Below are 72,089 nucleotides of genomic sequence, written 5' to 3' on the forward strand. Positions count from 1 at the left end.
TGTGAATCCTTCTTCAACTGAACTTGGTTCAAAGTATGAACTGCAATGCTGATGGCTTCCTTCTAGTATTTGATAGCAAAATTCTTTTCAATCATTAGAGTCCTTGCACAATCCATGATGGATATGTTTCTTCTTTCAGCTATTCCATTCTTCTTAGGAGTACCAGGGGCTGATACTTGCCTTTTGATTCCTCTTTTAATGCAAAAATTATTGAATTCATTGGAGATGAATTCACCACCTCTATTTGATCTTAAGCATTTCAATCTTTTTCTTGTTTCTTTTTCTACTCTTGCTAGATACCATTTGAATTTCTCAAATGCTTTTAACCTTTCTCTAAGATACATAACAATCATCATTCTAGAATAGTCATCAACAAAAAGAATCATGAATTTTTCTCCACTATAACTTTCTATTCCAATGGGTCCACATAGGTCAGTATGCACAATTTCCAAGACATCTTCAAATTGATAGTTTTTGCTCTTAAAACTAGTCTTTCCCATTTTACCAATCTGACAATTTTTGCATAAACCAACATTTGGTTTCTTCAAACTAGGGATACCCCTTACTTTTTTGAATTTTCTTATCTTGACCATATTATCAAAGTTTACATGACATAGTCTTCCGTGCCATAACCAACTTTCTTCCATTTGAGCAATAAAACATGAGCAATCACCAAGATCAACATAAAATAGGTTACCTTTTGTTTGTTTGTCTGATCTAATCATATTCCCTTTGTCATCCAGCAGTCTTGCCTTGCCATGCATGAATTCTACCTTGAATCCAATATTGATTAGTTGTGCCACACTTAGTAGGTTGTGTTTCAGTCCTTCAACCCAATAGGCATTATTACATACAAGTTCATTGGTTAATGATATGTGACCTTTCCCTTTTATGCAACAAGGTCCATTGTTTCCAAATCTTACACTACCTCCATCATAGTGTTCAAAGTGTTCAAATTTTGTTTTGTCTCCATTCACATGATGTGAACATCCACTATCTATGATCCATGTGTCATTAACATGAGAGATAAGTGCCATCTTATCTTCTTCTTCATCAGATTCATCTTTTACAACAATGTACACTATTTCATCTTCACTATTATCAAAATCTTTAGCCATAAAACAAGTCTTCTTACCTTTGTCTTTGAAGGATTTGTGATTTTTGGATTCCTTCTTGCCTTTATACTTGTGGCTCTTCTTCTCATCCTTTCTTTCTCTGGTTGGGCACCTGGCAGCAATATGACCAATCTCTTCACATGAAAAATAGATTAAAGGAACTTTACCTTTGTATTTCCCTCTACTTCTAGAATATTTCTTTGCAAGTAAAGCTTCAACAACTTCAAGATCACTATCAGAAATTTCCCTTTTTTCCTCTTCACTTTTTGACTAAATGTCCTTTATTTTCTTGCCTTTCTCTTTGAGTGAAAGTTTAGCTTCAAATGAAAACTCAACATTTTTGGAAGCTAGAACATAATTGTCAAAGTTGTCTAGCTCAAAAGTTTTCAATCTTCCCACCAAGGCATCCAAACTTAACTTGTGATTTGGGTCACATCTCTTTTCTTGAATAGAAAATACTCTAATTGCATAGATAAGAAGCAATGTTTTGAGAACTTTACTTACAATAGTTTCTTCCTTGATTTCTCCTCCAGAAGCTCTGATTGCATTGACACTAGCTTTTATTATTTCCACATATTTGGCAATATTTTCATCTTCTCTCATTCTCATCTAATCAAACTCTCCTCTGAGGCTTTCTTCTTTGGCTCTCCTTACATTTTCATCACTACCATAGATGTCCTTTAGCTTGTTCCACATATCAAAAGTAGTTTTACAGTATTTGATCTCATCAAATTCATCATAGTTGAGAGCAAATGCAATATCAATCATCATGATGTTATGGTTCTTTTTCTCAGCAAGATCTCCAACGGATAATGTACCAGTAGGAGTTTTGTATTCTTCATCAAGGTATTTGTAGCTTGAATCACTAATGGTGGCCAAATGAAGTCTCATGACTCCCTGCCAAGCTGAAAAGTTGTCTATGTTTAGCTTTGGAATCTCTCTCTTGTAAGACATCTTGATCTTTAGCTTAGGTCCTTGAAACCTTTTCCACAAGCACCAAATGCTCTGATACCAATTACTAAAAATATAGAAATAGTAACTGAGAGGGGGGGCTGAATCAGTTACCACTCAAATAAATCCTAGATCCCTTAGATGTCAATAACAAAATTTAGACTGAGAAAACTGATTGTTGTTGTTACTCAATAAACACATAGAAAATGTTGTAGCTCGGTAAATGTAGAGTGTGAATTACTTTTAGTAGATCTTAAAACATTAATAGTAATTAATCTTGCAAGCATAAGAGAAATAACATGAACACATGAGACACCAAGATTTAACATGGAAACCCAATTTGGGAAAAACCACCAATGTAACTAGTTATTGTTTTTCACTCTTCTGAAGTGAGCCCTGTTAGGAGCCAACCCTATTAAAGGTTACAAAACACACTATTAGGTGTGACCTTGTTAGAGCATTTAATCACCTTGCTAGGAGTGGCCTTGCAAGAGGTTTTAAAATAATTCAATGGAATTGCCACCTTGTTAGAGGATTTACAACTGGTTGTTAAACCAACTCTGTTAAGAGATTTTAGATTATTGCTACAATGGTTAGAGAGTAACAATGAAATGACATGATTGTTATGCAACTAAATTGCTGAATCCATATCTCTTTTCTGCTTAAACTTGATCCTTCCTAATCGAATATTACTTTTCTGCTCCACAAGGATACCTACTTATCTTTCAAGTTCCCTCCCTCTCTTTTCTTTTCAATTCAATCAACACACTTGCACACACACTAGAAATCTCAACTTGACCTTTTATTTATACCTTCTAGATTGTCAAGTTGACCCAAATTCAAATTACAATAACTAATATTCATCATCATAGTCTGCTAGAATCAATACATAAAGTAATTAAGCTTCATATGCCAAAACAAGAAAAACCCTTTGAGATCCGACCTTGCTCAATAGAAACTAACTTTGGAATGATTCTCCGTGTTAACCAATAGAGGCTTGGTTAATACTGCGAACTTGCAGAAATCCTTTGGCAATTGAGTGATCTTAGTGAAAACTGACTCTGTCCAACTTTCCCTTTGTTAACCGAGTGAGCTCGGTTAACACTCTTTTCTGCCTCAATTCCTTTGACACCCAAATGAACTCAGTAGACACTGTCATCTATTCAAAGTAAACCTATGAATGCTTGGTAGACAAGGAAAAAAATCTTCACTAACCAAGTGAGCTCGGTAAGCATTGTCTATCAATTGATATGACATTTGTGTAACATCAAAGACAACACACAATTAATCAATTGTATCCAACAACTACGACCCTAGTTGACTGTGTGTGATGTTGATTCTGATTTCATAGTTCTAAAGAAAGCCCAAAAAGAGTGCTCAAATCTCTAACCTACTCATCGATTTGATATTCAAAATCTATAATAAAAATGGTTTCTACTATTGATGGAGGGTTTTCCTTGGTTAAACCTTACTTTAGGAATTAACCTTTAATTGAAATAATTGAATTGTAGAAGTGTAAAGCAATATATAAATTGACCAAGTACATTAATATTAGGATCTCTTGAACTAAATGTAGTGTGCTTACTTCACCAATTGATTTGGATCAAGAAGATGGCACAAAGTCCAAGATATAGTTTTTTTTAGTGTGGAGAGAAAATTACAAGTAGATAGATGAAGAGAAAGGAGGACCTAGAAGGATAGATCTTACCTTGAGCTTAATGCCATGAAAATAGGAGCTTTAAAGAGGATTTATTAAAGGTTTTACCCCAATTCCACCTAGGAGAAATTATAGAAAAGGGAAGAAATAAGGAAACATGGAAGGAGATTAATGGTCTCACATAAAATAGGTATTAAACCTTCATTAAATTGGAGTGTGTCCAATTTAAGGCATGCATTATTTATTCACAATATCTATGGTTTTAAGGTTGAGTAAGAAGGATATTGTGCATGATCATTAATATGGAGCTAGTCAAAGCATTCGTCTCCTTATGCTTTCCAAGTTTAGTTAGCTTTGTTAGAAGTCCCACTTCTTATGTGAGTCCCCAACACTTCACCTTATATTAAATTTTTACCTATTTTATTTGTTTGGTTCTAATGTGTAAAATTCAACCTTAGTTTTATTCTTAAATCATTTTTTATGTCCAAGTTCAAATAAAGCATTGCACTCCCAACTTTGGTTCTCAAACAACTGATGATTGCCATAGTGAGTAAAGTTTAATTGTTGATCTTATTGCTTGGGAAAATTAAGTTATCCATAGTACTCACATTGGTGAGAGGAAAAGTGTTAATGTTGTACTATTTCTTATGCAGAATATTATAGATTTTAAGATCATGTAGTTCTCCAATTAAAGATCCTTCTTTCCAGTAAATTTTAATAATGCACCTCACCACCACATACAAAGTAAAATGTTTCATAAACTAAATTGTTTCACTAGCTAAGCTAGCAAGAAGTAAAATTTTTCACCAAGTAAACATATTTATCTTTTAATGTTGCTTCTAGATTAGAACATGTATTAGTTTCATTATTAACACTTTTGATCACTTTTCGTGATCTACCATCAAAATTTAGAAAGCTGTCTTAGTTTTTAATAAATGTTTCATCTACCATTCTGATAATAGATCATAGTTAGTATGATTTGAAACTTGGATTAAAATATTAATGCACAATCTAATTTACAAATAACATCAATTTTATTTATATTTTGAATTAAGAAATCTCATGTCATTAACCTTAGACAAACTATGTGATAGACAAAAATCTAGATCAAACAAACATGTATGTGAATGGCGTTATTATATTTCTAGAAACATAAGTAGCACCAAACAAGTTGTTTGATGTGTTTAGGTTCATCATGTTGTTTGATGTATTTTCCTTTGGATCCAATAGGTCATGTGGACTAAGAGTCAATTACATAAGTCAATGTTGGTCAAAGGTCCTAAAGGGGAAGGCCCTAAGGCCACTCTTTAATAAATTCCATCAACATTTGGAATTACTCCTCTACAATAATGATAATTTAGAATTTCAACTTAATAAGTCCAAATGATTATTATTCTTAACATTTGGAACTACTCCTCTAAAATAATCGTCATTTATCAATCATATAATGATGAAACCAAAGGAAATAATTGAGAGACTAGATTGACACAATTTTTAGAAGATCATATGAAATGAAATGGGCGTGTGAGTAGAAAGAAACTAGAAAGACATTGTGTACAGATGAAGGTATGTAATGGATGATTTTGGAGTACTTAGTACTCAAACCCCACATAGCTTTATAAATCAAAGCACAAACCAATATTATTAAACAAACATAATCAGGGTTAGTGGATATAGAAAATGAATATATGAATGCCATGGGATTAAGCATTTTCCACATTTGGGCAAAGGGATTTGAGTTTACTTTGAAAGGATTATGCCATTAATTCATGTCTAGTGAAAGGGGCCACATTGTGTTGCTCAAATGCGAAAAGGGTTATAGTGTTCTTAGGGTGGAATTGATGGTGTTATTGCACATAATTTTGTGGTTTCAAGCAAATTTATTTTCAAATAAAATTAAGTATCAAGCTTGGCAATTTCATTTTTAAATCACATAAATTGGGTTTCAAACAATTTTATTTACAAATCACATAAAATAGGTTCCAAGTGATTTTATTTTCAAATCACATAACCTTGAAGGAGTATGTGTCCTTACCCAGGCAATGCCAGTGATATGTGATGGACTTGCAACATTAAATAACTCACATTGAAATTTCACACTAGAATCATGTCTTCCGTACACCTTTGAATGTGAAAATTATGTTTTTTAATGTATTACATGTGACCATCAGAATTCTAATGATCTTAACATAGGTGGTCAAAATTTTGATGATGTCGAGGAGCAATTGGAAAAAAACACCAATTTCACAAAATATGCCCCTCCGTCAGAAATTGTGGTCAGGAAAAAGGGCCAAATGTAGTAGTGGGGGTATGCTCTTAATCAGATAGGAAAAAAGGAATTTAATAAATATTCATCACTATAAAATATTTGAACTTCAAATGAATTAACATAAACATCCAAAAATTTATTCAAACCACTCTAAGAAATAAAATGTGCTTCCAGAGCTTAGGAATGTTGGAGTTAAGTTTGTACCACTATGATAACCATGCATGCAATAAAATTAACATAAATAGAAATATTGCTAAGTGAGAGAGAGACAAAATGTGGACCAAAAATGATAATTGTATCATATCAAACATCAATCTAAAAACATGGTGGGTATAAATGCTTTACTGGTATTTTCTTTCATATTTTTTCTATTAACAATCAAAAGAGACATCTTGTGAACAATAACCCAATAAATTTATCTTTGAGACTCACTCCATTGTCACAATAATAGGGGGAAGATAAAAACCAAAATTGTTGATTCTTTACAAAGAGTTCAGAAGTAGTATTTAAAGTATTTTCATTTGCCTCAAGTAGTTACAACAATGTATTCTTAAAAATAAAAATAAAATATGAAATATTTCATTGGCAACTATGCTCATGCTAAAAATAAAATATGAAAAGCCTATGAGGCCTTTCAGACTTCTCCTTTTATGGATTCTCTATTAGTTGCATATTAGTCTTTATGGTGTTTCCTCATGGTATTCAAAGTATGATGCCACATCTTCATCATCTAGTAGAATGCAGATCAGATGTGGGATCAAATTCCTCGCTTGCTAAAACCCTAAGTTGTGAGGATAGTGGAGTGAGGATCCTTTTGATGTAATTCCAGAGGTGAAGGAACATAGCCTTAAGCTTGGTCTTCTTTCATCTCATCAATCTTCTCCTTGGTTTCTTGGTGTGTGAACTCCCACCACTATAATACACATTCATGTCAAGGGGCCCTAGCTCAATCTTGTTTATCTTAAAACCTTAGGTTGACAAATAAATGAGCTTGTCTTGTGTTCTTACTTGGGCTACGTCTATAATAACATGCCCCTTCTCAAATCCTTTCCCAAGGCTCTCAATATACTTTTTTTCTTCATCTTCTTAGGAGTTGGGGATACCTTCATGATATTAGTGATTAGGTCCTTAGGAGGAGCATTATCTTCCTTCTTCTTCCCCTTTCTCTCAATGGTTTCTTCAAAGCAAGAGGGAGTTTCCAAAACCTTTGAGGCAAATACTAGGCTCTTTATATCAAATAATTTCCTCACTACATGAGGAGTAGTCTAACAACTAGAAGAAATGGGGGATTTCTTTACCTTAGGAGAAGTAGAGTGGATGGGGGATTTTCCTTTTTTCTCCAACATTTCCTATTGTTATTCTTCCTACAAACTCTTCCTATATATATTGACCAAGGAGGCTCTACTGCATAACTACACTTTGTGTGTTGGGTTCTCCCTCTTTTTTAATCTCTTATTTATTTGAGATGATGGTTGGGGTAGGCCTGCTCCTACATGTAAGCTAGATATTTTGATGATATCCTCCACTTGTATCTCATGAAGAAGTTCTAGTAGGGACCATCATAGGGGAAGACCCAGTTGGAGTTGCAATAGAAGATCAAGTAGGAGTCTGAGAAGGAGTGGATGAACTTGGCTTTCTCTTCCAATCTACCAAGTCTATGGTTCTCTTCATTGTGACATATAGGTTGTCAACTTTGGGGCCATCAAAAGTAATTGGCTTGACTTTATCTTATCCAAGTACTTGGGTGCTTGTAATTTAGTTCCATCATCCACAAGCCATTCCATATCTATCCATACACCATAGAGCTTGATTTGGTTGACAATAAGTCATGACCAAGACCTTTCTTACATGTCAAAATCATCATTGCAATTTTCCTTGTATCCATCTAGTGCAGGAACATGTCAATATGCCAACTGCAATTGTAGGTTATCTGTGTCATAGTCTATGGTGTCAAAATGAGGCCTCCTCTTCTCATACTTCTTGAATGCATACATGTCTTTAAAATTCTTAACTACATTCATAGCATGAGAGTTGGAAGAACTTGTATAAACCCCTATAAAAATAGGGAAAGGGATTTTCTCTTTATGTTTCTTACCACATTTGACATTAACCTTTTGGTTCTTTTCACATAATTTGATTACACCTTGTCATTTGGATACCATGAAAATTTGTACGGGAAGTCATCAAATGCACCTTTTCTGAAATAGGTGAACATCAAGAATTGCGTGAAGTAGCTTCCAAAATTTATGATAACCACTATAGTTGTAGGGTGTATTCTCTTCTCTATGAATCCTTTCAATTCTTGATACAAATTTATGGTGAAGGCATCATTCACTCTCCTAAAGTGTGTATAACTATTATGTAATTGTAGGCAGGGGTAGAAGTCACATATCTGGATATCTTCATTGAAATATTCTATGTTGGGTAACCCTTGCCAATATTGTGGGCATACAAGGGCATATATGAGATTACACGATATTAAGGATGACATATGATACTTGGAGATTCAAATAATCTCAGATATTATATTGCTAAGGAGTTGTGCCCAATCTACATATTCATCCCTTGCACAAATGGTAAGATTAAAATTGAGCCCTTAAGTATTATGGTTATGAAACACTTGATAACCTAAACTATGGAAATAAAATAATAATAAATTAATTGCACAAACTGCGGAAATATTATGTCTATGATTAGAATTGAGTCAATATTCCTCAATGATTTGAATCTTATCCTTGATCTTATTGTTCTTGACCATATATTGTCACTACTTAGGGAACCTTCATCTTAGATAACATGGATTTTTTTTTGTCTAAGTTTAAAATCAATTATCGGTCCACATTAATGTAATCTAGACTAATTATTAATTGCTTACTCATAAGTAGAATATTCAAATTTGAATGCTAGGGTTTGTATGTAAAGATGAATCCCTAGGTCATTTAAAGTTTATGAGCTCATATCATATTTTTATAATGAAGTAACATTCACAAGCATCTAAAATAATCATTACATTATTTTTTGCACACATAAGGATAAATATATAAATGTTTACATCTTTGTGGCATGTGTTAGATCTTGTTCAAACATCATAGGGTTGACACATATATGGTAAAACTATGATCTAGACATGTAATTTCTCTAACTTGATAGTAGTTCCAATCAATGCTTTGAAAACTACATAGTCTAGATTCATATATGTAGATAGGTTTTTGGACTACAATTTATTACACAAGATCAAGGGGTGTATCTTTGAAGATCAAGGTTATATTAGGATATAGGATGTACAAATTGAAGGTCTTGAATTGCTTGTGTGGTTTTAATCCTAAACACTTTACAATACATGTTTTAGTTTACTAAATTCTATTGATATATTCATTTGATAATATATTTCTATAAAATTCATAAAATGCACTTCACTCTTATATACAAAACTTAAATGATCTATCCTTCTTAACTAAGCTCAATGTATTTGATCTCACTCTTAAATCTAAATTACTTGTAATATTAATAACTTTAATACAACCTATATATTGTATAGGGGAAGGGTACCCATAGCCCTTGTAGCTGACTTTGTGCACCCTAAGCTCTTAAAACAAATTTTGATGCTTTTTTTATATTGTCTTCCACAAGACTTAAGATCTTAAAACTATTGTTTCCACTTATAGGTAGTTACAAATAATGTAGACAATGAGATAATTATGTGCATAATTGTGACATTTTGTCCTTTCACAATGATAGATAATACCTACTTATAGATGCCCCAGTAACCATGTACTACAACCACTTAAAAAATGTGCACATCTAATCCAACACATATTAATCTAATAGCCAATACATATTCCTTAAATACATACTAATGCAAAAATACCTCTAAATGTAATAGGTATCAATAAAATTATACATCTCCTTGATTTAAATATTAAAACTTTAACTACTAGGTTACAAGTAGACTACTATTGATACATGCAAAATATATTAAAAAAAATTTAGTTATCATTTTTTTAATTTTTTGAAAATTAGAAAAATTGTAGGAGACACCTAAATATGCTGCAAATGAGATGTACACATCTCACCTCTTATAAAACTTGAAAACTAATAATTTAGAGAGGCATCTAAGTGTGCTACATATGAAATATAAATAACTTCACTCCTATAAAATTTGAAATAAATGATTATTGAACATAGACAACTTCCCCTTCAAGATTATTTTTTTCTCTTTACTACAACTTCAGAGGGAGCAAATAACTACCATAGTATAATGCATCTAAACAACAACTTTCAATGTTGTATAATACTTGTAGCTTGATTCGTTGAAGCTAAACATCATTGTTTTAATTCATCTTAGTCCAAGCCTATAGTTGAAAAGCAAGTGAAGTTCGAGAATAAAAAATATTTGAATGAAACTTCCTAATGAGTGTTATTAGGATGATTAAAAACAACTTTGCACCTATATCTCCATATTCGAGACAAAATGACATGTTTAACTCCATTAGCAATGATATTAACTCATAACCCAAGAAGGGCTTCTCCCCTATCTAGTTTATGTTAAAAAAAAATTGATAAATCATTAAAAACTAAAAATCATTTCTTGACAAAGTGACACACCCAAATAATATCATTTATATTTTTTGCCCTTCGACAAAATGGACAATTAAGTGGTTGGACCATTAAACATTTTAGCACATCTATTGTGGGCATTTTGCAATGTAAAATCTTCCAAGCAATTAATTGTGCATCTAAATTAACTTTCAATATCCATGTTTGTATGAATATTTTTTACTGAAGTTTTTCATTGACCTACAATTCCATTTGGAATTCTAGTAAGACTTTTAGGGAAAATTGAGAAGCAATTGCAAGTAAACCTTTTTCAAAGGAAATTTTAGAAAATGATATGATAACAATCATAACCAATCTTTGTACAAGTTGCAGTGAATAGAGGTGTATAATTTCATGCTCATTCCCAACGGCACTAAAGACCAAATAAAAATTAGAAAGGTTTATTTCTTATTAGTTAGATTGAAAGTTTATTTTCATATTAGTTAGATTGAACTAATCTTTAATAGACTACCATAACAACAAAAATTATGTTAGAAAAATTTCAAAGATCTTCCATATTATGGATTCCATTTTTCTAGATGGTATAAGACTATTTTGAAAAAGTTAAAGCAATGAGCTGAGCATAATAGTGGATATGGTTATTCCACTGAAGAGAAGAAGATGAATCATGTTCGAGTGAATTTTCTTTCCATTTCAAAATATAACAATTATGTTGCCAAACCTTCTATATAGAGTGGAGAGAATGATAAATTTTAATTGAAAAAAAATGAAACATGAAGAATCTTGTCAAGCCGTATGTATACTATCATTTACCTTAATTATGATAATTTAATGCAGTTTCACATAAGATATTTTCATAAATCATCTCTGTAGATGTCTCTAACAATCTCTTTGATAACCAAACAACACCCTTCCATTGTGATATTGCTATAAGGATTTAGCTGTGTAGTTTTTGAGTCAAGCACATTGACCCATGTTTCATGAGTAGTGATTTACATGAATCCATCTCTGATGAGAATAAATGGAACACTTAGCACTCGTTGGATTTAGGTGATGCTCACAAAGGTGAAGCACCAAGAAATTCCTGGGAGGTTACCCATCCTAGTACTACTCCAGCTTAAGCACACTTAACTATGATGTTTTCTCCATGCTCAAAACCACTCTACTCATAATCCCATTTGTAAAACCTTAACTAAGTGTTGTGCCTTATGAACTATTCATTAGAAAACACTTTAAGCTCATCAATTGATAAGGAGGAGATATTTTCAACAAGTCAATTTGTGATATTGCTATCAGGGTTTAACTATGTAGTTTTTGAGTCAAACTCATTGACCCATGTTTCATAAGTAGTGATTCACATGAATCCATCTCTCACGAGCGTAAATGAAACACTTAGCACTCATTAGATCTAGGTGATGCTCACAAAGGTGAAGCACCAAAAAAAATCCTTGGAGGTCACCCATCCCAGTACTACTCCAGCTTGAGTGCCCTTAACTACGAAGTTTCCTCCATGGTTAAACCCACTTTGCTTGCAATCCCATTTGCAAAACCTTCACCAAGTGTTGTACCTTATGAACCATTCATTAGAAAACCCCTTAAGCTCATCAATTGATAAGTAGGAGATATTTTTCGCAACAAGTCAAATTGTGATATTGCTAACATGATTTAACTATGTAGTTTTTCAGTCAAACTCATTGACCCATGTTTCATGAGTAGTAATTCACATGAATCCACCTCTCATGAGAATAAATGTAACACTTAGCACTCATTGGATCTTGGTGATGCTCATAGAGGTGAATCATCGAGGCTTCCTAGGAGGTCACCCATCCCAGTACTACTCCAACTTGAGCAAACTTAACTACAGGGTTTCCTCCATGGTAAAACCCACTTTGCTTGCAACCCCATTTACGAAACCTTCACCAAGATCCAATGAGTGCTAAGTGTTCCATTTATTCTCATGAGAGATGGATTCATGTGAATCACTACTCATCAAACATGGGTCAACGAGTTTGACTCAAAAACTTCATAGTTAAACCTGATAACAATATCACAATTTGATTTGTTGTGGAAAATATCTCCTACTTATAAATTGATGAGCTTAAGGGGCTTTCTAATGAATGGTTCATAAGACACAACACTTGGTGAAGGTTTTGCAAATGGGGTTGCAAGCAGATTGGGTTTAACCATGGAGGAAACTTAGTAGTTAAGCATGCTCAAGTTGGAGGATGAGTGACTTCCTGAAAGTCTTGGTGCTTTACCTCTCTGAGGATCAAATGAGTGCTAACCGTTCTATTTATTCTCACAAGATGAATTCATATGGATCACCACCCATGATACATGTGTCATAAGTTTGACTCAAAAACTATTCATTTAAATATTGATTCTTACTGTAAAAAAATATCTCCTGCTTGTCAACACCCTTCCATTCTTAATCTATGAGTTCCATTCCACTTTTATATTTAGACTAACACAAGAAGCCTACGAAGTTATTGCCATCCCATTCCAGCCAATGAAATTCGATGATGAAAATAGGATGGCTAATTTTAAATTATCAGCAAAAAAGTCTCACGTAACAGTAAGGCAGGTTGGGGAGTCCACCGGACAGAATTTGACGTGAAAATAGAGAACCACAGTGCTATATGTAACCTGGGTGTATTTTGGAAGTATGTGTTGTTTGTTGGGTTTTGTAGTTAATATAATGATGATAATAACTGTAATGCCGGAACGATATGTGCTTTCGAGTCGTTATCCATGACGTAGACTTCATAATTTAAAGGATTTGTGATTGTTTTCACAAATTTACTAATAATTGATTTTCATCGAGTTATAATTAGTATATTCATTCTGAAAGACAAATCCAACCACAAATTTTTTAAAATGATTCCTGCACTTCAAATTTGGCTTCTGTATGCATGACAGAAAGTTAAGAATCTTCAATAGAACAAATCAAATCAGGAATGCTTAGTGCTGAATGCAGTGGGAAGAAAGTAGAACAGAGTCCATTTTCTCTGATAGTCTGGCAGGCCAAAGAAAAGAGCTAAAGCTGCTAAAAATCTTATGGAAAACTGTGGCTCTTCTGATATAGCAGATGGGTCGGAAGAAACGTTTGTTGTTGAAGAGCAGCGATCCAAGAACAGTGTTGAAAGTGATGATTGTAATGACGATGAGATGGGTTTGATCAGAAAAGAGTTTGAGCATCATGAAAAGGGCGTGGCTAGAATAAATAATGGGAGTTTTGGGACCTGCCCTGCTTCTGTTTTGGATTCACAGGCTAAATGGGCAGGGTTGTGGCTGCAACAGCCCGATAAGTTCTATTTTGGGCCTTTGCAAGAAGGGATTTTGCACTCTAGAAAGATAGTGGCACAGATCATCAATGCTGCACATGTGGAAGAGGTCTCGTTGGTGGACAATGTCACAACAGCAGTTGCAGTTGTGCTTCAAGAGGTACGGATAATTTTAAGGAAGCTTCTAGGTTTTTCCCTGTTTTTGATTTCCATTTTTTAAATGTTTAATTTCCTGGCTAGATGACTTCAGTGTTGAATTTTCAGTCTTCAACGTTTGATGATCTAATTTTTTTTTTCTCAAATGCCTTAGGTTTGATCTTATAAACCTTTTTTTTCTCAATTTCCTTCATACTTCAGACGATTGTACAATTTTTGGCTGTCTAAATTGGAATTCAATATACAGTGTTAGTCTGCTTCGGTGGAGATTTTGAAACGCTCAACTAGAACGTTTCCAGTCCTTTTGTGGGGATCTTGAATATTTTCTTGATCCATCATATTGCTGGAATGTTAACTTGAAAATGAATTTTAGGTATGATGACCAATTTGATATAATTTCTAAGGATTGAAGAGTGATTTCCAAACAGCTTGACCGAGTCTTTGAAAAATCGGAATATATTCTAATAGTTTTCGTGGGAGGGAGTTTAAATTGGTCACTGTTGACTATTTTAGTTTAATGTAGGAAAAAGAAAGTCAAATAAATTTATATAACAGAATTAGTTTATATACAAACTTGAATAAAAAGTAGAATAATAGAAAGCAAGACAGTATTCAATCTTTTGACCTGTTAAAGTCTTTCAGATAAAAAAACTTAAAACAGTAAAAAAAAATTTCAGTATTGCAAAAAACTCAACCGTTCTCGAATACAGTCATGGATCTCTTTTTTTTCACCCTTAAGCATGTATGAATATGAAAGCATGTATGAATATGAATTGGCACATCAAAATAGGTTTCAACTATTGCATGAAATCTTGCTAAAACTAAACAAGAGTGCTTTAAGATGTGAGCAAAAATAGAACTAATCCTAAATAACAACCAATTTTTTGAAAAAAATTAACATTTTTCTCTGAATAATCGAGAAATATGGATTCAGAGAGAAACTGGATCAAACTTTTCGTAGACTTTTCATTTTTAATCAAAATTATTCTAATTTTCTATTACTTCTAAATTCAATGCAATCTCACAAAATAATCAGAACTCCTTTAATATATTCACACTGACCCTAAACTCTGTCCTTAATTGAAAAACAAACTTACATTTCCTTTTTATCAAGCTCCTTTATTGACATGCATATTTATATGCAGTGTTCACCAGGTCAGGTCTTCATCTTGTAAATATATATTTTGTTGAATGCAAAGTGCAGATACATAATTAATAGAATAAGAATTAAAGAATGCAAGACAAACAAATTGAAAACTCAAAAAATTGCATTTACGTGGTTCACTGAATGTTGAATTGGCTACGGCCACAAGGAGAAGGGAAAATCTTTGTATTAATATCTCTGTTTACACATACAGCAGCATGCTTACTTCAGCTGTGCAATGAATTATTACATTATCCACATTGTGTTAACAAGACTCCAAAAGGAATGCCAACAATTTATGAGGAGGGGAAATTGATGAGAACTCCAAAAGGACTGACTGTTGGACTTCACTGTCCAACAATCTCCCACTTGAAGTCCAACCACTGCTGCGAGTTTAAGAAATGTTTCTCCACTTCAGTTCTATTTTCTCATCTTGACAAAGCCGAGAGAAGCCCTACATAATTCAAGCTTCTCCCTTGAGACTATTGTCATCACTGCATTAGCTGGGTTCTCCTTGGTACCCATCTTCTCTACTTTCAGTTTGCCCTCCTTAAGAATACTCGGGATAAAGTGATATACCAGCTCAATATGCTTAGATTGATTGTGAAATGCAGAATTATTTGCCATGTGAAGAGCACTGTTGCTATCACAAAAGAGAGTAAAATCATGTTGTTTGCATCCCATTCACCCAATAATTGCTACAGCCTCATCATTTCCTTTGCACCTTTGTGAAAGTGATGTATTCATCCTTGGCAGTGGAGAGTGCCATCACTTGTTGCAATCTAGAAACCAAACTGACTGCTGCTCTGACAAATGTAAAAACATTACTTATAGCTGATCTCCATTTGTCCAAATCACCATGACATATCAGAATCAACAAAACCTTGCAGCTGTTCAACTTTCCCCCCAAAACAAAAAACAACATTATGTGAAGTGTCTTTCAAATACCGCAAGATCCACTTCCCCATTTGCCAATGAGTGTTGCCCTGATTGCTCATAAATATGCTCACTACTCCCAGTGAATGGGCAATGTCAGGTGGTTGGGTACAAACGATGGCATTCATGAAGCTCTCAACAACTGATCAATACAGAATAGCTTTCACATCTTCTTGGTCTTGTGGTGTTCAGACACATTTTGGATGATAAATGAAAATGATCAGTAAGTGGCGTGCGTACAGCCTTAGCATCCTTCACGTTAGATTTGTCCAAGACCTTGCCAATGTATTTCTCCCGTGAGAATCTGATTTCTCCTTTTTATCTCTCCTTGATTATGGTCATACCAAGAATCCTCTTTGCTGTCTCTAAATCCTTCATCCTGAACTTGTGAGCTAATTGTTGCTTCAAATCACAAACAACACTCATGCTAGTGCCAGTAGTTAACATGTCATCAACATATAATTGTAATAAAACAAAACCACCATTATCCAAAACTTTGCAGTAGACACAGATTAGATTTGCATCTGGTGAAGTGTTGCTTAGCCATGAAGGAATCAAACTTGAGGTGCTACTATGGTGAAGCTTGTTTGAACTCTTAAAAGTTTCTTTTGAATTTGCAATACAAATTCTCTTGCCCTTTTTCCTCAAAACCTTCAGGTCTCTGCATATATAATTCCTTTTCTAGGTCACCATGGAGAAATACAATTATAACATCAATTCGTCCTGACCAGTGTTCCCAAACTCATTGTGAGTCAGGCGAGTTGGCAAGTGGAGTCAATCCTGCCGAGGAGTCAATCCTCCCGAGTTTTGACAACTTGGCTGCTTGGCTCGTTGTGTTTTGACCTATGACTTGCCTAACTCGACGAGTGGGCAAAAGTCGCCCAACTCCCTGAGTCTAAGGATGCATAAATCGGCCGAGTCCAAGCATATGGCTACAAGTTTACTCTACAATTCAACACTTGGCTCTGGGGGCAAGAGGGTTTATTCAAATATAACATTTAAGTATGAGTTATTTCCTTTCTTATACTTTGTTATATTTGTATTAACACTGTCAGGATGTTTGAGATAGGTTTCAGCTTAATAGGAGTTATGATGCAAAATCTAGATGTTGGGGTTATCCAAAAAATTCCAGACTCAGCCAACTTCCAAGATTCAACACACCTTCAGCACTCTAACCCCCCATAACCTATCTTGGCTTTCTAAGGTCAAATTGAAGCTAGAACAAGGATTATCTAAAGGTTTTAAGTTTTTAACTCATTTCATCCAAAATCCCTTTGGTTTCAATTCCATATTCTTGATAGAATTAGCTACAATTTACATTCTACATATATGATGGATTTAGCATTAATGTTCCTTGTTTATCTATATGATGACAATTTAGCTTCTATTTGACGATGCTATAGTGTCTTTGTAATGTTCCCGTTATAAAATAAGTAATAAATAAAACTTTTGTAACGGATTGATTGATTTAATGTGTTTTGGACCCATTTTTATTTTTGTCTTCGAAGTTCGTGTCACTGTCGGCTATCTTTGTACACCCTCGGAAGGGTTTCTCGATGGGTATTTAAGCACAGCTTGTAGGAAGTCTGTAGGCATGCTTTTGGGTTAATTTCTCTGTACTGCGAATTCCTGTTGGAGTTTTGGATTGTTTGCCATTTTGGAAGTGAAAGATCTTCCCTATTTGGCTTGTGTGGTTTCGATGGGATTCAACCCTCACCCTATTCTGTAGTTGCATGTAATGCCTTGTTCGGATCTGGAAAATCGGGGCATTATCTTCTGGCAATTATTATTCGCATTTGACCCTCTATCATTGTGTGGATTTCCTCAACATTCTCTGTGTTTGTGTATGAACAAGATTGTGTTTTGTAACGGTCTTGGATACCTAACTATGTGTGTTCCCCCGTGCTGCTCACTCCTCATCTAGACGGTCTCCCATTCTGGCAACGTCTCTCACTCTCCTGCGCATTCTCCCCTCCATCCGTACTTGGCCTACATGCCATGCTTTGCCTTTCCCTGATGCCATACGACCCATATTAGGTACGGCCATCACCCACCCTTCACCGTACTGCACTTTATCTTGCCGTACGACCAGCTACCTTCCCGTACGAACTTCCAACTTAGTCGTACAGCTTCACACCCACTGTACCACTTCCTTGCACCACCTACAGTATACCGTACGGCATCCATCTTCACTGTAAGTCCTGGTAATCACCACCATACGGCCTAACTAGTCTGCACCGTACGGCTTCCCAATTGCCTTTGTACAGCCATTATTCCCCACCGTATGGCCTCCATTCTAAGTGTTTGTACGACCATACCATTGTTTGATACTGATACCATCGTACAGCTCTGTTTTTCCCTTCCAATTCAATTTTGTACATCCTCCTAGCTCGTGCATTGGTTCATTTTTGTACGGCTATTCTAGGGTTTCCGTAACTCATTTAGTTTGGAGCTAGTCGGGCCACTACAGTGGTATCAAAGCGCTTCGATCCCGCCAGCCTGTGGACAGTGAATGAGAGTTTATAGCCAGAAGAGGACACATTTCGTTGATCGAATGGTTGACGAACAGGAACTGACCGCTGTTGAACTTGTGGCACTACTGAGGGAACTTGCCAAGAATTAGGCATAGATCACTAATACACAGTGACTCATGGAAGAAACTCTGAAGAAGTTGGCGGAGAACAAAATATCTAGAGAATAAAGATGGTCATAACGCGAACTCAGTGTTAGGTAAATCAAACCCTCAGCTAGCACGCTCTCGACCTTCCATGCCAAATTTTCCACCACATACGGAGGCACAACACGGAGGGAGGCAACCAACCTTCCAAGAGATGAGAGAAGATTGGAAGAATGCAAACCTTGAAGAAGATATATCCTACAAAGTTTACGCGGATCTGAGAATGAGATATACGGGAGGCGGAAATAGAGGATATATTAATGATGATTTTAGAAGAAAGTTGAGTAAGGTAAATCTGTCTCCATTTGATGGATCCGGTTCCATATCTGCGCAAGCGTGGGTAATGAAAGCCGATACCTACTTCCAGCTGAATCCTATGCCAGAAGAAAAAGCAATCAAATTTGGCGCGCTGCACTTGGAAGGAGTTGCGCATGAATGGTGGCACCACAACACCATCACATTAGGGCATGATCAAATAAATACTTATGTGGAATTCACAGAGAGATTGATAGAACGATTTGATGGTAAAGATCCGGAGCTCAATTTCAAAGATTTGGCACAACTGAGACAAACTGGATTGGTCGATCAGTTCATTACAGAATTTCAGAGATTCTCTGTTTTGGTCACAGACATTTTTGAAAGAAGACAGGTAGTGCTCTTCATGGATGGACTGACAGAACCTTTGACAGGTTGGGTTAAGGGGTTCAATCCTGCCGCCCTGTCGGAAGCAATCAATAAAGCATGGAGTATGGCATCGTCATCAGCATCGTCCTCTCGAAGTTACGCACATCCTAAACCGCTGACGTTTCCAAGGGACAAACCTCTGCCCAAGAAGCCATCGTTGGATGAAGCTACCAAACAGGAACTTCGAAGGAAGAAATTGTGTTTCAATTGCAAGTGACCTTGGGAGCTTGGCCACCGATGCCTCGGAAAGGGGAAGATCCATTACATCGAGGTTGTGTCCGTTGATGAGGACGAACAAGAAGAAATGTTGGCCAAAGATGACCAACCCCACAATGACACCAACATCAGTTTGAACTGTATGGAGAGAATTGCCGCTTTGGTATAATGCGGAGGAACCATTGCATTGGTCGGCAGCCCGAGGTGCACAGTTTATCATGTGTGGGGTACCCTTCAAGGTCAAAGGGTTATGGTGATGTTGGATAGCGGAGCTATTCTAAATTTCATAAACTCATCCTTGGTAAAACTAAGAAGTCTACCTACCGAGGCCCACGCAGGCTTTTAGGTCAAGGTCGCCGAAGGGACTTTTCTGCCCTGCACGCACCTTGTTCCTCAACTGAGTATCACAATGGCGAATCACATGGTGATTGAGGATTTCTTCATAGTGGACCTAGCCGACATGGAAGTTATTCTTGGCATATAGTGGATGGAGATCCTAGATGAATACACTCAAAGTTTCAAACAGATGGACTTCACTTTTGTGGTTGACGGAAAGAAGGTTGTCCTTCGAGGAATGGCAAATGAAGGTCCAAAGGAAGTTTCTGGGCATCGGATGGAGGCAATCTTTCGGCACGATGACGTTGTGCGGGCTGCGCATTGTCTTATCTCGGCGAAACCTATAAAGGGGCGTCGAACACCTCTGCAAGATGATGAAATTCAGGATATTTTAAGTAGACATGATAAAGTTTTCATGGATATTCCTCTTGGCATACCACCTCATCGAAGGTTTGAACACACTATCGAGTTGGAATCAGGGGCAAAGCTGGTCATAACCACACCGTACCGCCATCCCAAGAAATTCAAAGATGAGATCAAAAGGACAATTCAGGAATTGCTAGAGAAAGGATGGATCCATCCCAGTTCTAGCCCATTCGCGTCATCTATGGTCTTGGTCAAAAAGGACGGGACGATGCGCATCTGTGTGGACTATCGCACGTTGAATAAAAAACAATAAAGAATAGATATCCCATTCCAAGGATAGATGAGTTGCTGGATGAATTGCATTTTTCAAAAATAGATCTCTGTTCCGGATACCATCAGATCCGCATGAGGGAGAAAGATGTGGAGAAAACGGCTTTCCGTTGTCACTACGAACATTATGAGTTTTTGGTCATGCCGTTCAGATTGACCAATGCACCTGCTACATTTCAATCATGCATGAACCGTATTTTCAACAAGCAATTGCGTAAGTATTTATTGGTATTCTTCGATGATCTTATTTATAGCAAGACATGGGAGGAGCACCTGAAGCATCTAAATGAAGTTCTAAGTATCATGGAGGAACAGTCCTTGTTTGCCAAGTAGTCCAAATGTGAATTGGGTATGACAGAAATATTGTACTTGGGGCATGTTGTCAGTAAATACGGAGTTCAAGTGCATCAGGAAAAGATTTAGGCTATCCTTGATTGGCCTCCACCAAAATCACTCATGGATTTGCAAGGATTCTTTGGACTATGCAGTTACTACAAGAGTTTCGTTAAAGGATTCTCTCAGCTCAGTGCACCTTTAACAGATTTGACAAAAAAGGGGTCATTCCAGTGGAACGAAAAGGCACAACTCACCTTTGATAAGCTGAAAGAGGCCATGAGCACTTTCCGTACTTGCGCTACCAGATTTCACTCAACTGTTCATTTTGGAGTGCGACGCGTCCGGTGAAGGCATTGGAGCAGTACTAATGCAAGATAAACACCCCATCGCTTATGAGAGCAGGAAGCTTACGCCAGCAAAAGGCCTATATTCCATCTACGACAAAGAAATGTTGGCCATCGTACATGCTCTAACCAAGTTTCGTTAGTATCTGGTAGGTGCCAAGTTTGTCGTCCGTACGGATCACAACAGTCTGAGATGCTTTCTGGAGCAACGAGACTTGAACGAACGGCAACAAAAATGGGTAAGCAAAGTTCAAGCTTTTGATTTTGACATTGAGTATGTGAAAGGGAAGAACAATGTAGTTGCAGATGCCTTGTCCAGGAAACCCACCAGCTGCTCACTAGACTAGATTTTAGCTGACTGGAAGGCACATCTGTTAGTGGAATATTCCAAGAATACATTTGCTTGTGAAATAATAGATGGCCACACTCACGATGATCGGTACAGAGTGGTGGATGACATCATCTACTATAAAGACCGGATATACTTGGTGCCAGAATCCAAATTGAAGCAGAAAATTTTGAAGGAAGTACACAACTTACCTCTGGTTGGACACCCAGGTTTCCTCAAAACTTATAGAAGTCTTTAGGAGAGGTTTTCATGGAAAGGACTTAAAACAGACGTGTTGTAATATGTAAGAGAGTGTACGGTCTGCCAATAGAACAAGTCTGAACATACTCTTCCTGCCGGGCTGCTACAACCTTTGCCAATTCCCGAACATAAGTGGGAAAGTATATCAATGGACTTCATAACAGACCTTCCTAAGGTGAACGGAAAGGATTGTATCTTCGTAGTGGTTGACAGATTGACAAAGTATGCACATTTCTTCGTCATCCCCTCGGACCTTTAGGCTGCACAAGTTGTCGATCTATTTTTTAGAGAAGTCTTTCGTCTGCACGGGTTACCCCGAAACATCGTCAATGATCGGGATGGATGATTCCTCAATATCTTCTGGACAGAACTGTTTTGGATGGTAGGGACAGAATTATCGCCAAGTACGAGTTACCACCTGCAGACAGACGAACAAACCGAGATTGTGAACAAATGGCTTGAAGGCTACCTTTGGAACTACGTCGTGGCACAACAACGAGCGTAGGTAAAATGGATCCATCTGGGGGAATATTGCTACAATACCACGTATCACATGTCTATTGGGATGACACCATTCAAAGCTCTGTACGGGTACAAACCCCTCTCCTTCATCGACACAGTTCCGGGTGACAATCGCGCTCCAAGGGCGAGGGATTGGCTTCAGAAAGGACAGAACATACTAAGGTGCTTGAAGGAAAACCTACAGTGGGCACAAAATCAACAAAAGATGTACGCCGACAGACACCGGATAGAGAGGAGTTTCGAAGTGGGGGATCTGGTCTATCTTCGGCTCCAGCCATACTGACAGTTTTCATTAAAGGGAACAGGAAAGGAAAAATTGAAGCCACAATTTTATGGTCCCTATCGCGTGGTTTGCTGTATTGGTGAAGTAGCGTATGAACTAGAACTTCCAGAGGGGAGCCGCATTCATAATGTCTTCCATGTTTCTTGCCTGAAGAAAGCCATAGGGCAAAACGTTACAATTGCCACCAACTTTTCGCCACTCAATGAAGAAGGAAAGCTCATTTTGGAACCTGTCGAGATCCTCGAAGTACGTGAAAAGACCCTTCAGAATTGCACTGTGAAGGAATACTTGTTACGTTGGCAACACCTACCATTGGATGATATAACGTGGGAAGGTAACATTCTCCAGCACCCTGCATTGCACTTGCTTGAGGACAAGCAAACTTTGGGAGAGGAGGATTGTAATGTTCCCGTTATAAAATAAACTAATAAATAAAACTTTTGAAACAGGCCGATTGATTTAATGTGTCTCGGACCCATTTTTATTTTTGTCTTTGAAGTTTGTGTCGCCGTTGGCTATCTTTGTACACCCTCGGAAGGGTTTCTCTACAAGTATTTAAGCACGGCTTGTAGGAAGTCTGTAGGCATGCTTTTGGATTGATTTCTCTATACTGCGAATTCTTGTTGGAGTTCTGGATTGTTTGCCATTTCGGAAGTGAAAGATCTTCCCTATTTTGCTTGTGCGGTTTTGGTAGGATTCAACCCTCACCCTATTCCGTTGTTGCATGTAATACCTTGTTCAGATCTAGCAATTATTATTTGCATTTGAGCCTCTATCATTGTGTGGATTTCATCAACATTCTCTGTGTTTGTGTATGAACAAGATTGTGTTTCGTAACGGTCTCAGATACCTAACTGTGTGTGTTCCCCCGTGCTGCTCACTCCTCATTTGGACGGTCTCCCATTTTGGCAACGTCTCTGACTCTCTTGCGTATTCTCCCCTCCATCCGTACTTGGCCTTCACTCCATGCTTTGCCTATCCCTGATGCCATTCGACCCATATTAGGTACGACCATCACCCACTCTTCATCGTACTGCACTTTATCTTGCCGTATGGCCAGCTACCTTCTCGTACAAACTTCCAACTCAGTCGTATAGCTTCACACCCACCGTACCACCTTCCTTGCACCACCTGCAGTATATGTACGACATCCATCTTCACTGTAAGTCTTGGTAATCACCACGGTATGGGCTAACTAGTCTACACCATACAGCTTCCCAATTGCCTCCGTACGGCCATTATTTCCCACCGTACGACCTTCATTCTAAGTGTTTGTACGACCATACCATTGTTTGATACTGACACCACTGTACGGTTCTATTTTTCCCTTCCAATTCAATTCCATACATCCTCCTAGCCTGTGCATTGGTTCATTTCCGTACAACTATTCTAGGGTTGTTGTAACTCGTTTAGTTTGGGGCTAGTTGAACCACTACAGTCTTTAAGTTATGTTCAATAAAGGGTGCATGAAACAAGTTTTAAATTGTTAAAAAAATATAAATTTCAAGGGTTTTTTCTTTTTGTCAAGTCATTGGTGAGTCCGAGCAGAGTCACGAGTCAAGTCGGCCTTGACGAGTCTGAGTTTGTGATCGATAGTTCTAACTCAAGGTCATATGTTGTTCCCAAACCTAAGAGTACTCAAATGGTGGTCATCTTCACAACTAATGAGAAATCTCATTAAAAATTATCCCCTTTTTCTTATCATACCCCTTCACCACCAATCCAGCCCGATATCATTTTTTGCCTCTACTTTCTTTTGATCCACCCATCAATTCTTGAACGCCTCTTCAATTCGATGGTAGTTGCACCAAATCCCATGTGTGATTGGCCATTAAGGAGTCCATTTCCTCCTTCATGACACCTATCCATTTTGCACTATGGATACCTTTTTACAGGTATAATTGAATGGCACCAACTTTTCTCTATTGGAGATCAGCAATTGATAGTCATCTAACTTTGTTGGAGGCTGATGCTTCTAGGTGGACCTCTACAATGGAGGATCTTGGCTCTTTGTATTTGTTTGTACTGGTTGCAAATTTGCCCATTGCACATTATTTCCAGCATTACCACAAATTTCCTCTTGTTTCTAAGCATTGAATTTGTTGATTGTGAAATTTTTAAAATCGGTGATCGCTTTTGACTGGAGCTATGAACTAGTGGGGTCATAATGGGGGATCCCATCCCCAAGTACTTCTGAGGCATTAAAACCTCCTTGATTTGATTCCTGCCAAAAATTATTCTCTTTTCTCCTTACCTCCTTATCCCTACTCTCCATGCTTCTCTTCTTGCTAGTCCTCTCTCCATATCCTTATCACTCCTCTCCATACTCCTATCATTTTCTCCTTATCGATTTTTACGCTGTCCTCCATATCTCTCCAAGATTGAGTACCCCATTGCCATTCCTCTTTGTAATCTCCTTATCCCTCCAGAGCACACCATATCACTCCATCACCCCTTATCACTCATCCATTTCGTTATCTCATTGTGTCCTTATCTCTCACGAATATCGCTCCGACCTTTCCATTGTCCTTTGACTCCCTCTCTACTCATTTGCATTATCTTCAACAAAACTCGACACCAACAGCTGGCTATGCTCCTCCTTCATCCTTTGCTAGCACTAGTAACATTGCTCATCCTCCACGTCATCGCATGGTTTAGCTGTGGCTGACTCAACAACCCTTTCTCCTTCATGCATACCTATATGTCCTCCATTATCAGCAGGGTGTCCTTTACATGTGAACTGAACTGCAGAATTTTTGAACCAAAGACCTTCCGTATACCATGCCTTGCAACATCTGTTGCACTATGGAGCCATCTTGTGGGATTATTATGAATAATGTCTTGTGCTAAATTTTGAATCTACAGACCATCCAATATTCCTTGCATATTTTTCACAGGAGGTGACAATGTCAGATTTTGATTGAGTGGATTGTGTGGGATCCACTTCACAACTCACCTTTGTATTTGGAACTTGCAGTTCTTGTGAGTGCTGCAGACTATTTACATTAGGTAGTGATTCTACAAACTACGAAGAACCAAGTGGAGGTCCTACAAGAAACTCCCCATCAATCATCCTCGGCAAATATGAAGTGTGTGTGTAATGGAGATTGCAATGTTTGTGTAAGTTGTGCTTGTTGAGTAGATTGCAGTGGAGTAAAAGCTTGGTGGGGGCCACATAAGAGTGACCCCACCCACACTAGCAATTTTTGGTGTTTCAAAAATTGATTGGTCAAAATGCATGGGTTGTGTGGAATCTTCATGTCCCATAGTGTGTTGCAAAATTGAGTTCAAATGAATTTGTGAAGAGGCAAGAGTGAGGAGAAAGGGGTGGGAAATCGGATGCGCAGGATTAGAAAATCCCACGAAATGTGATTCCTGAGAAGAGTGTGAAGGGGTTGGCTGATGTGTGGGATTAACTTCTCCTAGAAACTCTGTCACCATGGGCAAGGAAATAACCTTCGTGGGATGCAAATTTCCTGCAACCCCCCATACGTAAGAATTGTGACCATGGTTATTAAGCCTATCATTATCATTTTTAATATCATTCAGATTTATATATTCTTTGGTCTGTAGCCCCTGCTCTTGCAATGTAGGAAATGTCTTTTAATTAAATATGACATCCTTGCTGCAAAATAGTTGTTTTCCCATAGAACGAAAGATTGAAACCATACTGCTCCTCTCCACAGCCAACAAAAATACATCATTTTGATTTGGGATCTAGTTTTGTTCTCTTCTTGTTGGGAATGTAAGCAAATACTTTGCAGCCAAAGCCCTGTAGGTTATTGTAGGATACTATTCTTCCCAACCATTTCTCCTGGGGAATATGAAAATCTAAATGAGATGAAGGGCCTCAATTAATCAGGTACGTCACTGTGTTAACAGCCTCTGCCCAAAATTTCTTACCTAAACCTACATTAGAGAGTATACTCCATGCTCTCTACAAAAAATTTAGACTCAACCTCTCAGCTGCACCATTCTCGTGAGGGTTGAATGGAATTATCTTTACATGTATGATACCATCATCTGCATAAAAATTGTCAAAATCCAAAGAGAAAACTTCCCCACCATTAGTCGTTTTCAAGCACTTTATTTTGTTCCCAAATTGATTTTCAACAATGTTTTTGGAATTTAAAAAATTTTCTCAATAAATTTGATTTCCTGTTTAGCATATAAACCCATACTTTGCAAGTAAAATCATAAAAAAAAGTAACAAGATAATTTTCTCCTTCAATAGATGTTACCTGCATAAAGCCAAGCACATCTGAGTGCACGAGCTTCAAAGGCCTTTCTTTCTTGCCATGTCCAGTCTTTGAAAAACTGATCCACCTTTGCTTTCCATGGTTACAATGCTCACAAACTCCAAATCAATAGATTCAAACCTTGACGTTGATTCCTTTTGAGAGAAATTTCAAGTCCCTTTTTGTTCATATGTCCAAGCCTCTTGTGCCAAAACTCCGTCTTGCTCTCTACAACCGTCATTGCAGCTCCCATTTTAGTGTGGCTTTCTAGCACATATTAAGTACCCAATTTGCTGCCTCTCGCAACCACTAAGTCTCGTTTGGTCCCCTTCTAGGAGAGTGAAGAAAAGGTGGTGCTACATGCTTGAGCATCACGATGTCTGATGGAATCAGATTCTGCTGTGATTTTCTGGATTAGATTGTGAAGAATTTTTGTCATCGATGTTTTGGACCACACTCTGTGATTCATCATCAAGATATGCATGAGAGCAAGGAAAAATGTTTAACATCTCTTACATTCTGCAACAGCCACTTATTTCAGTTCTTTAATTAAGCTGATAGGCTTAATATTTCGACAAAAAAGTTGTAAGACCTTCTCAGTTTTTGATTTTCCGATGAGATTTAAAAAATCCTTTTTTTGAGAATTTCTAATTATTTGCGAATGTTAACATGAAATAGATTATAGATATTATTATAAGGTGGGAAATGATCACTTGATTATTAGAATATTCTATTCCTTTCTACAGCATAAGGTTTAGATTCTAGACAGATGGTTTTTCATAAATTAGAAATAGAAATAAATAATATTAAAATATTTGTATATTTTTTAATTTTGTGATGTGTGTAAAATTCATCTAATTATGTGAAACATTTTCTTTTCATATTTATAAAATGAACAAATTATTATTTTTAAATATATATCATTTTTCTTTTCATTCAATTCTCAATTCATGATGCTTGAAATAAATTAAGATTATATCAAGATTATTTATATTTATTTATACGAGTATTGTAAGAAAATAATCTTTTCAAAATGAATTAAAAATTTAATTTTTTTATTATATAATCTGATTTGTCAATCAATACCCTTAGCACATGATGTGCATAAAAGAAGAATCAATAATAAATGTGATGAAGGATATTTAAATTTCTTGATTGAAATAAAAAATAGACCTCTAATCTTAAATGGTATATCAAATTTAAGATATATATAAATTCACATTTCCATTATGTGTAGTTGAACTTTCATTGTTGGGTTGAATTTTTATTTTGTGATGTTATGTGGCATCTCTCACATATTTCAGAGCACTTAAACATTTTAAGGAATCAAAAAAATTTCAATCAAATTTGAAGCTTATCTTTTATCAAGTTTATATCATATTTTGGTAGTATTGTAATAAATACATAGATTTTAATTAAATTGTTTGGTAACTATTTTTTAAGATTTATATAGTTGTGTTTTGTTCCATTTATCATAGGAATGGATGTTACACTGTGTTAAAAAAATCGCAATAAATACATAAGGTTTGATTTGATATATATTATTTTCACAATTCTCCTAGTGGCTTATTGTTGCATGTACAAAAACATGAAATTGCTAGTCTAACATCATGCTGCCTTTGCCAATTATCTCACATTGCTCATGGTCACCAAGGTAGACTCTACCAAGTTTATCTTCTTGATAGTTTTTGAAAGCTTCTCGGCATGGAATTGCATAAAAAGACACTAGAGTCCAACACCTACAAATCAGCTATAGATTGACTTGTTGACATGACAAACACCTTCATATGTGGTGTTAACTTCACTGTTCTTTGATTGATTCTATCTTTCTTGTATGAGCGGAAATTCTACTTGTTGTGTCCTATGCCACAAAACCAATGACCTCCATATTTTCCTCTAGACTTAGATCTTGCAAATTTTGACCTCCTATTATTATATCTGCCTCTATTGACAAAAATCAAGGCATCACGTGATGAGCTTTGTTGATTTTTCCTTGTCACATCTTCACTAAGGAGAGTGCTAAACTGCTAACAACATCATTTAATTTGAGTGTGGTTTTTATAGCCACCGAATTGCTGATTGCCATCACTAAACCTTCGTAGCTATCCACTAGAGAGCACATCAATAAGATGGCTTTGATTGCGTCATTCAAATTTATGTTAAAAAAACTCACTTGGCTTATTAATATATTGAATTTGTTGAGATGATCAGACATATTAACTCCTTTATCTTCAAATTGTCCAACCTCTTCATGAGGAAAATCTTGTTGGAAGTGGAAATCATTTCATACATATCAGACAATTTGTCTCACAATCCTTTCGATGTCTTTTCCATTGCAACATTGAATAGAACATTATTGAGTAAAGAGAGGATGATGGATGCTCTTTCTTTCTTATCCAATTTATCATACTCCTCATCTGCTATTGTATTGGCTTCTTGGCCTTACCTTCCAGGGCAGTTGAAGGTTTCTTTGAATCAGTCCATCCATTAGGCGTATTGTATTCCATCCATATCTTCCACATTCCACAATTCTTTTCAATTCTCTGTTCATTCACTTCTTCCATCTTTCTAGAAATTCTTCACAAACTCCCAATCAACTTCTCCATCAAGCTCTGATACCAATTGTTGAATATGAAGTGCACATAAACAATTAGCAGAAATAAAAATAAAAATGCAAGACACAAACAAATTGAGAACATGAAACACCAGATTTGCCTGGTTCACCAAATTGACTACATTCGCAAGGAGCAAGAGAAACCTATTAGAATATTGTAATATTTCTATAATGGTCATCTTAGTTAGTCTTTAGTTTAGTAGGTAGTTTCTATTTCCATCATTAGTTCACGATTGTTTCTTTTAGAAACATTGTCTTTGTAAATCTATATAAGGGGATTTCATCTCCTTTGTTTAATACAAGTACAACAACATGATTTATCATAACATGGTATCAGAGTAGGTCGATGAGATTTCATAAAATTTGGCGGATATTTTAAGAAAAATTCGAGCCTCTTCTAATCTAGAATTTTTTCTAGAAATTTGCTTTTTCGATTTTTAGAAATAAAAATCGTTAGAGGTATTTTATTAAACTTTTGTGGTTCATCTTCAAGGACTTGCTGGAAATCGTAAGCTGGGTTAAGGGTTTTGAACCCATGATTTCTTGGTTGCAGCAAAAATCTCTGATTTTTGAGGGTTGCTTGTACTTGCATGTGTTGGTTTACCATGCAAAGTCTCGTGTTCTGCCATCCTTAAAAATCCTGATGGGTTTTCATAATTTTTTCCCTTACAAAATTTCTAATGGGTTTTCATAAATTTTTCCTTTAAAAAATTTCTTATGGTTTTCTGTAATTTTTCTCTTCAAAATTTCTGATTTTGTAATTACAAAGTTGTGTGAGATTCCTTTGTGGGTTCATAATTTTTGTCTCCAAATATTTGGCGGGTTTTATCATTTTCCCTATAAAAAAATGAAACTTTGTATTGTCTAGTTTTGATTGATTTTTCACCTCAAAAATCATGTTGGGTTTTGATTGATTTTTCACCTCAAAAATCAAATTTGGTTTTTTTGTTTTTTCTCTTAATAAATCGCACCTTTTTGTAGTCTGTTTTGGGGCATCATGCTCATCTGCAAAGTTTGGAGGGTTTGCCGATTTGCCCTCAACATCATGCTAGTTGTTCTTAGTGTTTGTCTTTGTCTCCAGGGAAGAGCAACTTCGTTATCTAACATTAGGTTGGATATTTTATGATGAGTTTTGGTTAGATGTTTGCTGATTCTGAGAGGGTTAGTGGCAGATTTATCTCAGTGGCAGGTTCTTGTCTTGTTTTGCAAAGCATTATAAAGAAGGGGACCCCTTCTCTATTCTTTTATGGACAAATTTTGGCTTCTTGGTCATTATCATTTTGTAGATCCAGAGAGGGTCTCAGTAGCAGCAACTTGTTTTTTAGAATTTGTGACTAGAATACAATTGTAAGACAATGACCATTAAGGGAGGTATTAAAATATTGTAATGTTTCTTTAATGGTCATCTTAGTTAGTCTTTAGTTTATTAGGTAGGTCTATTTCCATCATTAGTTCATAATTGTTTCTTTTAGAAACATCGTCTTTGTAAATCTATATATGGAGCTTTCATCTCCTTTGTTTAATACAATTACAAGAACAATGATTTATTGTAACAATGGAAACATTACAAAAAGAGTGATCATTAGAAAAAGATGGAAGAGAGAATAAATAGAAACTATCTAAGATCGTAATAAAATCTCTGTATTAATATCTTTGTTTGTTATCACATACAACGGCAAGCTTACTTCAGCTATGCTAATTATTAAATTATCCACATTGTTTTATAAGTCTCCAAAGAGAATGTTGACAGTTGTGAGGAGGGAGAATGGATAAGAAGTTGAAAAGAACTGACTGCTGGACTTCACAACCCACCATATTTAAGTGGATACTCAAAAGATGTAGAAGCTAGAAAAATTTATACTTCTCATAACTGATTCTTTTTTGTTTCTTTTGAGAAGTTATATAATAGATTTCCAAGATTCACTTAAATTAAGGACATCATCTTTGTTAAGGTATTTTTTTGTTTCATAAGCTCAATTGCCAATCCAATCCTTAGATAGGTTGAGCATTTTTCCTTGGCAATTATCCTTAGTGTGTTATGCATGATCTCCTTGTGTTCTTTTATAGTTTGAACTGATCTCCACATCTCTCCAATAAACTATTTCCTGTAGGAAAATTGATTAAATTTACAGCTTTCAGAAATTGTGGGTCAAATGGATTTTTGCCTTAACAAGTGTGTTTTGATGTTTTGTAGAATTTGAGTTGAATCTGTTTATTAAATAGAAAAGGTTTTGAGAGAATTTAAAAGCAATAACCAATTATTGAATACTAGCTACTAAAGTAATCATTATCAGGTTGCTTGGGCATTCATGGAGAAGAAATTTCAAAAGGGCGACGTTGTACTGATGCTTCATTATGCCTATGGAGCTGTAAAGAAGGCAATCAATGCATATGCAGGTCGAGCTGGGGCCCGTATTATTGAAGCTGAATTGCCATTTCCAGTTGGATCTGTTGATGACATAGTAGACAGTTTCAGAACTGCTGTGGACAAAGGCAAGCAAAATGGAGGAAGAATTAGGCTGGCAGTTATAGATCATGTAAGTTCCATGCCCTCTGTTCTTATCCCTGTGAAAGAGCTTGTTAGGATATGTAGAGAAGAAGGGGTAGACCAAGTTTTTGTAGATGGAGCCCATGCTATTGGAAATATAGATATTGATATTCAAGATATTGGTGCTGATTTTTATACCAGCAACTTGCACAAGTGGTTTTTCTGCCCACCCTCTGTTGCATTTTTATACTGCAGGCATCCAATTCATTCAAATATTCACCACCCAATTGTTTCCCATGAATTTGGAAAAGGATTGCCTGCCGAATCTGCTTGGGTTGGCACTAGGGACTATAGTGCACAACTTTGTGTGCCTTCTGCTTTGGAGTTCACTAAAAAATTTCAGGGTGGAATTGAAGCTATAAGAAGAAAGAATCACGAAAGAGTAGTTGTGATGGGAGAAATGTTGGCTGAGGCATGGGGGACTCGGTTGGGGACATCTCCAGATTTGGCCGCAGCGATGGTGATGGTTGCATTGCCAAACTGTTTGGAGATTTTTTCAGCACAAGATGCATTGGATTTGAGGACTCGTCTTAGGAAAGAGTTTGCGGTTGAGGTTCCCATTTATTACAGGGCACTGGAGAAAGATTTGCAATCGAACGAAGGGCCAAGTTTCAGAGCTTATGCAAGAATCTCCCATCAAATATATAATACCTTGGATGATTATCTGAAATTCAGAGATGCTATACTTCATCTTGTTGCAGAGGCTTTGAAAGTGCAGGAAGGAGTCTGTTCAAAAAAATAGGTAAGCTCACTGCTACATTGAAATCATATTTTTTTTCTTGCCTCTTTTATGAATACTGTCAATGAAGGTGGAACACTCATTTCTAAGAGGACTTAGGGGCAAGAGATGTTCTTACAGGTACTTTCAATTAAAGCATTGAAAGTTAAGAAACAAGCAAGTATTCATTAAAAGAAAATTTGAACTAAACTGAGGTTTAATGCTTAAGTAATTAACAACATATTTTTTTCTCGCATTGATCTCCCTTATCAGGCTTCTTAGGACTTTGTTTTTTGTTCTTAATTATATCCACTGTTAAGTTATCTTTAAAGTTATTTCTATATCTCATTAGTATGTCGTACTTCTTTGAGCATTACATTTATTTGGAAATGAAAAATCCTGCAAATTGGAAAACAAAATCACACTGTTTTGCTTTACTTTCCCTAACTTTAATTGAATTCAATTTTCAATTACTGACAGTCTTAAATCAAAATTTCTATTCGAACGAAGTTAATTATAAAGTGCATGTTTTGGGTAATTACTTAAAAGAAGAAAATACCATTTTCTGTTTTTTTATTTTATTTTAGAGTCTCCTCTCACACATATTTTTATCTTTCTTGAGCCTCTTATCTTCAATATTTTTTTCCCTTTTCTAAGGAGGTTACAATGTTATGGGCAAAAGCAGCTGGACCATGAAATGTCATCAGTTTCTGATATCATTATTTTGTAAACTGTCAAGGATTGCTTCGCTACTGTGCATGTTATCAGGCTTAGCAAGTATTAATGAGATTCCAATTTCATTTTGATTAATATTATAATATATTTCTAATATTTCTATATGTAATTTCAGAATACATGAGATTCAACCTCTCTTGACAACAATAATGATATATAGTTGCCGGGGATTAAATAAGGAAGCTAGATAAAGGTGACAGAACGAATTAAAATAGAATGAAGAATATAAGAGAGGCCATTATTAGATGAAGTTTGAACAATAAACTAGAGTAAATGTGAAAGTGGGGAATTACAGGGTCCATAGAAGATACCATCATAATGAAGGGCTTTTAACCAGAAATGAATGAATGTGAAAATGATGACTAGGGAAAGGATTAAAAGCCCAAGAGAATGATTTTGTTTCATCCATAATTAATAACCAATTCTGTAATGCCAAGAGAGAACAGTACACTGAGGTGAAGTGACACATTCCCAAGAGGAAATTACGATGAAATATAAATCTACTCAATGGAGTACTTTCTAGATTTGATTGTGTATGTATTTTTTTATTACCTTCAACATTTTGGATCACACTCTGTAATCCAACATCAGGATGCAAGAAAGTGCAAGATATGCAAAAAATATAATAAATCTACTGTTTGATAACTGTAATAAGAATGAAATCAAATTCACTATGGTGGGCTTTTAAATATTGTTCAGAGGATGTCTCATTAAGACATACTTTCCACACCTTAATCAATGTATGAAAATCAGATGACTATCAATGCCTTATGTATTAATATAAAAGGATGAGAAAATATTACGAAATTCTTACTGGTTTGCTCCCCTTCAGCCCTGGATTTGGGTATGATTTGTTTATGAGTTTGGATTTGGATTTTGTTCGTTGTAGGTTTGTGCAAGGTTCTGCATTTGGAGGCCAGATTTTTATAGGCTGGGATTTGTATATTTATAATTTTTGGATGAAAATATCTGCATTTAGTTCATGCTTAGTCTTTTCACTCCTTTGCTTTATAATTAAGGTCACTAGCAACTGCTAATGATCATGATCATAAATTACGAATTGGTTACAGTCAATATGTTGATATACAATGATTGACATGCTAATTATATGGTACACAGCCTCCCTACATTCCCCCACCCATGAGACCTGTTATAGCATGAGATAACTATACAATCAAATATATAATTCAAACCTTTATAAGCTTCTATCAGAGTGCCTCTGATATCTGTCTGAGTAATACACCATCGAAGTACAGAATTCTTCCTAGAGAGTAACGCAACCTATTACTCTGATTTTCCATCCTTTATTTAACGGCAACCTTTGGGGTATACTGCACTTAAAAGACATTCACCTATCATTTGGGAAAAAAGACAGTTGAAATTAAAAGAGCATATGCAAAATTCAAATTCATCATTCATTCCTTTAAAAGTTTCACCTGATGTAATTCTTGATTGATTGGCTATGAGTTGTGAAATATATTCTCTCCCTGCTCTGACCACCATATGAAATGGAAATTCTTCTAGATTTTACCGCCATCCGAGGACTCTTTCATCTCTCACTGGTTTTTATTTTGATACAACTACGTTTGATAGACAAAATGTCAAAAAAGAATATAAAAGGGGTGGCTAGCAGATATTGTTGTCTAATCTTGTTGCTACCATTCTAAGCTCCCTCTCTGTGTTGCTGGTGATGTAATTAATTAGGTAGTCAACATTCTTTTGACATTCTTGGACTAATATTTAACCAATCGCGAATTTGGGGCATTGACATAGATATGGAATTCTTTATCCCAATCAAGGAATTAAAGGATATGTGTGATCGTTTTCATTTGTAGTACTCAACTACATCCTTTTGTTCTTGTCAAAATCTCCAGCAGCGTTAACATCGTTTGTAGTTTCTACATTGCTGAATTCATAGGGCTTCAAATTTTCTACCTCCTTTATTTTATTTGGGTCAGTCTTTGACTTTTTACTCTTGCGGAACACATTACATGTCCAGGGATGATGAGATCGAAAGTGAGCATCTCTTGGATTTAAGATCAGTGCTGTTTGTCAGGACTGCATACATTCCGCCAGCACCTTCAAATAAGACTGCTCCTTACCATGTGATTAACGGTTGTTTATGTAACATACCATTTTTACTATGCTGAAAAGCAACGAGGAGATCATGTCTCTAGACACTGCTGTGGTGAGGAGTCCAGGAGTGCCTAGCAAGAGAACGAGGCAAAGCATGAGAAAAAAGGTTGCTAATGCTCTTGAGGTTCCCATTTCTGCCATGATTGATATTATCCAAGCTACTGGTGAAGCTGGTAAGGAGGTTGAGAAGAGTATCAAGGATCTAGTGTAGGTGCTGGTTGCTGATACGGGTGTTGTTGCTGGTTCTTTTTTTGTTTTTTTCCAGCTTTCTGTTTAAAACTTTTAGGTTCCAAGTCCTTGTAAAACATTGGGGTGCTTGGTTAAAACTTGCGGTTTTAGGTCCTTATAAAACCTAGTTTTTGTGTTTTTGCTTTACTCTAGGTTTTAGGTCCCTTCGAAACCTGTTTTTACCTTAATCTAAAACATTCTATTTTTACTATGCTGAAAACAAAGAACATATTCTAAAACTATAACCAAATATCATAACAAAAGGACATAAGTAATTTAGAAAGAAAACATGGAAACTACATTAAATAACGATTACATCCATTTCATATGAAAAACAACTGAATTAACTTCCATAACTATATTTGACGGTTGCAATGGATTTAACTATATTTACATCTATACATTTCAAAGTAAAAACAAAGGTACATGCAAGTAAAAGATTTAGAATTCATACATGAACTAAAATAATTGTCGACAAGTTGTGCAAGCCTCAACATCTGGTGAAGAGGAGAAGCATTGACAAAGGCTTAACCTCCCAACCACGGACCTTAACATATCCCCACACAATCTCTTATGAGAAAGGTCCTCCCTACCCTAGGTTAGGCTTGGGGCACCATAGTCCTGCCATCCTAAGCATACTGGTGTTAGAGGGTCGGCTAAGCAGCAGACAAAGCTGAGGAATTCCTTCGTCAACCTTCCCTCTATCAACTAACACTCTTTGTTTACCGTATTGGTAAAGAAATCAACGCATACAGACAATGGAACAGAATAGCAGAATTATATTCGCATATGCCAGACATACATTATGCTTCATAAGATCCATAATAGAAGATGATTGATTATTTATAATGATCCCAGACGGGATATAAATACTACCGCCGAACCTTCCCGAAGGAGTCTGTCGGCCACAACATTTCATCCGCTACAAACAATTTACCCGTCGGCTACAAAATACAAAACATCGACGACAGTCAATCCGTCAGCTACAGAAACACCGTCGGAACCATCCAGTCAGCTGACACTCTTGACCTCTAGTGATGATTTGTGGCAAGCATGTCTCTAACCTACTTTGGCCAAGGATTTAGATGGACATAAATCAGCCCGATCACCACCGCTCAACTTGACAACTGATTATATCTTAGACAACCATGAGCTTACTTAGTCTTAAGCAATTTTTGTCTTGTTGTGTTCATATAATAAAAGATACTGATTAATAGCTTTTATTTCTTGCAGTATATCTTTTCTCTTCACTAATTTATACTTGGCTCTGCTGGCCTTGGGTGCATCCTAGGAGACTTCTAGTATGTATCAAGTTTCATAGAAATTAGAAAGAGTACTTTAGGCTGTTATAGCCAGCCTCATATAGTGAAAAAATATTATGCATTATCAATTATTGAGAATTTCTTCCTCAAGTGATTATAGCAATTCCATTCCTATGGGCAGATACTCGAAATGCATAGATGTGAACTTGCCATTTATAAAGAAAGAGCAGGGCCGATGCTTCTCGGATTTAAAATTGAGCATATGAATGTGAGACTATGTCAAACATATAGAAAAGAGAAGAACTGATGCTTCTCATAAATGAAATCGAGCATATGAACAAGATACTATGTCAAACGTATAAAAGAGCAGAACTGATGCTTCTCAGATATGAAATCAAGCATATGAACAAGATACTAAGTCATTTGTGTCTGACACTAAATAAGAAGGGAGTTTTTGCAATGTAAAAAGGCATAGCATAAAATGAGAGTAGCATGTGAAATGTTCATGACCAGAGAATGGTTAACAAATGCAATCGTTGAAGTGATGCTACTGTGTATGTTTATGACTTCTGCCTGTTCGGCTCAACACTATAGAGTGATGTGGTACTACACTCTAAGTCTCAGGTGGAAGGATGAGAAAAAAATACTTGATTTGGAGAAAAATGGCAAAACAAGAATGAAACAAGATCATGCGATCGAATGATCCTTCAGCCGGGGAAAGGAGACTTCAGTTGGGGAAGGGAGATATAGTCTCCTGCTCGGTTACAAGAAGGAGCTCGATATCGGTTACAAGAACTCCAATATCAAATTTGAAAAGCAGGTGGCAATAGGAAGGGTGGCAACACTCACCGTTTGGAGTCATATTAAAACATAAAGATTATATTTTACCACGATTTAAATCAAATGTATTTAGGTATATTTATATATGTACATATATAAATATAATGTCATTATGCTATTGAACTCTATCTATATTTGTTATCTATATGCGTGTGTAATTTTTGAGAGTATGCATAACTATCATTATATTCTCTCTAGATATGCACGCATATATATATATATATATATATATATATATATATATATATATATATGTATATGTATATGTATATGTATATGTATATGTATATGTATGTATGTATGTGTGCAATTCTTAGATATTATCAGAGTATCATGGTGGCATCATATACATATACATATACATATACATATACATATACATATATATATATATATATATGTATGTATGTATGTATGTATGTATGTATGTATGTATGTATGTATGTATGTAAAATTCATAATATTGATCACTTCCATAGTCTTAAAATAAGAGAGAGAGGTAATAGTTCTTTTCATGATATTAAATGTCTAATATTTCTCTTGTTATAAAAATTAACCAAGTAGCTCATGACTTGTCCAAGGTATACTCCGTTGCCTAGTCGATAAATCCTCTGTCAAGATAGTTAGAGTCTATACCTAAGAGTCCGACAATGGACTAAATTTGGTGCCCCATTCCTTGAATCCCGTTTAGCAATGCTTTCCCCCCTTTGTCTGCTCCTACAACCAAAAAATGCATATTCCACAATAATAAAATGTTCCTCCATGTAAATTAAGATATCAAGAAAAAAAAAAAACTGACAACTATCACAACGTCTAATGACCACTAACCTTTGTCTTAAAATATAAACATTCATTTTTGTCAAAATAACAATAATCAACTAACAAGTCATTTTCACACGAATCAATTCAGTTAATCATAACTTCCATTTCACAAGATCATGGTATCCAACAATATCTAACCAACCATTACAACGCCTATAATATTATTTTAAAAGATCAAAAATTTGGGACGTAACAGTTTAGAAATATCTTCAAACTGTCAGTGAGTGACCTAAAAGTTTGCACATCATTCCTTGGAATGTTGTAAGAGCATTCCACAACTCAAAATCTATAATAGACATTGATGTTAGGAAATTGAAGTTTATATTTAATAAATCTATTGCTTTTAATAAATAAGCTGTTTGGCTAGTTAATTGGATGGGAAGTTATTCTCATAATGGAAAATAATGACTTTATAAAGTTGATCTATTGAATGTAGTATAAGTTGAATGATTATAATGAAATTTCTATTTCTTTATTTTGTTCAAAATGCAAATCTTTTTGTATTTTATTTTTGTTGTTTGATATTGATATCAGAACATTATGGAAATGGGCTGTGAAAAATAAATGATCAGCAGTTGATTGCTTGCTGATATGAAGCAGACTTTGCTTTGCTGGAGAGGGCTATGGCATCTAATTGAGAGCATAACGTGCACCAGTAATGGAAATAGTGAGGATGAAGAAAACTAATGACTTGTATATACCGAGTGAACAATTGTGAAGAAAATCTGTGCTGCCACGTGAGCAAAGTGTAGAAAGTTGTTTCAAAAATTTTGTGCCTGAAAATTTGCATTTTTAAGGCATCCAAACTGGAAAAGAATGAACAGAATGTGAAGATTAATGAGACATTTTTTTTTTGTTATGGCTATTCAAGGGTTTTTCACATAGATTGTATAAATATCAGGTATTTGGTGCAGAAATATTATACATTTCTTATATTGTTGATATCAGTTTGGAACCATAAGAAAGTCATTGCTGGAAAAGCTTTCAAATAGTTTATGGTTGATGTGACATTGTTCAACATTGCGCCAAAGATCTATTTTATGGGAAGACCAAGGTGATCAGCAGTTTGTGGGTTTGTTGATTTAGGCACCATCGAATATAATTTTAATTGATTTATGTAATATTGTTTAATGCCGCACACAAAGGGGAAGAAAGGTGTGGAAGTGTAAGTGGAAATATAGAGATTTTGGTAATATTTTATATTTGTTTTTGAAATGGTAAATGAATATAGTATTTTAGAAGAGAGAAATTTTTCCCAAGTGAATATATATAGTATTTCATTAGTATGGAGGCTTAATAGATAAAACCTTTTCCTTGAGATAATTGGTGGGTTAACATTAGTTTCCAGTCCACAATGATAGAGAGAGTAGTCTCTGAATAAAACTGGTCTGATTTGTTTAGAATCAACACATTTTATGATGTTTTTTCTCTATTCCATCCATATAATGTGTTATATATTTTTATATAATTTACCATCAGGTAACTTTTTTCTTGACTTTATACTACATTAGATCACTTTATTAAATTTTTATGCTAATTTTTCATTTCTTCCATTTTTTTACAAGTTCCACCTATCCTTCCCTCCTTTCCCTTTTTAATCTATCTTGGACTGCAACTAATCAAATTTATTTTCCCTAGCTATCTAGTATCTTGATGGTAGATCATGGGATGCAATTGAAATGTTGATGAGAGAAATCACAGACGATCAAATCCTACAACAATTATTAGCACTATGAATTGTGGAAATCTAATTTCATTAAATCACACAATCAACAAAATCTGATTCCTTCTTAGTCAATGTAAAATGTCTTTCTCCATCTCTTGCTCATCCAATGACTCTTGCTTCAACGACTCCCACTGCTGCCTTTACTAATGATGCCACTAGAGCCTTCATGCTAGTGATGGGGCCAATGTCGGGATGCTGCAAGGTCTTTTGCTCCGCCCTTTGGTGCTCCGGGGTGGCTGCAAAGGGTGTGCTTAGTTTCGTCATTGGGTTGGGTGACCCTGCATTTGGACAATCTGCGAGGAAGTCTGCTAATGCTATGAGTGGGAGGTTCCACTCAGCAAAGCTTAGCTTGGGTTGCCAGGTCTACTACTGCTATTCCTCTTAAGGTAAAATCTTGACCTTTGGCTTGTGCCAAGATCTCCCTTGTGTGGTCTATGGCCTTGATTCCTTGGTTTCTGGCCTTCTCTACTAGACCTTCATCATTGGGCTATGGATTCTTGGAGACCCTTGGTTTCTGTTAACATTGAGCTTTTCCCTTGTGCTAAGGAATTTTTTATTGTAGATTTTACTTCTTCTAAGGAACACGATTTGCTGATGGGCAAGTGTGGGCTTGGGGGACTTATTATCTCTCTGCCAAACACTAGTTAGTCTCCTTCAACCCTTTGATTGAACCACTGAGTGTATGTCTATTGTGGATTTGTATTCCCAATCTATCTTATCATTTTTGGGAAAACTCTTGTTTTGAGGCACTCGATAACTCTATTGGCTTTTTTTTTTAAAGGTGGATGATACCACAACTATTATGGTAAAATAATGAATGTGTTATTAAACAAAGATCATGAATGATCTATATATATGAGATACAAGAGAATGTTTTTATAATGAACAAGAGAGGGGAAATAGAAACATTCTTGTAGAGTGAAAAAGAATGTTTGCATAACAAACAGGAGGAGTTTATGGAAACATTATAAATAGAGTGACCATTAGAAAAAGATAGAAGATAGAGAAAATATAAACTATTTAATATCGTAATACCCTCCCTTAATGGTCAATCTATCTTCAACAAACAAAAATTTGCATGTCCTCAAAAAGCATTAAACGTAGCCTCGAGTTGATCAGAGAGGTCTCTATGTTATGCAATGTTGGCTTGTGGTTGAGACCCTCCCTGCTTCCGTTGGTCAGAAGCAATGTGAGTCATGCAATCTTGAATCACATGACCAAATTTGTGGCAATAGTTGCATCGGATTTACTTCTTCTTAGAGCTATTATGAGATTAAGTAGATGACTGAGATGGACCTTTAACCTTGTTAAAGGATTGAGATGAAAACACTTGTTTAGAGGAGGACGAAGGAGCACTACTACCAAACTGTTGTTTCCAACGATCCTACTGTAGAAGTTTGGTGCACAAATTTGAGAACTTCAAGTCAACATTAGTTGCAATAATATTGAGCATCTCAATAAAGTGCTCATAGGACGGTGGTAGGCTTTTTAGAGAAATGACCACCATATCCCCTTCCTCCATAGTGCAACCAATGGCCTCAAGTTGATCTCTGATGTCCTTAATCTTTAGAAGATATTCCTGTAAGGACATGTACTCATCCATAATAATAGAGAATAGTTGATTATTCAGAAAGAAGACTCTTCTTTTATTTGATGTATCATGGAGATCCTTTAGTGTTGTCTAGATCTTTGTAGCTGTCTTGCCAAACGACACTTGAGGCAGTTGATCATCAATAACTGAAATCTTAATAAGCATAATCGCTTCACGATTATGCTCATCAAACTTATCTCGAGTAGCATCAATTGTGGTAGGACGAGTCTTGATACCCAGAACAAGTGCCTCAAGGCGATGATACTCGAAGATCATCATCATTCTCTGCTTCCAGGTGTTGTAGTTCTTTCCGTTGAAACACTGACTGCCTTTAAACATGAGATTGGTGAGAGATGACATTGCATGTTTTTCAATGAAAAGCATTAAAAATTTGAAATGACACAAACTCAGAGACAAATTGACTAAAGAACCAAAAAATTTGAAGAGACACTTAGATAAGAGCTCAAAATACCCACAAAGAATCTGGAACTAGATTTTGAATCCATTGGCTTGAAAATTGAGGCACAAAAAACTATGCACCCAGAGACAAAGTGAGACTAACCCAATTGAGATCTGAAAAAACCCACTAGGAATATGCAAAACTTTTGTTAATTTGACACAGGAATTGAGGGCTTTAAAAAAACTATAGTCAGATTAAAAAACTTGAGATTTTTTGTAGAGTTCTTGGACAGAGGGTAGATTTGAAAAAAAAAGGTAGACTTTAAACCATGTAGCACAAAGAAAATTGCAAAAAAAATTGGATGCCGAATCCCTAGTCGGGTTTGGAGGAAAAAAAGATGTCAATTTTGAACACACTTGGGAAAATATTTCAAAAATTTTGAACTAATAATTTCAAAAAAGAAATTAGCAATTTTCGAAGAGGCCAAGAATTTGCTCTAATACCATATTATGGCAAAATAATGAATTGTGTTATTAAACAAAGATCATGAGTGAAATATATATACAAGATACAACAAAATATTTCTATAACGAACACAAGAGAGGAAATAGAAAAAATTCTTGTCGAGTGAAAAAGAAAGTTTCCATAACGAACAGAAGGAGTTTATGGAAACATTACAAAAAGAGTGACCATTAGAAAAAGACAGAAGAGAAAGAAAATAGAAACTATCTAATATCGTAGTAATAACTACCATGGGTCTCCCTTTGCATGCATTTCGGTTGACATTGACATCTCAATACCTCTTCCTAGGGACATGATTCTCATTGTGGTGGATATGTCATGGACCCAATTGGTGGACTATAAGAGCATCTCTTCCAATGTTGTTAGTGCTTCTCTATTGGTTATTTGGCTACGGATTGTTCTCTCATGCATTGTTTTGGCATTGTTACTTGGTGTAAGGATGCTAGTGATGATCATTTGATGATCTTGGCTTTATATTCTCCTTTTGATGATGCTTCGTAGGTTGATGATCCTTTGGATGATGCTCCTCTTGTAGATCACTCTATTGTTGTGGATCACACTTCACCTCTTATTACTGATGTGACACTCTATGGCTACAAGGATCCTCCTGTATCTTTTGCTCCTTTACTCCATTCTTTGGTTGATGATGTGCAACCTTCTTAGCACTTTGCCCCTCATTCTGATTGTCCCACAATGCGAGTTCTACCAATTGCTCCTTGTGGTGGGGATCTTAGGCATAATATTGCTTGGATAATGGTCTGTGGGCATAGGAAAAATCATGTTTTTGATTCTCATTCTCCTCCCAATGCTATGGGTGAGTTGTCTACCACTCTTGATGTTGTTTTTTAGCAATCCTTCCATTGTGTTGTTAATGGTGTTCTTGACCTTGTTGTTTTTGGCCATTTTGGTTTGTCTTTCTAAAGCCTAGCACCTTAATTTGTTTTTGGCCTTGGGACAACAACCTTGTTTTGTTACTTTTAATAATAAAAAATAATATTCCAAATACTATTCAACAATCAACATGATCCCCCTGACCCTCCCCTAGTAGGGAAAACAAGAAAAAGAAAAAATATAATATAACAGTGGAACAAAAGGGAAACAAGAAGATAAAAATTGAAAAACCGGTTGAGGTTGATGGAGAGGATTCGGAGGAGGAGACTGGGGGTAAGGCTAGGAGGAGATTTGGTAGTCTTGCAGAATCTCAGGGTAGGTGCAAATAGAAATCCATCAGAGATCCGGTTGAGGAAGATAGTTCTGAAAACAATAATGAAGGAAGGGAGGAGGAAGATATTTCCAACTCCAAGAAGGATGATGGAAAGGAGGAGGTAGAGAAAAGTTTTAATTTGGGGGATAATTTGGTGGATAATACTCAGACCCAGGCGTCTACTGGTAATGCTGTGAATACGGAGATCACGCATGTGTTTGCCAGTTTTTCCCTCAAACCCATTACCTTTTGTGAAGAGAGCAACAAGATGGACACCTTCCCCCATAACTATTTCCTCCCCGATTAAAGATAATTTTAAGGTTTCCTCTAACCCAAGGGTTTTGCAGGATGATATCCGGGTGCAGAAAGCCAAGGAGGAAGCACTAAAGGTGGAAGCAGAGAATAAGAAAGGGACTGAGGTGCTGCAAGACTGGTATGCTAATTTGGAAAGGAGGGTTAAAACTTTGGAGGAAGGGTTTTTTACCTTCTCCAAATTTGGCCTCAAAGTCACACATGTTGCAGCTACTACCCTCCTGTTGTTGACACAGGAAAAGGAGGACACGGGAATGGATACAAAGGACCACAAGTTGCTCTTCAAGTTCCTTGTGGATGATTGGACCTGGATCCTACTGGATGCGAAAGAGAAGGGGAAAAAAGATAATTATGTTTCTTAGTTTACTGGGATCCTTGGATCTAAGATGTTTTATGTCTTACTGTTGGTTAAGGTTTTACTTGTATACAATTGTTATTAAGACTTGGGTTGGCCTGTTATGCCAATTTTGGTTATGTTGAACTTTTGTAGTTTGCTAGCTATCTCTGTTTGGTTTTAGCTTAGTTGCTTTTAAACTCTATTGGTTTTTTGCAGACATTTGGAACTATGTTGATGTTTAGTTAGTCTTTTGTCTGCTGGTGGTTTCTGCTGGTAATGTGCCGGTTACCAGCTTTTTGCTTGTATGGGCCGACCCCCTCATTTTGGTCGCTTTTAATTTCAAAAACAATCAACATGATCCCAAAGAAAGCAGTCATAAGAAATTGTTCAAATACCTCAATGAGGACTAGGGTTGTCTCTTAGGGTAGTCCTCTGTGGTTGTTTTGGTGTTATTTGGTTCATTTTAATATTAAGAGTGTGACTCTTTTTGCTTGGTTATATATATATTATTTAACTCTGTAGACTTCTTTGTGCTGCTAAAGTGTTGTGAATGGGCGGGTAATCTGCTTTTAGTGTTGTAATAAGGTCAACACCTTAGTTTTGTTTCTTTTAATAGCACCAATAATATCTAAAAAACTCTCTAATGTGAATTTGGTCCATAGATGATATAATACTCCACTATATAATTTGCTAATTTACATGCTTAATCCCCCAAAAAATGATTAAATAAATAGTCCCTCCAAATAAAAATTATTAGCTTTAAATACGATTAAATGTACATGTATGAAACAAAAATAGGACACAACAACAAAATAAGTAATTTATAGTTGGAGAAAGTGAAAATGAGAAAACTTGAGAGTACTCCTCAAGTCACTATTATTTCTCCACAACTTCTGATGGGCAAAATTTTCTTAGTTTGTTAGGTCTGCTACTACTATTTCTCCAAAGGTAGAATTTTGACGTTGTGCCACGACCTCAATTGTGGTGGTATGTGGCCTTGATGTGGTGGATAATGCGGATTTCTACAAACATTGCGAGTTGATTTGTAGATTTGTTGGTTTCAACCTTCTCTATTAGAGCTTCATTATTGGGTGATGGATTGTTGGAGACTCTTGGTTTCTGGTAACATTGGGCTTTTCCATTCCGATAAGAGATTTTTTTAATTGCTGTTTTACTTTTAAGGAATATGATTTGGGGATGAGAAAGTTGTGGGGTTGGGGGACTGTCTCTACCAAACCCCTGACAGTTTCCTTCAAACCTCTTATTGAACCATTACGTGCGCTTCCAGAGTGGGTTTGTCTCACTAATCCACCTTGTCATTTTGGGAAAAATCTTATTTTGAGACCATTGGTAACTGTATAGGTTTTCTTTGAAGATGGGTGATGCTACAACTACCATGGGTCTCTCTTCCTTTGCATGACTTCTTGTCAACATTGACATCTCTACACCTAGTCTTATCGAAGTGGTTTTCATTGTGGAGGATAGGTCAGGATTCAATTGGTGGATTACAAGGGAATGTCATGAGCCCTAATTTGTGTGAACAATACAAATATATTTTAAAAAAAATACATAGTGTACTTTATTTAAATACTTTATTACTATTATTGATAAGTATGATATTAAGAATTAAATAATAATAAATGTAATATTAATAATCTACAAATATATATATATATTTGATCGGTAAATGGCCAATGGCCAAAATAATTTTATTAATGTAAGAAATAATCAGTACAATAGCAATCCACCGTTCAAACAAGCACTGGTAGGAAAGAACGGTGAAGAAAACCTCCAGTCTCACTCGGGACCATGGTCCTATATTATTATAGCATTAAAGGGGTAAACCCTAGTCTAAAAATTATCTCAAATATTATATCAATTTAAATCAGAATTTTGAGCTTAAAGCTCTTTGGTACATAGCAAAGTCTCTTGAAGAGAATTCATCATTGCCTTAACAATCTTTCATTGCTCTGTAACGAACATCCCTGTTTGCTTCTCTTACCATTCAAACTGGTTAATCATAAGACTAGCAAACTGCTTAATACTATCTATGTCTAAATTTATCAACTAAAAGCAAATAATTAACATGTCTTAAATCAAAAGAAGACAATTACTCTATCAAATACTTATCGAGGAAGACAAAACAAATAAACCAAAATAGAACAAAAGATCAGCCAAAACATCTAAACACCGAAGGGACCCATTTGGGAGTCATAGAAGAAACCATACCTAAGATACTTAATTCCAATACTCATAACTAAAACATGAAGCACTAATATGAACACAATTATAATAAGATATTTGATCCAATATACAATCTTATCAAACTAAAATGTTACCAAAAGAACGACAAGCTAAAACTCTATCAAGGAGGCAACAAAAAGGCCTTGATTTATATGACAAGAAAACACTTTTAAGGTAAAAATTATGAGTATTGCTAATATCAATACTTATGAGAAAAAAACAGATCATAGACCAATCATCTAACCAACATCGATGTCAACCAGACTCAAGAAGATGAACCCCTCCACTATGATGGAAAGGGACAACCCTAAAAATCCATACATAAAAATCTACCATAATAAGAATATACTAATCCATTAGAACTGAAGATGCTAAAATAGTTTTAAAAAGTGACTGCTCAGCCTGAATCCCCGAATGCATTCGTAACCATAACAAACAGAGCAATCATGGAAAGCCAAAATTCAAGTTTTAGCTGTATAATAAAAAAGAGTTAAATATAGGAAATCAAATGAATCCAAATCTCCACAAAGCTAAATTTTAGAGATTCTCAGATCAAGTATCTCGAAATCAAAATGGCTACCACCATACAGAGAAATCATTATCAAATTATCGGCTACATTAGCCATTGTAAAGAATCTCAATCAATATAATTAACCCTAATATCCAATTTCATCTAACCATCTAAAAGATAAAATAGAACTATCCTTAGAAAACTAAAAATATCATCATGCGGTAACCAAATAACCAGTCCATTAAATCAAAGCAAATATAATATATGTAACTAAAAATAGAATGGGCCGTAAGGGCATACCAACCAGAACATGCAAAAGAACATACAATCATAGCAAACTATTTAGTATAGGTTCTATAAACAGAGTATGATATATACAATTATGATAAGACCATATCTTTATGCACAAATATCTATAAAGTTTCAAAAACTACAGAACCAGAGAACCTAACTACAATAGACCTACATAAAAGTCTATATTAAACAAGATGATAATTACAATAATCCTTAGTATGTGGTGGAGAATAGTATCTCAAACCCTAGAAATAAATCTGAATAAAACTTCCCGTTGGATCTTCAATTAACCACTTACTTCCAGTACACCATGATGACCTCTGGAATATCGTTCAACTTCTCAACCAAGAAATTTGGAGGGAATTCGAAGTCAAATTTAGCCTTGCTATTTTTTTCAGAGTTTGACATGTAGAAATTAAAGGCATCGAGGTTATCAAATACCACTCTAGGCTGTATATATGCTTTGAATATGTTAAGATAGTTTGTTAGCCAATCCTTGCTCTCATCCCTAACAATCCTTCTTCACCGTAGTAGAAATTGAATGCTTGCCTCCATCCTGGGCCATTCTCGGTAGAAGGCTAGATTTTCTTTGATAATCAAAGTTGGACATCGATATGCTGTCTCTAGTTCTAGGGACCCCAGCAGGAGATTCATGTATTTCTCAGGGAGTGGTATGCAAAGTTTATCATCTATGTTGTAAACTGCCTGCTCAAGCCCCTTTCTCCACATTGGATCAAAGATATCACAACATAATCTAACAATGTCCCCTGGTTCAACCTTCGCTCTCGCCCAATAAATGAGCCAATAATGTCATTGTTAGTCCTCCGTGAAGACCTATAATCAAAAACCCCTTCCTCGATGACCTTGCTAACAACGATCCTGGTCATGTCATCTACTGGATTAAGAATTCTATTCCATCTTTCCGGTCTGACATTGCCAAGGAAAGCCATAATATGATTTTCAGTGGTACGATAAACACAAATGTTGGAATCCATTTGCAGAGATGGAAAAGATCAGCTGAAAACAACAGATGGTGACTCTAGATGAAGACAAGAGCAAATGAAGAACCTAGAAGCCCATCATGCCAGCAACTAATAAAATCATCCACAAACGTAGACACGGGCAAGATATAAATGCCAAATAATGATAACTAATAGGGGAAAAAATCAATACCAGGAGTAGAAACAAGGGCAATTAATTGCCACCCCTCAAAATGATGATATGTAATTGAAAAGAGAACCAAAATAAACAATATAGAAATATAAAGAGAAAAAACCATAGACATACGAGCCATAAAAAAGAAATTAATGTTAAAACAAACTGATATATATATATATATATATATATATATATATATATATATATAAGGAAAAAAGATGAAAAATCAAGTAAACAAAATAGATATCATTAACTAAAATCTAGGAATAGAAGGATCAACATTTAAGACCAAGGAATTAACTTCATCGGCCCCCAAATTTGCTAAATAATCAGTCTTCTGATTGCCTTCTCGAAAGATATGACAAATCCTACTATCTTCAAATTGATCAAGTAGAGCCAACATTTCTTCTAACTTAGAGTTAAGGACCCAATTTGGGGTTGAACATTTTCTAATAGCATTTAGAATAATCTGAGAGTCACCTTCTATTATAACATTGGAGAGTCCTAACCGATGACACAGTTGTAGACCCTGGTCCAGAGCCTCTAATTCTGCCAGATTATTGAACATTGATTGAATTGATATGGCTTTTTTGGCTATCCAATGGCCAGTGTCATCATTAATGATACAACCAATACTTGCCATACGCGGGTTGCCTTTGACCGCCCCATCAAAATTGAGTTTCACCCAACCTTTCAGAGGCGAGGTCCATTTGCAATTTTTCCTAGCCTCCTTGCTTTTCTTGACATAGAGCAAAGGAGGATTGATCAATTTTGACCAATTCTTTTTCATTTGACCATCCCAACACGAAAATGATCCTTCTTCTAACCGAGCATTTCTTAGGTGCGAATTAATTGTTTCAACTATGCTAGCTTCTATCTTTAAAATTAACTCTTTAGGCTGCATTTCTATGTTTCGAAAAATGTGTTGATTCCTTTCCTTCCAAATTTTCCATGCCATAATAGAGGGGTAAATATTCCATAGTTTATTATAAATTCCATTAACCAAATTTGAAGGCCATCCTTTGAGCAGATCAAAGAAAGTCTTTGGTAAAGGCATAGACCAACCTAACATTAATTTAAGCCATTCGCAACATCTTTGGGAGAATGGACAACTAAATAAAAGATGATTAGAGTCTTCACTACTTTGTTTATATAACTCACATCTTGATGGACCTTGAAACCCAATTTTACGTAACCTATCAGCAGTTAGGATTCTTTTCTAAAAAGCCATCCATAGAAAGAGTCCTGCCTTTGGAAAGCATGCAGAATCCCAATATAGATTAAGTGGAATATCCACTTTGTCCCATTTTTGAGAGTGAATCAAAGCTTTATAAACGTTTTTCACACTATACTTTCCGTCATTTGATGTTGCCCATATAAGTTCATCTTTCCTCTTTGATTGCTTAATCCTCCTATCAACTAATATCTTTTCGAAAGCTTTAGTCGCAGTTGAGTCCATACCCAAACCATCCAAAGGTTTCCACATCCATCTTGATTTATTCTCAGAAATAACCTCTATCTTATAATTACAAACTTTGCTTCCCCACAAGTTACTTAATTTTACTTTGAGATCCTTAGGAAAAGAACTATGAATAAGTGAGGGATACCCGTCCTAAGAATCCTCCCAAAATAAAGCCTCATTGCCCTTACCTACATCCCAAATCAGATACTTAGAAACCAAATGGTGACATTTTATCATAAAATTCCAACTCTCAGAACCTTTGGGTAATGCTTTCATCCTAAAAATTGAAAGAGGATCATCTACATTAAGATATTTATTGTAAAGAATCTTGGCCCATTTCTGATCTCTTTCCTTATAAAGATGCCAAATTAATTCGGCACCTAAGGCTTCGTTTTGCCATTGTAAATTCTTAATCACTAACCCACCCATATCTTTAGGTTTACAAATATTATCCCATTTGATGAGCACCAATTTTTTATCCTCTTCACAATCATTCCACAAAAAAATCACGAGTTTAGATTTGAATTTAAGAAGAAGCCGCTTGGGTAGAGGAAGACAAGATAATGGGTAGGTTGGAATGGTGGATAAAATTGATCTGATCTTTATACTTTTTCCAGCCTTAGTCAACCATTTGTCCTTCCAACTCCTAAGCCTTGAATTCATCTTATCCAGGGTGTTGCACCAGACCTTACTGGATTTCAAACCTTTCTCTAATGCAATACCTAGGTACTTACAGGGAAAGCTCCCCTTTTGTAACCCATGATCTTACAGATCTATAATTCTATTTTAGGTCTAGTATTAATAAAATAGATCTCAGATTTAGACTCATTCACTTTCTGACCTGAAGCTTCCATGCAGGATTTGATAATGTTTCTTAGACCAAAGGCCTTAGCTGCTGTACTTTTGCCAAGAAAAATAGTGTCATCAACATATTGTTGATGTGTGATGTTGGGCATATTTCTTGTAACGATGACGCCTGAAATCTTTTATTTCTTATAAGCATCAACCACTGCTCTCCCAAAGGCCTTAGCCATGATGATATAAAGAAAAGAAGATAATGGATCTCCTTGTTTGATACCTCTAGATATATCAAAAAAACCTTCAGGAGTTCCATTAATAAGGACCGATATTTTGGGAGATGATATGAATTCAAAAATAAGATTGATCCACTGATGGGAGAACCCAAAAGCTTCAAGAACCTTGCATAGAAACCACCAATCAACCATATTGTATGCTTTTTGAATATCTAGTTTCATAAACATGCAGGCTTCTTTATTCTTGCAGGCAGAGTGGATAGTTTCTTGAATGGTGATGATGCCATCAAGAATGGATCTACTCGGAGCAAAACTTGTTTTTTCTTTTGAGATTATCTTTGGAAGAATAGCCTTAAGTCTATTTGCTAAAACCTTAGAATATACTTTGTAAACAATGTTACAAAGTGTGATCAGTCTAAAATCACCTAGAGTCTTAGGCTCTGACATTTTAGGAATCAAAGTAAGAAAATGTTAGAGTAAATAATTAATATTTAATTATTTATTCTATTGCTTAAGTTTACTTAGGTCATGCATTTATTTAATATTTCGTATTTAATGCATGTTGGTGACAACACGGGAGTTTGTTCCCTTCTAGTTGTCACACTTATCTTCTAGCTTGTTCTACAAGCTTCCATGAGCTCTTTATATTCGAGCTCTCCTCATTGTATTTTCATAACATTGAAAGCCATTTCTTATTGTAAATACATTTCTTATTGTGTTTGCATTTTTGGCTCTCATGTCCGTTTAGGGTTTTTGCCCGTGCTCCATGCTCTCCCCTTCTATGGCTTCTCTTTGACAGGTTCGCATGCAGGTGATCTTGGCGTCTTCGGAGTTGGCTTTCCTCAACTCCAACATGGTATCAGAGCCTTCCTGCTGCTGCTTCGTTGAAGAAATTTTGAAGCCATGATTTGAAGTCACAAACCCTAGTTTGTTTGTGCAATTTTTCTTCAAATCAGGGGATCAGCGAATTTTCGGAGCACTTTGGGCCCAAACGGACATCACCATTGGATCCGGAAGGCCGTTTGTAGTCAGGATTCATATAAAGCTTGTCGTTTTTGGAGACAGGGCAATTTTGGCGAATTTTTGAGGCCTCCTCTGCCGTACGGTCGTACGGACGCTGCGACGATTTTTTTTTTAAAAAATATATATATTCGGCAGCGCCGCCGCCGCGCCACCGCGGGGCCGCCACCGCGCCACCGGCGCGCCGCCCGCAGCGGCCGCAGCTGGCAGCGCCGCCCGTTCTCCGCCGCTGCCCGGCCGCCGCTCGTCCGCCGCCCTCCGCCGGCGGCGCCTCTCCAGCCCGCCGCCCTGCGGCCACCTCAGCCGGCGGCTCCTCCCGGCTCCTCCGCCCGTGCTCCGCCTCCGCCCGCCGACAGCTCAGCCGGCCACTCTGCAGCACCGTCAGGATTCTGTGGCCACTGCGGGGGTGACACGTGGCATGGGCGCCACGTGGCACATTGCCACGTGGACCCGCCACGTCACCCCTGCCACATCAGCTGCCACGTGGCTATGCCACGTGGCACTTCTTTTTTGCGGCGACGGCCTTCAAGCCGTCAAATTTAATCGCGTGACTTGCTGACGTCAGCGCGATGTCATCAACCTGCCTTGCACCTCTCCTGTTTTGGTTTTGGACCTACTTGTGGTTTTTTGGCCATAACTCTTGCATACGGAGGTATTTTTCCGATCCGAAAGAAGCGCCGAAAAGCTGGTTCCGAGACGGAGATTTTGGTGCAGGTATTTTTAGGTTTTGATGCATTTTTATTGCTCGTTTTTTCTGTTAAAGTCCGAAGTCCTGTTTTTGACTCCGGCATGAATATCTTTTGCGTCCCATGTCTGTTTTTGGAAAACTTTATATTTCTGGAAAGCTGGTTCTGTGTACTTTTCAGAACAGTAGTCTTTTTTCCTCACTTTTGGCCTCTTCTCTTTCTATCATAGTTTTGGCGTTTTTGCTCTATGGTTGATATTTTGAGTGTTTTAGGCCCGAGGATCGTTTTCCTGGCATGGTTTGCTTTATTTTAGGCTGTACTTTCTTTTGGTTCAGCTCTTTTTCAGTTTTGATCATTGTAGCTATCCTTTTGAAGCACTTTTCTATTTCGCACTGAGATAAACTGTCACTTTTGTATTCTGGGAGTCATGAACGTTGTTTTGAGTCAGGTGTACTTGCACTATTTCATAAAGCACCATGGGGGGGATTATTTGTTTGCTGTTTTAGGCATTCTCCCTTTGTCAAGTGAGTGTCCCTTCCACGACATTAGCCCATGCAGAGTCAGTTAGACCGTGTCTTTATCGGTGTCTGTACTTCTTTTCCTCTCTCCTCGTTCTTGGTTCGTTTGCAGAAGATTTTGGCTCACCTTCTCAGTTGCCTGTCATCACACCCCGTCTGCATTAAGGGGGGATTATGTTGTGTTCTAATGCATCCATGGTTCGATGGTTCGATAGTGTGAACTATGTATTCAGTGGTTGATCCTACATACAAGGCGATTGCAGTGGCTGGCTACCTATGCATTTCGGTGAGATGGATCATCTACCATATAGACATGCTCGGCTCGTGCCTTCTTCTTCCATGGAGGTTTCTTCAGATCAGCAGTTTGACAGATTTGTGACTTCTTCATGCTTCAGTGATGCTGCTTCTTCATGATCACTTCTTGTTCCTGTTTTAGGGGACAATTTCCCTAGTTGGAGACTTCTTCAGCTCTTCACTGGGTTCTTACCTCTTTTTAGGGGAGGGTTTTTCCCATGTGGTTTTCTCTCTTTCCCTGCTTACAGAGGTTTCATCTTCTTGCATTGTACATGGGTACCTAAAATGGCCTCGTTGCCGGGACCCATTTTGCATTTCATCTTAGCTTTGTGAGCTTAAGGCATTTCCCTAAGTTGCACTTAAGGGGGGGTGTTAGAGTAAATAATTAATATTTAATTATTTATTCTATTGCTTAAGTTTACTTAGGTCATGCATTTATTTAATATTTCGTATTTAATGCATGTTGGTGACAACACGGGAGTTTGTTCCCTTCTAGTTGTCACACTTATCTTCTAGCTTGTTCTACAAGCTTCCATGAGCTCTTTATATTCGAGCTCTCCTCATTGTATTTTCATAACATTGAAAGCCATTTCTTATTGTAAATACATTTCTTATTGTGTTTGCATTTTTGGCTCTCATGTCCGTTTAGGGTTTTGCCCATGCTCCATGCTTTTCCCCTTCTTGGTTTCTCTTTGACAAGTTCGCATGCAGGTGATCTTGGCGTCTTCGGAGTTGGCTTTCCTCAACTCCAACAGAAAAGAGTGATTGATCTTCAATAAAAGAGCCCCACAATTTCCTAGAGGCTTCAATTGCTTTCCAGAGATCTATACCAATGATATCCCAACATTTCTGAAAAAAGAAAGCTTGAAAACCATCTGGGCTAGGTGATTTATCAGGATTCATGTTGAAAACTACTGACTTGACCTCTTCCAAAGTAATGGGTTTGTTTAGAACCTTACTATCTTGAGTTGTCACTATTTCTAGGATTACTTTGAGAAGTTTATCTTGCGCTGCTCTATTTGATCCTTCATAATTGTTTAGGATATTATGAAAGTATTCACTATTTCACTTGGTTTGTCAGTTATGATACCCAAGTGGTTTTTAATATTGGATATTTTACTTTTGATCTGTTGTATACAGTGGAATTATGAAAGTATTTCGTATTTCTGTCACCTTCGTCTAACTATCTCTCTCGAGATTTTTGTCTCCAAAAGATTTCTTCTTTAGATAGAATATCCTCCTGCTTTGCTAATAGTTCCTTTTCTAGCATATAACTGTGATTGCTCATACCTTTCTTAATAACTTCTAAGTTTAAATCCTTTAGTTGCTTTTCTATATCTAATTTTTCTTTAAAGATATTATTAAAGTGTTCCTTATTCCACCTGAGAATCCATTCCTTAAGCATTTTCAATTTAGCGATGAAAACAGACATCTTTGAGCCTTCAAAGTTGTCTTGTGCCCACCACACTTTTATATTATCGATGAAACTAGAGTCTAGAAACCACATTTTTTCGCATTTAAATGGATTCCTAGCAGGTTTATGTGGCTCTAAGAATTCCAATCTAACTGGGTAATGATCAAACCTCGTAATTGGCAACATGGAAGAATGAAAATTCAAATTATTAACATCCAAATCACCTTTAATCAAGAACCTATCTAGTTTTTCAACAATGTAAGAGAAATCCTTCCTCCTATTGTTCCATGTGAAACTGCCATTATTGATTGGGATATCAATCATGTTATTGGTGTCACACCATTCTTTGAAATCTTTGGATGCTTGAGAGATTTGTTGACCACCGCCTACTTTTTCGTTGATATTTAGAATCGTATTAAAGTCTCCACCTACTAAAAAAAACTCCCCTTAAAATTATTCATAAATTTGGTGATGTCTTCCCAAACTGTTTTTTTGCCTATATTGCTTATAGTACCATAAACATTAATGAGAAGAAACTTAAGATCTAATTTTAAACTCTGTACACTACCACTAATCTAGTTATTGATATAGTATAGAATGTCAATGGATACCTTCTTGGGGTTCCAAAAGATTCCTAAGCCCCTCAAAGCCCCTACTGACTCTTGAAAGATAGACTTCCATAGACCTAAATTTTTATCTAGTTTATCACCTTTTATCTTATTTAGCTTCGTTTCCTGAATTAAAATAATATCAGATTCAAAATTTTTAAAGTTCTGTTTTAGTAACCTTTTTCTGCTAGGGGCATTAAGACCCCTAGCATTCCATGTTGTGATCTTCATGATTCCTCGAGAAGGCCCTTTCCCTTCCCAGTGTTGAATAGTTGATCTATCTTTTGTTGTTCTCTACTGAGTCCATTTGCTTCCCTGAGTTCCTTTAAGGATCTTCTTCCTCTTTTGCCTTTCACTTTGCCACAATTAGGAGATTTAAGACCTTCTTGGATCATTTGAATCCCAAGTTGGTCTAAATTAATTTTCGCATTCTAAACAATAACATTCTTATTACTAGAATTCCTTTTCGTTTCTTCAATTTCAAGTTCTCTTAAAATCTAATTTATTAGACTAGGATGATTTTCAAAATCTGCAACTGAGTTTGTTTTGCTGTCATTACTTTTACCTTTATCATTCTACTTTGTACTTGTTCCTTGCTCTTTAATTGTGGACAGACTCATAATAATATCCTCATTCTCAATTATTAGAAGATCTCTTCTCAGGTCTTCACAAGTATAATTATTACCTCATAATTTAAGAATTCTCTGTATTAAATCTTCCTTCTGAGCTTCAGAACTTTTATGGATATTCTCAAAACTGAATACCTGAATTAAGTCATTTGTTAGTAAATTAAGACTGTCTTCTTCTAATTTAGATATACTCAAGTTCTCTGCTTCTGAATGCAAGAGAATATCCTTATTCAAGAAATCTTGAACTTCCTCTATAAGAGGCTTATCTACTTTTTCCTTATCCTTTAGACTGTTGACTGGTGTGAATGAATAACTTATTGAGGTTTCTGGAGTCCGCTAAAACTTATATAATCTGTGAGAAATTGGAGTTGCTTCTTTGTCTTTAGGTAATTGCTTCTGCACCTGGCAATGTTCCATCTTGCTCATATCATTCCGAGTTTGATATTCCTGTGCCTTTTTCATGTTTGATTTAAATAACATAGAATTTTTTGTCTTCTATGTTGTTTTGTTTATTGTCCCATACTTCCTTTGCTTGCTGTGAACTTGAAATAACTCTTTCTTTACCATCTTTGAGTGAAAGATTCACTTCAACTTCTATAGACACTCCATTAAGAGGGGAGCCAAGTACCTTTTGCTTGTCTGACAAGGGATTTAAATTTTCCATTTCCTTTTCCTTGCATGGCAATTGTTGCTGCAAATTCTTTGATTCTTTGCTTCCACTATTTTTACTGGCTATGTCAGATTCTTCTGTCAAACACTGTCCCATATTACTTTTTGCAGTTTTTTCTTTCCCTTTAACTCTCTGTTTCCTTTTAGACTTATCCTCTTTTGTAAATTCTTACTTTTTCTTGTGATCTGCCACTATTACTGATTCGAGCTTGACTTTTCCTGCTGGAGATTCGCTTGTCTTTCCCTTGTCTAACCTGTTTGTGAAGAAAGGTTCTGTCTGAAACTCAAACTTCTCATAAGAAGATTTAGTAAGGTTCTGATCCAACATCTCTTGATTCCTTCTTTTCCTCATAATTTTCATCCATGGGAATTTACTATTGAAATATGAGGTGAGAGGAAGTGTCTTAAATCTAATTTTGTTATTGCCATCCAATCTTAAAATTTTTGATATTTACCTTCAAAGGTTTGCAATGTTAGATCATAAGTGGCTTTATTTGTTCTCATTTTCCTCTGTATCTGTGATGAATGAGTAAACTTGGTTTTGACAAGTATTTTAACATTATTATAGCACTGAAATGAAGAATCAATACCTATAAACTCTCCCAAAGAAGATCCTAAACACTTAAGTATGTCTATTTGGAGAAGCTCTGGAGGTAAAGATGGAATATTAAACTAGGTTGGAATCATATAGTCTAGCCTTTCTACTTTAAAATCAGGGGACCATTCTATAAATTTAACAACATGACCTTTGAAGAAGCATTTAGATACTAAAATAAACTCTTTTTTTATAGATTCATCCAAACAATGCAAGTAGAGAATTTTATCTGAAAAGTGAAAAATACTTACTTGTTCATTGTAGTTCTCTTCTAGCCAATCAGAGAGAAGGGGAAGGTGTTTCTTAGAGCCATTCCAAACCACAAAAGTTCCTACGCTTTAACATTCAAGCCAGGAATCTTCGACTTCTTTATTGGAAATAATTATGCAATTATCTTCATGTTTTGATGAAGGCTTGGAATCAAAATGCCGCTTAGGGTTTAACAGAGAGCTAGTAGATGCAATAGAAAAATGATGATGAGGTGGAATATATGAACTAGGGGGGGCAATTTCATGAGATGGATTAAACCTAGACCTTCCCGGATGAAGCAATTCAACAGAGGCATGAAGATCTAAACTAATAGGTTTTGATGAAATTTTGTGCTAATGGGGTTGGGCACACTTAGTCAAATTGAAAACCCTAAACTGATTTTCTAAACCATCAATGGTGAAAAACGACTGAGGTTTGAAACTACCTGGTCGGAATGATGAAAATGGTGGACTCTTGGTTATGAAATTTATTGCTCTATGGTGTAAATTTGTTCCATGCTATCTTTGATAGCTCTGTTGTTGTTTATCTTCGAATTTCTCCAGAATGGAGAAACTGTTGCAAGTCTCAATTGCATCATTAGCTCTACGCGGGTCTTTACTTGTCAATAAAAACTAGTGTTGATCCTTGGAATGCGCTTGCAAATTGCTACCTTTCTAGTAATCGAAGCTAGGGTTTTTCCTTTTGTTTTTATGAAAATACGACTGCCCTGATTTTTTAGCAATTCTATAAGATTTTGCCATTTTTCATCATTAACAAACAAAAGCTCTTATTAAATAATAATAAATAATATAACATTATTTAAATATATTAAATATAATATTATCATATTACATGTATTGTAAAATAATAAATATTCTTTATTAAATAAGATAAACATTATAATACAAATAATCTTAAATATAAAATAAAATGTTATTTTTTTAAAATCTAAAGGACACAACCATTCAACACATAAGGTATATAATGGAAGCACATGAGGAAGAGTTCAACATAGAATTGGAAATAATAATAATAATAAATATTTATTTTGTTCTTCAGAGAGATGATCAAATTAGGATTTTGATAGTAGTATTAGAGCAGTGTATTTTGCTAGCCTATGTGGATTTAAAAAAAAAAATAAAAAATTTCTTATTAGAACTTATTAGAAGCAAATTTTGCAGAGTTGTATGGTAGAGAAGAAGGTTGAATGATTAAAAGTAATAGAGGCTACATTGGTGTCCTTTTAACAACTATGTGGAGTTAAAAATTTATGTGAATTTTAATAATTTATTGATATAATATGTGGACTGAAAAGAATTAATAAATCAATGAATATGGTTTGTATCTAAGAGATATGATATGTATATTCAAACATCTAGTGCATGTTTTGAAGGGCTTTGGGATGGATGTAGAACAATTTCCCTTATTCGATGAAGGACATATATGAATAAAGACTAGATATATGCATGTTCGGTGACAACAGAGGAAACAATGAGTTAAAATGGTAATTAGGATTATGTGAAGACAAATATATTAGAAACAATGATGTACCAAATACATAATGGAGAGGTGCCTGCATGTGTAAACACAAAGCCATAGCCTTTGACGCTAAAAGGAGAAGTGATTGAAGATAGATTGGTTTGAGTATTGTGACTGTGTGGTTGCTCTTAATGATAAATAGTGATGTTGACATGGCTTATTCTTCATGCTTCAGTTTTTTCATTTTACCATGATCATATGCATTCTTTGTAGCGTTTATAAAGTTGGAGTACTTAGTGTTGCACTTATTTTCAAGTGAAAAAGGGAAATTCTATGGTGGATGTTGGAATACCTGCATAAATGAATATATCATACCTTATATATAACCTACTTGCCTATATAGAGTTAGTAAAGATAAACAAAATATATTTGCAGACAATGTCATTGATCCCTTAGTCCCTTGTTTGGGATGAAGTCTATGGAGAAACATGAAATTTATTTATATAGGGGTGTGGAAATTTATTATATATTAACATTTTAAACCATCTCCCCATCTAGTCAAGGAGAGAATAATATCTACACAACCAATACAATAGATATATTTGTACAAAGGGGCAATAAAACTTCTCAATGAGAAAATTTGACATGGCACTAAGATTACCAATCGAACAAAATGAAACATATTTACTAATAAGGGAAGACAACTTGGTGCACATACAAGGGCACTCAACACATATAATGTAGATCATTGAAACACCATGTCACCAAAGAAAATGACCTCCCTGGAGTATAAGACCTCCAAATAAGATTGATGGAAAGTGGGTGTGGTCATAACAGTGATCATTTGTATTAAATACAAGAATTTCCTATGTCAGCAACACGATGGGTCTACTAAAGACAAATTACACTTGAGAAATACATTTTGTTCAATAATATGGATGGGTTACATCACTTGAACAATAATATTAAAATTATAAAATGATATGAGGGATTATTGAAATTAACATAGATTTGTAATTATATATATATATATATATATATATGTGTGTGTGTGTGTGTGTGTGTGTGTGTGTGTGTGTGTGTGTGTGTGTGTGTGTGTGTGTTGAAATAGATTGAAAAGATCATTGTTGAGAGAGATTGTTAAACTAGATTGAAAGAGGGAGATTGTTGAAGAAGACTATGTGTTTCAGTCATTATTTTGTCACTGATGTCAAACCTGTTATTTTCTAGTAAGACAACTACTTATAAGATTCAAGTACTATTACTTATTTGATTGATGCAGAGGATTTGATCTAAAGATGTAACAATAACACCTAGACGAAAGGTTGAGTTATGCTTATGTAATGAAGTACAAGGATCAATTAAGACAATGGCGACATGATGTATCAATGATCTACTTAAGGTTACAAGGACTGGCTATACTTAGAAAGATTAGAAGAACAAGTTACACAATTTGTCTGCTAGTGGATATTAGGTGCCAAGCAAAGTTAGTACAAGTTGAGCAGAAAATTAGTTAGAGTCGAGTAAAAGTTCATTCTAGTGTATGCCGAGCAGAAAAGTGGATGTCAAGCAAAGTTCAGTTGATGTCGAACACCAATAAACTTTAGTAGGTGCTGAGTAATTTCACAATAGATGCCAAGCAACATAGTATGTGCTGAGCATCAAAAGCTTGATAATGCCGAGCTACTGCATTATTTAAAACATCATGGATTTGACGAATCTGAGCCAACAAGTTTGTTTTCTTGGATTTTGTGAACCAGGTGGAAGATAAGGTTGATGAGCTGGTGGCACAGAATTCAAGGTAAACTATTTTTAGGCGAATTCAAAGTGGATTCTAGGAGAAGTTTCTAGAAGAGACATGAGATATGGGATAGATACATTGTATCCTACCTAATCCATCCGAAACCTAAATTGGACGATGGAGAATGAGCAGCAAAATATCTTAATTTTCTATTTATAGGAATGGCTAGTCATGAAGCAAGGTTTTCATGTGTGAGAACCTAAGGGAGATAAGGAGTCAAGGGTTTTGCTTCATCAAGTGACCTAAGAGAAGAGTTTACAATGGCATGTTAAGCAAGAAGGCTTAAGGAGATGAATGCTTGAAGGATGAACAAGCTATCAGAGTTGCAAAGTATGAAGACCAAGCAAAATTGAAGACTGAACAGAGATCTATAATCTATAAGTGAAGTTGTAATTTGTATCATATAAAAGCCTTACTGTTATTCTCTAACAGTTGTATCAGTCTAGGGTAAATCCTTTAGATTAAGGTTGACCTAATAGTCATTTGTAAATCTTTTAACTGGGTGACATTCCAAATGAATGGTCTAAAGTCCTCTAACAAGGCTCACTCCTAATAGGGTGATTGGAATCCTTTAACAGGGTCACATTTAATAGTGTGTATTGTAACCTTTAACAAGGTTGGCCTTTAATAGGGCATCACTTTAGAAGAGTGAAAATAGTAGCATGTTACAAGTGGCTTTTCCCAAATTGGGTTTCCACGTAAGTCATTGTGTCAAGTGTGTTGATAAATCTATTATGTTTCATGCTTTACATTTTTGTAAGTTGATTTGATAGTAACCTACAAGTTTTTAATGATTGCATAATCTTATGGATGCATGCATGAGTATAAATGTTTTATGGATTCACTAAGCTGTGAGAAATTTTATTTATATGTTTGGAACTTAGCTAACTGATTCACCCCCACTCTCAGTTATTCTAAAGTATTTCAACAATTGGTATTGGAGCTATTTGCTTAAGAGGACTAGTTTAAAGGTACTAGAAGCACAAATATCAAGATGTCTAAAAGAGAAGTACCCAGGCTCAATAGAGATAACTTTCTTGCATGGCAAAGTTTGATGAAACTACACCTTGGAGGACTTGGAGATCATGCACGATCTACCATTTTGTGGAGCATGTTGATCATGTTGGTGCCCCAATTGCTGAAGATATGAAGAAGAAGAAAGAACACAACCAGACAATGTTGGAGATTGCCTTTGCCCTAAGTTATGTTGAATTTGATGATATCAAAGGTTTTAATAGTGCCAAGAAAATGTGGGATGCCCTAACCACTATTTATGGAGGAGGTGCAAATGTTCTTAGAGCCAAAGCTGAAAATCTCAGAGGTAAGTTTGATGATATGAGAATGGAGGAAGCTGAGAATATTGCTCAATATGTTGAAAGGATAAAAGAAGTTGTCAATGCAATACGAGGAACTACTGGTAATATAGATGATGATACTGTACTAAACAAAATTTTAAGGACATTATTGCCTATTTATGCTATTAGAGTTTCTCCAATTCAAGAACCGAGATGTATTCCAAAGAATAAGCTATCACTTGAAGGTCTAATAGGTAGAATCACTACTTTTGAGATGTCTAACTCTGATAATTACAAGCCTGAAAAAGATTGAATCTACTTTCAAAGCTAAGGTATCATTAAAGGAACCTGATGAGAAGAAGAAGAAGAAAAAAAGAAGTATGTATCCAATGACTGATAAAAATGAGGAGGATGTTGAACAACTTGAAGCACTACTTGCAAGAAGATTCCATAAAGGTAAAGACAAGTTCAAAGGTAAGATACCCATCATTTGCTTCAATTGCAATGAGGTTGGTCATATTGCTGCTAGATGTCTACAAAAGAACTACAAAGGTGGTGACAAGTACAAGAGTAGAAGACATGAAGACAACAAAGATTGCAAAGACAAAGGAAAGAAGTCTTGCTACATTGCTGAAGATGAAACAAAGGATGCTTATGATGAACATGATGATGAGGTGGTGTATGTTGCAATGAAGGACAAATCTAATGAAGGTGAGGCAATTGCACTTGTGACTTATGTGAGCAAGAATGATAGATGGATCATTGACAGTGAATGTTCACATCACATGGTTGGAGACAAAAGTAAGTGCATTACCTTTAATTTTTATGATGGAAATGGTGTAAGATTTGGTAATGATGCACCATGTTTGATAAAAAAAAAAGTTATATAAAACTCACAGACAAGATTCTATGTGACAATGCTTACTATGTTGAAGGAATTAACTATAATTTGTTGAGTGTGTCACAGCTAAATAATTTGGGATGTAAAGTTGAATTTGAAAAAAAGATTACTAAGATATATGACACAAATGGGAAACTGATTGGAAATGGTAATCAAACTAGAAGTAATCTATTCTATCTTGACATAGAGGATGCTACTTGTCTTGTTGTAAAATTTGATGATGTATGGCTATGACACAAGAGATTATGTCATGTTAATTTTGATAACTTGGTTAGTATTAGTAACATGAAGAAAGTTAGAGGTTTTCCTAAGTTGAAGAAGCCTGATAAGGTAATGTGCAAACAATGTCAGTTAGGTAAAATGACAAAGTCAAGTTTTAAGAGTAAAACTTATACCTTTAAAGAAATACTAAAGATTGTTCATACTAACTTGTGTGGACCAATTGATGTGCAAAGCTACAAGGGAGATAAGTACATTATACTATTTGTTGATGACTATTATAGGATGATGATAGTTATGTTTCTGAAATAGAAATCTGATGCTTTCCAAATGTTTAAGTGGTACTTAGCAAGAGTTGAAAAGGAAACAGGTAAAAGTCCGAAGTGTCTAAGATCTGACAAAGGAGGAGAATTCACATCAAATGAGTTTGAGATGTTCTATAATGACAGAAGAATCAAAAGACATACATCTGCCCCTAGAACCCCTCCACAAAATGCAATAGTTCAAAGGATGAATACATCTGTAATGGACTGTGCTAGAACACTCATGATAGAGAAAAATGTTGCTTTGAAATAACAGAGACAAATTGTAAGTACAACTATCTATACCTTGAACCATGTGCAAATCAAGAAAGGTACTCATTCAACACCTTTTGAAATATGCTATGGATACTCACCCAATGTAAAATACTTTAAGGTATTTGGAAGTAAGTGTTACATTCTTAAGGATGTTAGGAATGGTAAACTTGATGCAAAATGTGAAGAAGGTATATTCTTAGGATACTCCACAAGAAGTAAAGCTTATAAGTGTTTGAATACTGACACTAACAAAATTGTGAAAAGTGCAAATGTGAATTTTGATGCATACACAAAAGTGTATAAGGCTGAACCTACGAAAGAACTAGAAGAATACAAATCATTTGTATACTTTTATGAAGGTATGCCTATTGAAGAAGATGCTGGAAATCAAGTTAAAAATCAATAGAAAGTTTCAATGACTATCGAGTCACACCTTATGAATGTTGAGTTGCATTCACGAACCGAGCTACATTCAGATGTCGAGTTACAGAATGAAGTGGGAGTGCATTCTGATTTTGAGATTAGTATACATGAAAGAGATGCTGAACTACCTGATAGAGATATGCACAATGATTCTGAAGTTGCAAGACAAAATGAAGAAACTAGAGCTAAACCAAGATTGTCCAAGTATGTCGAAAGACATCATCCTACTGCTCAAGTCATTGGAGATAAAGATGCTATACCAATGACAAGAAATATATTGAGAAGTGAAACATGTTTGCTGAGCATGAAGGAAGCCAAATCAGTAAGAGATGCATTAGAAGATGTTGACTGGTACAAATTCATGAAAGAAGAAATTGAACAAATAGAGAAGAACAAAACATGGAGTCTAGTTCCTGGACCAGAAGAGAAAAATGCGATTGATACCAAGTGGGTATTTAGACACAAGCTAAATGAAAATGGTAAAGTTACAAGAAACAAAGAAAAATTAGTTTGCAAGAGATATGAACAAGAAGAACGAATTGACTATGGAGAGACATTTTCCTCTGTGACTAGATTGGAAGGAGTAAGAATTCTATTTGCTTATTCAACATAAAAAAGTTTTAAAGTTTATTAGATGGATGTTAAATCTGCATTTCTGAATGACATATTAGAGGAAGAAGTTTACATAGAACAACTAGAAGGTTTTGTTGATCTTAACAATAAGAACATGGTATGTAAACTGCACAAAGCGCTATATGGTTTGAAACAAGCACTAAGAGCATGGTATGAGAGACTTCATAATTATCTTGTGAAGATTGGATTTGAAAGAACTGATGATAACAACAATTTGTACATGAAGACAGAGAAAGACAAAGGTTTTTTGTTATTTGAAACTTTTGATGATGATATCATAGTTGGAGGTCAAGATGGTTTATGTAAGGATTTTGCAAATTAGATGAAGCAAGAATTTGAAGTGTCTATGTTTGGAGAGATCAATTTTTTTGTGGGTTTGCAAGTATATAAGATAAAATATGGTATATACATCACTCAGTCAAAGTATTTCAAGGAAATATTGAAAACTTTTGGATTAGAAGATTCCAAACTTGTAAGTACACTTATGGTGACAGGACACAAGTTATCAAAGAATGATGATTCAGCTATTGTGAATCAAACAATGTGCAGGTCTATGATTGACAAATTGCAATATGTAGTACATAGTAGACCTGATATTACATTATTTGTAGGGATAGTTACAAGATTCTTTGCTAATCCTAGGGAGAATCATTTAATGAGTATGAAAAGAATAATGAGATATTTGAAAAGAACATAAGAGTTTGGTCTATACTACAAGAAGAATATTTTTTTTGAATTGAGAGTCTACACTAATGCTGATTGGGGTGGAAATATTGATGATAGAAAGATCACCAATGGAGGAGCATTTTCTTAGGAAAGAGACTAGTTACATGGACTAGCAAGAAACAAGATTGTATTTCACAATCTACTGCTGAAGCTTAATATGTTGTTGTTGCTGTAAATTGCACAACATTGTATGGATCAAACAACTACTTAAAGGAATGAAGCAAGAAATCACAGAAGTAGTGATAATTTATTGTGATAATATAAGTGCTATCAATATATCAAATAATCCAGTGATGCACACAAAAACTAAGAACATTGCAATCAAGTATCATTACTTGATAGAGTTAGTTCAAGATAAAGAGGTGAAGATGGAATATGTTAACACAAAGGAACAAATTTCTAATATCTTCACAGAAGCATTACTTAAGAATGCTCATGAGTATCTAAGTGGTAAACTATGGATGATACCCCTATCAATTGTTGATGTTCATATGTTACACATTGATGCAAATGATCTTACTTTATGAGCTACCTAAAGTAATCAAAGAGCTGAAACTTCAAATCAATCACAAGCAAGGTGATAGAGGAAGAAGCTGAAGAAATTGAAAAGCTTATATCAAGATGTTTAAGATGATACATTTTTGGCATTGTTGTCAAAGAGGGAGATATTCTCCTAATCGAGCCAGTATGTATAATCACAGAGGGCAATGATATTGTTGATCAAGAGTATGATTACTAATCAAGAGGGAGAATCCTATGTATAATCACAGAGGGAGATGATATTGCTGATCAATAGTATGATTACTAATCAAGAGCGAGAAATCCTAATCTACCTAGTTAGAGGAAGATATAGTAAGATGGAGTTATAAGAAATAATTTTATAACCTAATCAAAAGGTGGAAGTTGTTAATAGAAGGAGAGATTTCAATATAGGTTTTTTTTTTGGCATTGTCTTACTGTTTTAAACTAGTCAGTTTGGTTGAACACAGGTGTTTACCATTTGGTTGACTTGGTTGATCAATTTGGTTTGCCATAAATGCGAAAGAGGGCAATTTTTGAAAATAGATTGAAAATATCATTGTTGAGAGAGATTGTTGAACTAGATTGAAAGAGGGAGATTGTTGAAGAAGAATACGTGTTTCAATTATTGTTTTGTCACTGATTTCAAACCTACTATTTTCTAGTAAGACAACTACTTATAAGATTCAAGTACTATCACTTATGTGATTGATGAAGAGGATTTGATCAAAAGATGTAACAATAGCACCTAGATGAAAGGTTGACTTATGCTTATGTAATGAAGTACAAGTATCCGTTAAGACAATGACAACATGATGTATTGATGATCTACTTAAGGTTACAAAGGCTAGTTACACTTAGAAAGATTAGAAGAACAAGTTACACAAAGTTTGTCTACCAAGCTTGACTTAGTGGATATTAAGTGCTGAGCAAAGGTAGCACAAGCCAAGCAGAAAATTAGTTGGAGCTGAGTAAAAGTTCATTCTAGTGTATGCCGAGAAAAACAATGGATGCCAAGTAAAGGTTAGTTGATGCCGAGCCCCAGTAAACTATAGTAGGTGACAAGTAATTTCATAGTGGATGTTGAGCAACGAAGTATGTGTCGAGCATCATAAGCTTGATAATGCTGAGCTACTACATTATTTAAAAGATCATGGATTCGATGAATTTAAGCTGACAAATTTGTTTTCTTCAATTTTGTGAACCATGTGGAAGATAAGGTTGATGAGCTGGTGGCACAGAATTTAAGGTAAACCATTTTAAGGTGAATTCAAAGTGGATTCTTGGAGAAGCTTCTAGAAGAGATATGAGATATGGGGTAGATACATTGTATCCTACCTAATCCATTCGAACCCTAAATTGGACAATGAAGAATGAGTGGCAAAATATCTTAATTTCCTATTTATAGGAATGGTTGGTCATGAAGCAAGGTTGTCATGTGCGAGAACCTAAGGGAGATAAGGAGTCAAGGGTTTTGCTTCATCAAGTGACCTAAGAAAAGAGTCTTCAATGGCATGTTAAGCAAGAAGGCTTAAGGAGATGAATGCTTGAAGGATGAACAAGCTATCAGAGCTGCAAAATATGAAGGCCAAGCAGAATTGAGGACCGAACAGAGATCTGTAATCTGCAAGTGTAGATGTAAGTTGTATCAGATCAAAGCCTTATTGTTACTCTCTAACAATTGTATTAGTCTAGGGTAAATCCTTTGGATTAAGGTTGACCTAACAGTCATTTGTAAATCCTTTAACTGGGTGACATTCCAAGTGGATGTTCTAAAGTCCTCTAACAAGGCTCACTCCTAATAGGGTGATTGAAATCCTTTAGCAGGGTCACATTTAATAGTGTGTATTATAACCTTTAACAAGGTTGGCTTTTCACAGGGCATCACTTCAGAAGAGTGAAAAGAGTAGCATGTTGGTTTTTCCCAAATTGGGTTTCCATATAAATCATTGTGTCAAGTGTGTTGATGAATCTGTTATGTTTCATGCTTTACATTTAAGCAAGTTGATTTCACAGTAACCTACAAGTTTTTAGTGATTGCATAATCTTATAAATACATGCATGAGTATAAATGTTTTATGGATTCACTAAGCTATGAGAAGTTTTATTTATACATCTAGACCTTGGAACGAGGAGATTCAAGAAAGGAACACATACAACAAATAATATGTCAACCTGTGACAACCAAATTACATCCTCTAGTGAATATATATATATATATATATGCCTAGGGTGGAACGAGGAGATTCAAGAAAGGAACACATACAACGAATAATATGTCAGCCAGTGACAACTGGATTACATCTTCTAGCGAACATATCAGAGTTTGGTATAGTTAGAAAAGATTTATGCAAATATCAAAATGAAATAGAAGCAACATGATTACATGGGTGATTCTATATTCACTCAAACCTGAAACACAAAGTTATCTATCATTTGCAAGGTAGAAATAATATTATAAGTGGGAGAAGGGAGTCATATCAAAGAACAGGAGGAACAACGGTTCCAATTCATATTATTTTAAGAATTTATCTCCAAGGATACCATGAGCAAATACATGTGTGTAGAGAGTGAAGCAATTAGTTGTTGGATTCATAGTCATGTTCATTTAGTGTGGGTTGAATTAAATACCCTATTCGTAATGTATCCCACCACACAATTAATTAGTGGCCACATAGAAAAGGTCTTGTTATAGTAAGGAAAATAGAGGTGATCCAGCCAAAGATAGGATTGATTAATACACGATGCAGATTCCATTGAGGTATGTTATTAATGTTTTATTACTTATTAAACTTTTGAATATAAAACCTTGAATAGAAAGGTAAGATTATATATGAAAGAAATAAGTACCTTATAAAGTTATATTTGTATAAGGTACAATTGGATATAGTATAGTCATTGGATAGATATCATAAACAAGACTAAATTATTGATGTTTTAAAAAGGAGATTTGAAATCTTTATGATTATAGATTTATTTAAGTATTTATCTTTTCACTATGAATATGTTATTTAAGTGAATATTAATTAGAAATTGGTTAGGATATAAGGTATTAAATATATGAGCATAGATCTAAATATACACATTGAATATATGCAATAGCTATTCAATTTATGGAATCATATTATGGGGGAATGATTATTAAAAATAGAACAACAAGGAGTATCAATAATATTGCGTAACATATGAACATAAGTAAATTTAAGGGACAAAGAATATTAATGTTTTAATGTTACTAGTTAATTGGATAAGATAAGATAAGATAAGATAAATTTATTAATGTCCAACAAAAGACCACAACGTGGGTCTATGAGACTAGAAGCTTACAACAAGGAAAAAGCAGACAAACAGAGCACCAAATAGTGTCCAAAAAAGAACAAGCACAACAAAAGAAGAAGAAAGTAGGAAACATCATAGAAAAGATTAGGTATCCGTCTTCACAGGGAAAAAGTCCAACATTGATTGATCTATGCAGCTACCAGAAGCCCTATGATGAAGCTAAGTGCCATGAGAGGAGTGTCACTAGCAAAAAGGTCCCCTGCAGGGTCTCATCGATCTGGAACAACACGTGTTAGGGAAACTGTACGGTCGCTTCACACCCCGAGCTGGAGTTAAGGGCGAGAAGAAGGTCATAATAAGCTGTGCCTGGGTTTGACTCCTGGGAAATGAAAGCTATAAAGTATGGTCACGAAGCTGTAAGGACTCACGGAGATAGAGTGCAATGCAACGCTGATTGAAAATCTCCCTCTAATCTCGTAGTATATGGGGCATCTGAAAAGAAAATGAATCTCAGATTCTGCCTCTACTAAGGTACAAAGTGTACAAACCCGATCCTCTCTAGCAATATGGTGATCGACCTGAATTCAGAGTTTGTGTGAGCCCACCCTAAAGGAGCCAAGGGAGATACGTAGGCCGTGAGTCCAATATCTATGTAAGTGCTTAGGGCGTACAATAATCCCATCTCGGATAACTAAGAAGTGCTCAGCGTAGAAAGCCATCCTTGGACGTAGTCCCCCTGGAGGATCCACCCAAGTCCGTGTGATATACTTCCTGTAAATGTCAAGTCTGACTTGCCCATTCAACTCCTGTCGAGAAGGGAGTAGATGAGCAGGGGCATCCAATGAGAACTGGTAGGGAGGAAGATGATCAATGTTGATCCCCACTGAACTCAGTAGGATAGTAGCCTGAGCATACCAACCGTGGGCTCTAGTGGCAGGATCAATGTCAGCAATAGCAACTGAGGAGCAGTAGGCTAAATAAGGGTATCTGTGTTGGCCTTCCTCCGAGTTAGCAAAGCCACAAAGACTATGGAGAAACCAGATCAAGTCAAAAATGGCTGCAAGTTTGAATGGGTGAGCACCGAACTCGTCCAAAATAATACCGTGGGGGGTAGAACCATGACATCTGATAATCCGACAGAGGAGCATAATCTGGGTACGCTCGATCATGGCCCAATCCGAGTCTAAAAGAGAAGGACCCCAAACCACCAAACCATAGAGCACTGTGGGTCTTACTAAGGAATCCAAGAGGGATAGCTTAGATGATGTATCCTGAAAGTTGTGTCTGAAGCACTGTCTCTTGAGCATGGCAAGGGAACCCAACCCTTTACTGATCGGAGGCTGAATAGTTGATCTCAAGCTGAAACGAGATGCAGAAAACTTAACCCCAAGGTATGTGTAAGATGATGTAATCTCAACTTCCCGACCCTGGAAGTGAAAATGGAGATGTGAAGTCTTTAGACCGTTGAAGACCATAACCCGAGTCTTCTCAAGGTTCACAACCAGCTGTCTCATATCACAAAAAGATGCAAGTCTATCTAAAAGCCTTTGAAGACCCTCAGGAGAGGAAGCAAGAAGAACCACATCATCAGCAAAGAGAAGGATGGAGATCAATACCTGGTGTAGATGACAACCATCACCTGGAAGCAAGGAGTCACTAAGAAAAGCCTCGAGTTCATCAATGTAGATCTCGAACAAGGTGGGCGAGAGAGGGCAGCCCTGCTTCACCCAATGGTGCTTTGGATAGGATCAGAGAGGCCCTCTATGGTCCTGAGTCTACCAATCACAGTCTCATATAACCTCACAATAGCTGTCAATAAGATCTCAAAAATACCAATATCTCTTAGTCTCTGAAAAAGGGCTGCTC

At 35.8% G+C, this 72,089-nt stretch overlaps 1 protein-coding gene across 4 annotated transcripts; it reads left to right on the top strand.

Annotated features, from left to right (window-relative positions):
* Nucleotides 1–13,199: 13,199 nt before the first annotated feature.
* Nucleotides 13,200–40,108, top strand: LOC149580474 (putative L-cysteine desulfhydrase 1). Of its 4 annotated transcripts, none has more exons than XM_089791284.1 (3): nt 13,200–13,993; nt 31,899–32,894; nt 39,428–40,108. In XM_089791284.1, the coding sequence occupies exons 1-2, from the start codon at nt 13,607–13,609 to the stop codon at nt 32,892–32,894; spliced, it is 1,383 nt and encodes a 460-aa protein (XP_089647410.1). In that variant the 5' UTR covers nt 13,200–13,606; the 3' UTR covers nt 39,428–40,108. The 4 variants fall into 4 exon arrangements, with proteins under 4 accessions (XP_089647410.1, XP_089647426.1, XP_089647418.1 ...); XM_089791300.1 differs by having other exon boundaries at nt 39,469–40,108; XM_089791292.1 differs by having other exon boundaries at nt 39,494–40,108.
* Nucleotides 40,109–72,089: the final 31,981 nt, after the last annotated feature.

The sequence above is a fragment of the Cupressus sempervirens genome, chromosome 1, assembly GCF_028749045.1.
Source record: "Cupressus sempervirens isolate cs-2001-9-10 chromosome 1, ASM2874904v1, whole genome shotgun sequence".
NCBI classification, from domain to species: domain Eukaryota; kingdom Viridiplantae; phylum Streptophyta; class Pinopsida; order Cupressales; family Cupressaceae; genus Cupressus; species Cupressus sempervirens.

Bases quoted from the DNA above. Each gene is read 5' to 3' on its own strand.
- LOC149580474 (XM_089791284.1), top strand. From the start codon at position 13,607: ATGGAAAACTGTGGCTCTTCTGATATAGCAGATGGGTCGGAAGAAACG. The intron at 13,994-31,898 runs GTACGGATAATT...AATCATTATCAG, and splicing joins TTGCAGTTGTGCTTCAAGAG to GTTGCTTGGGCATTCATGGA.